General features: G+C 37.7%; 1 protein-coding gene across 3 annotated transcripts; it reads left to right on the top strand.

The window, feature by feature from the left end:
- The first annotated feature begins 16,967 nt into the window (after nucleotides 1-16,967).
- On the top strand, nucleotides 16,968-70,339 carry TTC8 (tetratricopeptide repeat domain 8). Of its 3 annotated transcripts, XR_010839437.1 has the most exons (15): nucleotides 16,976-17,195; nucleotides 32,145-32,265; nucleotides 33,594-33,657; nucleotides 33,772-33,931; nucleotides 34,148-34,237; nucleotides 36,545-36,589; nucleotides 42,095-42,180; nucleotides 50,423-50,510; nucleotides 53,064-53,174; nucleotides 62,340-62,479; nucleotides 63,828-64,002; nucleotides 64,316-64,438; nucleotides 66,200-66,222; nucleotides 67,442-67,525; nucleotides 69,714-70,339. XR_010839437.1 is itself a non-coding variant. In XM_059059539.2 (14 exons), exons 1-14 carry the CDS (start codon nucleotides 17,082-17,084, stop codon nucleotides 69,828-69,830), a joined length of 1,518 nt encoding a protein of 505 aa, XP_058915522.1. In that variant the 5' UTR covers nucleotides 16,968-17,081; the 3' UTR covers nucleotides 69,831-70,339. The 3 variants fall into 3 exon arrangements, 2 of the variants coding, with proteins under 2 accessions (XP_058915522.1, XP_066884019.1); XM_059059539.2 differs by lacking the exon at nucleotides 66,200-66,222 and having other exon boundaries at nucleotides 16,968-17,195; XM_067027918.1 differs by lacking the exons at nucleotides 32,145-32,265; nucleotides 66,200-66,222 and having other exon boundaries at nucleotides 16,995-17,195.
- The last annotated feature ends 1,750 nt before the right edge of the window (nucleotides 70,340-72,089 follow it).

Here is a 72,089-nt window from a genome sequence, read left to right as displayed (position 1 = left end):
GAAGAAAATGTATGACATCAGACTTGATGAATTTTTGTATCTGACTTGAAAAGCAAAGGCCACAAAAGCAAAAATAAACAAGTGGGACTACATTAAACTAAAAAGCTTCTTCACAGCAGAGGAAACCATCAACAAAATGAAAAGACAATCTACTGAATGGGAGAAAATGTTTGCAAATTGTGTATCTGATGGGGAGTTAATATTCAAATTTATCAAGAACTCATAAAACTCAATAGCAAAAATAAAACATTCAGATTAAAAAATGGGCAGAGGATTTGAATAGGTATTTTCCCCAAGAAGATATACAGATAGCTAACAGGCAAATGGAAAGATGCTCAACATCTCTAACCATCAGAGAAATGCAAATCAATACCACACCTTACATCTGTTAGAATGGCTTTTATCAAAAAGACATGAAATAACAAGTGTTGGTGAGCATGGGGAGAAAAGGGGACCCTCAAGCACTGCTGGTGGGAATGAAAACTGGAAAGCATTAAGGAGTTTCCTCAAAAAATTTAAAAATAAAACTACCCTATATCCAGCAATTCCACTTTTGGATATTTATCTGAAGAAAAAAAAAACAAAGCAAAAAATTAATTTGAAAAGATATATGCACCCCCATGATCACTGCAGCATTGTTCACAATAGCCAAGATATGGAAACAGCCTAAATGTCCACCGATGGATGAATGGATAAAGAAGATGTGATATATAAATAGCATAGACTACTTCTCAGGTGTAAAAAAGAAAGAAATCTTGCCATTTGCAGCAATATGGATGAATCTTGAGGGAATTATGCTAAGTGAAATAAGTCAGAGAAAGACAAATACTGTATTTCACTTATATGTAGAATCTCAAAAACAAAACAAACAAACAAATAAAACAAAACAAAAATAATTGATACAGAGAAGAGAACGGTGATTGCCAGATGACGGGGGAGTGGGGAGCAGGTGAAACAGGTGAAGGGGATCAAGAGGCACAAATTTCCTGTTATAAAATAAATAAATCATGGTGATGTAATGTACAGCATGGTGACTGCAGACAATAATATTCTAGAGCATACTTGAAAGTCGCCAAGAGAGTAAATCCTAAAGGTTGACTTTGTATGGTGACAGATGGTAACTAGTTATTGTGGTGATCATTTCACAACATATACAAATATCAAATCATTATGTTGTATGTCTCAAACCAATATAATGTTATATGCCAATTATACCTCAATAAAAAAAATTAAAGATAAGCCTTATCAAAGCAGGAATTAAACAGAACGAAGTACTGAAGTAAAATAATTCAATAGCATTGATTGTTTCTACTTTGTTAGACATTAAGTGAACTTGACTCAGGTTCCAGTGAACTGGCAGATCACAGAGGAGACCAGGATCACATAAGGAATTATATAATACTTATTGTAATTATGTTGTTGTTGTTATCAGAGATGAAGAGTAAAGATTTTTTTTTCAAGCAATATTACACACAGGAACTGGGAATACACCTAGATGAAAATCTGTGCCATAGAATGAAAGTCTGGATTGGTTACATATAAGCATGGGATGCACCTGCTGGAATAGAAATAACAAACACAAAAATGTGATGTATTAAGTTTGGATTTCAGAAAAAGTGTCAGAAATCACTTAAAAAAATAGTCTACCTTAGTAGGAAGAGAACATGGGATAGCTTTCCATTGCATGATCATATATTGAGGGGTTTGTAGCCTTTGAACACAAGCCACTTTTAAGAAAAACTTAGGAAGTATACTGTTGAATTATTGACCTTATCTGATGGAATTTTTAAAAAATAAATTTATTTATTTTATTTTTGGCTGCGTTGGGTCCTTTTTGCTGTGCGTGGGCTTTCTTTTAGTTGAGGTGAGCAGGGGTTACTCTTCGTTGCGGTGCTTGGGCTTCCCATTGCGGTGGCTTCTCTTGTTGTAGAGCACAGGCTCTAGGCACGTGGGCTTCAGTAGTTGTGGCTCGCAGGCTTTAGAGCGCAGGGTCAGTAGTTGTGGCGCACGGGCTTAGTTGCTCCGCGGCATGTGAGATCTTCCCGGACCAAGGCTCGAACTCGTGTCCCCTGCATTGGCATGTGGATTCTTAACCACTGCACCACCAGGGAAGCCCTGATGCAATTTTTGAACAGTGATTCATTTTTCTAAGAGTTACTGCTTCTTGTGAAGTATTAAATCATAATACTAAATATTAGTACATAGTTAGTACATATCATTAGTACATATCATAATACATAATATTAAATCATAAATCATAAAAGAGGTTGAAACATTATCATTGAGATTGTCTTAATGTATGTAACAAACATAAAATGATATAAATGTTAGTAAAATTTGTTGTCTTCCTTTTGTGTCAGTGGCTTAATGTGCAATTAATAAACTGACAGAAAAATATGTATTAGCTTTGAACTTTTTCCTAGAAAGCAAGCAATTTACTGACTAGTCACTTGCTTTCTTAATGACAGGAACTCACACCTCTAATTTTATTTTTCTTTCTAAATATAGTCATGTGCTTTTCTTTCAAAACCTATAAACATGTATTGTGATTGGATATTCATTCATTCAACAAATACATATTGAGTGTTTATCATGTATCAGGCTCTGTTCTAAATCCTGTGGACACGACAATGTGTAAAACACAAAGTCCCTGACTTCACAGAGCTTATATCCTAGTGGGGAAATACAGATAATAAGCACATAAATACATGTCTCTACAAAGAAAAATAAAGGAGAATAAGGAGATAAGGAATGTGGGAGTGAATTTGCTTTTTTATGTGACATTGTCAGTGAGGCGGACTTCATGGGTGTGTGACTTGTGTGGTGGCACAGGGTCCCGTGCTTGGTTTGATGTCTGGTTGCTGTCTTGAAACTCTTGATAACAAGGGGTCCTGAATATTCATTTTGCACTGAGCCCTGTAAGTTAGGTAGCTAGTCCCGGTGGTCAGGGATGACCATTCTAATAAGGTAACACTTGATATGGGACATGAGGGATGGGAGGAGGATATTCACATGGACCTTTGGGGAAAGAGCATTCCTGGTAGAAGAAAGAGTAAGTGCACGTGACTTGAGGTGGGACTATGTTTGATCAGTTCAAGGAATAGCATAGAAGCCTGTGTGACTTGGGTACAATAAGCCAGTGTAAAATGGCATTAGATAAGGTCAGAGAGCTGGGTACAGTGAATGGGTAGATCATGTAGGGTCTTATGAGTTTGTGTAAGAACTCTGGCTTCTAATCTGAATAAGATAGCCAACATTGTCTGGGGCAATATGCTTTAGGTAGAGGTTGATTCTAGATCTATTTTGGAAGTAGAACCAACAGGATTTGCTGATGAATTTGGATGGGTGTGTTAGAGAAAGAAGAGACAAATATATATGTAAGGCTTTTGGCCTGGACAACTGGAAGGATGGATGGGCCATTTTCTGAGATTGGAAGGGCTTCAGAAGGAACAGGTTTAGCAGTATAGAGAGGAAATCAAGGGTTCATTTTGGATGTATCAACTTGAGATGACTGTTTGTCTCAAGTGTAGATGTCCATTGATTCTCATGAGTCTGGAGCACAGGAGAAATGTCTGGGGGGAAAAATATAAGCAACAGGTAGATGATATTTAGAGCCATGAGGCTGGATCATACCACCTAGTGGATAAATATTGATAGAGAGATAAGATCCAAGAACTGAATGCTGGGGCACTCTTAACTTTTAGGCTTGAATGATAAAGGCAAACTGATGAAGGACACAGAAAGGCCAGTGAGGAAGTAGAGTCCCAGAAGGAGAGAGCTTAAGAACTGAGGGCATGATCAACACGGTCAAATTCTGCTGAAAGATCAATTATCATCGGTCACTGGATTTGGCAAAGTGAAAGAGTGCAGTCAACTAACAAGTAATTTTTTATGGAGCATCTAGTGTCGTGGTGGTCAACCCTGGCTACACCTTAGAATCACTTAGGGAACATTCAAAAATTACTAAAACCAAGGACTCAGTTTTAGAGACTCAGACTTAATTGGATTTGAGTGAGATATGAGCATCTGTATTTTGTGAAAGCTACTCAGATGATTCCAGTGGGTAGCCAGGGTTGAGAATCTCAGGTCTAAGTGTATTCAGCAGTGACTACTAATAGTTAGGGGGACAACATGACTATATATTTTTTAAAAGTTTAATTATAAAACAATGTTCAACTGGGGTCACAAAAACTGCTGTGTAATGTAGGATCACAAGTGTACTCTGCAGGAATAAGTAAAAATTTAGAGAATAGAAGCAATTTAAGCTGGGCCTAAAATTTGGTAGGTAGATAACTTGTAAAGGAGAAGGAGGACATTCCTGGAATGTGTAAAGTTATTGAAAAGAATAGAGGTGCACATGAGGTGGAGGTTAGAAGTGTGATATTAAATTTTAAAATTTATATTATAAAGCTAATACATTGATTTTATTATAAAAATTGAAGATATATTAAAAGCTTGCTTTATTTTCCCTGAAAGCTAAATTTCCAAAAGTGAGATCAAAGGATTTTTGTATTTTAAACTTTAGATTATTTTCTTAAAAGGTTGTCAAAATTCCCAGTAATCCTACAATGGATGAAAGGGTTTCTTTCTTCGTATTCTTGCCAACACAATTTTTATCTTTCTAACTTTTCCTAACCTGCTGAGTGAAAAGTAAGTGCTACTCTAATTTTTATTTCTCTGATTAACAGGGAGGTGGATCAACTCCTCATATGTTTATACTTTATCTGTCATGTGTTTTACAATTTTTTAAAACTTTATTCTTGGTTTCTTTTGCTTTATAGGAGTAAAATGTGTTACGTAGTCAAATAAGCCAATCTTTCAATGACAACTTTTGGGTTTTTGTGCCTGTTTGGTAAAAATTTCTCCTGCTGAAGATTAAAAAAAAAAACTTTCTAACTTTTCTTCGTTTACTTTTGGAATTTGTTTTAACCAGGAGATCTTTATTTTTGTACACTGGTGAGTTGACTCATTTTTTTCCCCAGACGGATATCTAACTATCCCCTACACAATCTGCTGGAAAGGATATCGTTTCCTTACCATTTTGAAATACCATGTTTGTCGTATGTTAAGTTGTCATATATCTGCAGCCATTTCTGGCTTCTCTATTCTATTCCATTGGTCTCTTTGGGAACCTGCTCTAGTACCTCCTTGTTTTGATTACTATAGCTTTAATGTAAGTTTTTGATATCTTGTAAGGCAAATCCCCCCTTATTATTATTCTTTCTCAGTTTTGGAGGGGGCTGTTTTTCCTGATGATTGTCAGACTCAATAATTCTAGTTATTAAAAACACACAGAATTTATAGGGTAATTTGAAGAGAACGGAAACTTATCACTATCTGATCTTCCTATCTAGGAACATGGTATATATTTATATTTCTTTTCATGTGCCTTCAGGAAAATGTAGCAGTGTTCTTCCTGTGGAAGTTAGCTGGGTCTTGCCAACTTTCTATCAGTGGATGTCCGAAATCTAATCATGGGAGAAAAAAAATGTGTGTGAACGTATTAGCATTTGTCAGTTTTGCTGCAATAACAAATGACCCAAACATCTCAGGAACTTACAACAATCACGTTTCTTTCCTTTTCACATTGCATGTTGGCAGTTGAGAGTCAACTGCAGTGCTGTCGCTTGGCTGTCCTTTGCTCCCCCCATCATCTCATTCTAGAACTCAGGCTGAAGAAGCAGAGGGAAAAGAGCAAAAGCCAACCACACAAAGGCTCTTAAAGATTTTGGTAAAACATGGAGTGTATTTTTCTGCTCATAACCCATTGACCACAGCAAGTCACATGGCCGACTCCAATGTCAGTGAGGGCAGGGAAGTCACATGGCAGTAAGGGGTGGATGTTTAATCTTCCTGTAGAGAAGGGATGAATGAATAACTGGGGACAATAATAACAGTTTGCCACAGTATCCTAAGGAAAAGGAATTATGTCACGGAATTCAAAGCCCCATAAATGCTTAAAAATTTGGAACTTCCAGAGTAAAATGGAAAATTTCTCAGAATATGAGGGAAGGAAAGGAGAATGCCAGTAAGTATAAATATGAGACTTTCACAAGAAGACAAAAATATGTTCCACCTTGCAGTGAGATGTTAACTCTAGCCATTCCTCCTCTTCCCAGGTGCCAGCGGGGGTTCAGGGATGGGTGTTCAGTTTGTGAATGAGGTAGGTCTGCTGGGCAGATGACTTCTGGATTCCCTCTTCATTGTGTTTCTCTCCTAAACCCATCTAGTAAGAATATTGTAGGGTAGCACTCTGTTATTGCCTCTAACAACGGAAGGAGGGTCAAGGCCAGGCATTGTGAAGAGAATAGAATAAAGGTGCAGAGGTTCTTGAGATGACAGTTTTCTGTTTGGTTTGATGAAGAGGTTAGGTTTTATGTTCAATTAAATAATCTACCCTACCAAGTCTTAATATTTATCAAGATACTAATTAACAGTTGGATCTTTAAACTCAAATAGTGATCCAGAACTTGTATTATTAAGTATAATATTATTGGAAAGAAAGCCATTTTCAGCAAGTATTTTTTGAGTACATATTATGTGCCAAACACTATTCCAGGCACTGAGGATGCAGCAGACTTTCTACTCCCTGTGCTTGCGTCCTGGGGAAGAGTGGGTAAGAGAGAGATAGTGAGGAGAGAGAGACAGTAAATATATATATGCATACAAATGAAATATATCAGGTGGTCGTAGGTGCTGTGGAGAAAAATGTGGCAGGGAAATGAGTTGGGAATGATTTGCAGAGAGAACCTCTTTAATAAGGTGACATTTCAGTGGGGAGCTTTATGAAGTGACAGAGTGAAGCAGGTGGCTACCTGGGGGAAGAGTGTGACTGTCAGCAAACACTATTCTGCTAAGCCCAGTCAAGGACCAATAAGGAGGCCATTGTCACTTCAGTGGAGTGAGCAAATCAGAGGGGGTGAGATATGGCCAGAGAAGTAGGCAGGAGCTAGGACCTGTAGGACCTTTAGACCTTGGTAGGGAGTTTGGATGGTGGTGTTAGAGCATTACAGAACTTAATTTTTTTTTTAAGAGCAGTACTCTCGCCAAATCAAAGACATTTAATTACTCATTGCCGTCGTGTCATAGTTGTATATAAGTGTCCTTGTGGTAGATCAAAGTATTATAGCAGGCAGGGATATAAGAATATAATGTATACTGCATTTTAAAAACCAGTACTTTTGGTTTGCAGTTAAAATATTTATACCAGGATTCCCCATATATAAATGCCATATGATAAGTAGATTTTGGTTTGATTAAAATGTCATTATTTTAGCTTAAAAAAAATCGAGGTCTATTTTTCTTTTTAAAAATAATTTGATAAGGATCTGCCCGACCCCTTACCAATGAATAGAAATAAGGCACTCTTTCATATCATGTTCAATCGAAAGAGTATGACATGGAGCCAGAAGTGATTGTCACATAAATAGAATTTATACCAGCAGAGTTCTAAGCTTACTTCAATTGTTGAAAATTAATTCATTTTCAGACTTCAGAATCTGATTTTCAGAGTACAAGAAGCTTGATGGAAAAAGCAACTGAATGCAATCAGCCTCTCCTTATGTGTTTGGTTTAAAGCTGTTTAGGCTGTTGTATGTGATATGAATCAGAGAGACTTGATAAATATTCATTAGAACAGCTAGATGCTCACCTTAGTGGATGTGTAATTGCCTGTGAAATTCAGACTGAAACAAGACAATTTAGAATAAAATGGAATGTTTAATAATTGTACTTTCACGTTTCTAAGACTTTTGCCAAAATAACAGGTGATGACTTCATTGGAGAGCCACAAGAAGAAAATGGATCTTGGCAGATGGTCAGCAATTTGAGGTTAATGAAACGCAGCTCATGTACAGAAATTGAGAAGCATTTTATTTATTTTTAGGGAAGTCACTAGTTTTACAGTGCTTTTCAATTTGGAAATTACAATGGTAGTAGCAGAGTATTCAGAGAATATTTCCCACCAGGCTAGGAAAAATTATTGTTCAAGTATTTGAAACACCAGGAATATTAGATTGTGACTAACTTCATTGCATAAAGTAGTTTTTCTATGAATAAAGTTTTACATAAGTTTGAAGACTTGAGAAAATGTGAAGATTTGTAAATAGAGCTGTAGTATTAAAGTTGTGTTATACTTTCATAAATATTGACCTTCATATCAGTGGCCTTGAATAGACAATCCAGAAACAGCATTCATTCTATACTATAATTTAGCACATAATTAAGGTAGCATTCAAAATCACTGAATCAAAGTGCCTAATAAATTATGGAATACTAAATAAATATTTTAAAAGCTCAAGAGCTTTCCTGTATAACAAAATTTCCTAGAAAGACAATTATCTGCAATTGGCAAATAATAATTACTTTGGCTTTGCTTTCCAATAGCCAAATGTCTTATTCTGTTCATTGCATTGACTATAATTTTCTGAACAATATTAAACAATAGTAGTGGTAGCATGTCTTATCCCAGATTTTACCGGGGATGCTTCTAAGGTTGTACTGTTGAATGTGGTTTAAGATAGCTATACTTTAACATGCTAAGGAAATGTCCTTATATTCCTAGTTTACCAATAGCTATAATTTTCTCTCCCATCCGTAAGAGTAGAGAGATTTTTCTCTAGTCTGTACTATATCCCCATAGTTTAGAAAGTGCCTGGCACAGGTGAGCACTCAATAAATGCTTGGTGAATGAATAAGAAATTAAGAGGACTGTATCAAGAAAACATATGAAGTGTCAATAAAATTATCTGAAAAAATTTGAGATCTTAATTTATCGAACAATATTGGAATTATACATATAGAAAAGTTGTATTGCTGGGATTGACATCTACTATGTATAAAATAGATAACTCGTAAGAACCTACAGTATAGCACAGGGAACTCTTCTCAATACCCTGTAATGACCTATATGGAAAAAGAATCTAAAAAAGAGTGGATATATGTATATGTATAACTGATTCACTTTGCTGTACAGAAGAAACTAACACAACATTGTAAATCAACTATACTACAATAAAAATTTTTAAAAACTAAAAAAAAGAGAAAAGTTGTGTTAGAAAAATATATCCATTATCTTAAAATAAGTGAAATTTTTGATAGTTTGTACCATAATTAAAGTACCTTAAAATGCATAAAGATCTTTAAACTGGTCATTAAAAAAAATAAAGAACAAAACCCAATTTGACTGACTTTTACCTCCTTCAATTGAAAACTAATTTTCAAATTGCTTTAGGTAAACTCTACTTACATGGACTAATCTTCAGAGGCTTTGGCATTTTAAAGAAAAAAGTTATATAGCATTAAGTTTTGAAATGGTTGAAATTAGTTTAAATAGATGCCAAAGTGTATATTCAAACATTAAATTATTTATTTAAAAATACAACTGTTAGTTTTGCATTTAGTAGAAAAGTATAGTATTTATTGAACTTTATTCAGCTAGTCATTCAACAAACATCTATGAAATGCCTACTACTATGTACCATGTGCTGGGCTTTTGGAAAAGGGCTAAATAACATTAAAGTTTGCTAGGGAGACAGACATTACAATGTAGAACAATAAGTTTTATAAGATGAGTACTGAGAGTATCATTTAAAAAAATTTTTATTGGAGTATAGTTGCTTTACAATGTTGTGTTAGTTGTTAGTACAGCAAAGCAAATCAGCTATACATATACATACATCCCCTTTTTTTGGATTTCCTTCCCATTTAGGTCACCACAGAGCATTGAGTAGAGTTTCCTGAGCTATACGATGGGTTCTCATTTAGTTATCTATTTTATACATAGTATCAATAGTGTATATATGTCAATTCCAATCTCCCAATTCATCCCAACCCCCCTTTCCCCATTGGTATACATATGTTTGTTCTCTACATCTGTGACTCTATTTCTGCTTTATAAATAAGATCGTCTATACCAATCTTTTCAGATTCCACATATATACATTAATATACAATATTTGTTTTTCTCTTTCTGACTTACTTCACTCTGTATGACAGTCTCTAGGGCCATCCATGTCTCTACAAATGACCCAGTTTCATTCCTTTTTATGGCTGAGTAATATTCCATTGTATATATGTACCACATCTTTCTCCATACCTCTGTTGATGGACATTTAGGTTGTTTCCATGTCCTGGCTACTGTAAATAGTGCTGCAGTGAATACAGGGGTGCACATGCCCTTTTGAATCATGGTTTTCTCTGGGTATATGTCCAGTAGTGGGGATAGCTGGGTCACATGGTAGTTCTATTTTTAGTTTTCTAAGGAACCTCCATACTGTTCTCCATAGTGACTCTATCAATTTACATTCCCACCAATAGTGCAAGAGGGTTCTCTTTTCTCCACACCCTCTCCAGCATTTATTGTTTGTAGTATTGAGAGTATCTTGCAGACAGGTCTTTGGAGAATTGGAGCTCAAAGTAGAGTTGAAATTTGGCTTGGATCTATACCAACCAGACACAAGGCATGGGGGAAGGAGATAAGGACACCGCAGGTATGGGACAGCATGTGCAAAGGCACAAAATCCTGAAAGTACATGAAGTGTACAGAGAATAGGGAGAAATGCAGTGTGACTAGAGTATTTGTACTTTCAAAAGTTCAAGTTGCCCATTTGGTTGAGGGAATAGGATCTTGAGTCAATATGAGTTCAAATTCTGATTCTGCCACCCACTAGCTGAATGACTTTGAGCAGATAACTAAGTCTCAGTTCTTTCCTCTGTAAGATGGAGATAATAATAGTACCAAGGGCTAGTACGAAGACTACTAACTAGAGTAAGACTCAATAAATGTTAGTCATCTTTATGTTGGTATATAGATAAATCTGTTAGTGACTCCTTTAAGTAGTATCAAGTAGTGATTTGCTTATGTAGTGCAGAGAATTATTTACCTATGGGTTTTTATTAACTTAAAAAGCAGAATAATTCCTATGTTAGTGCTAATAATGAGCTCACTTTTCTGTAAAGAACCCAAGAGGAAGTATCACTTCTTTCTGAGCAAAAAGACTGTAAACATGTTACCTTGGATCATATCCACTTTAGAGAAAAAGTTCCACCCCAGAATCAGTGGTTTATGCAACTGCCAGTAATAGAACTCTGTAGCTTTAAAATTCTGAAAGAACATCTACTACATGGTAAATAGCCAAAAAGCATAACATTTCTATTAATTCACACATATGCATGTGGCTTTGCAAGTCTTTTAAAATCATTTGCACTAGTGTCTGTCCCTTGGAAGAGTAAGCTGTATTTATATGTCTATTTCTTTAGGTCTATTTCTTGCCTCAGCCTATTGCACTCAGATTTCTGTGCCTACTCTCTTTTGACTTCTCTGACAAATATTGTAAATAGATGACTAATGACAAAATCCGGTGATTTTTTTTTTTTTTTTAGCTTTTAGTTTCCATCATCTCTTTTCAGAATTTAACATGGTTGCAAAAAAGCCTCTGCTTTTTTGAAATTCTCTCTGTGCTTTGGCTTCATGAAGCCACACTCACCTGGTTTTCTTACATCTGCTTTCTTACATCTCTGACTGTTTCTTCTTGGTATGTTTCAACTTTCCTCTTTTCAATAGCTGTCCCTGAATGCTGGGGGTCTGCAGGGTACTTTTTTTTTTTTTTTTTTTTTTTTGTGGCACGCGGGACTCTCACTGTTGTGGCCTCTCCCGTTGCGGAGCACAGGCTCCGGACGCACAGGCTCAGCGGCCATGGCTCACGGGCCCAGCCGCTCCGCGGCATGTGGGATCCTCCCAGACCGGGGCACGAACCCGTGTCCCCTGCATCGGCAGGCAGACTTTCAACCACTACGCCACCAGGGAAGCCCTGCAGGGTACTTTCTTTGGCTCTCTTCTCATTCCACAAACTCTCCATGGTGTATCTCATCCTCTCCATTGCCTTCAGTGAGCAGATGTATGATTAGATGAGTCTCAAATTTTCTCTCTCTCCCTGACCTCTTTCTATGGCTTCTGACATGTATCTGTCTCCAGTTATCAACAGAACATCTCCAACTGGCTGTCCCAGAGACACTTAAAATCATTATGTCCCATTTGAATTTAATCCCTTTTTTTCTCAACTTATTCTTTCTCCTTCATTCTGATCTTGGTGACTGGCGCCCCCTCACAACCTGGAAGCCTAGGAGCTAGCTTAGATTTCTCTTTTTCCTTAGCCAAATGCCCTCCACATATCCAATCCAGTGTCCAAGTCCTATGGATTCTACTTTAACATTTTTCGGCCTCTTCTGTCCATTCTCCTTACTCCCAGCTTCTCACACCTTGACTCCTGCCATAGTATCCTAAGCAATCTCCTGTCCTTCACTCTTAATCAGTCAAGTTGCTTTTATTCCCTTATAAAACTTCTCTGGGGGCTTTTCATGCAAACTCCACTGTATCATGTGTCACATTCAGCCCACCTTTGCCTCTTCTCTCCTTCCACACTTTCTTTCCTGGTCACATGGCTCCATGCTATTGTGAACCTTTTCCTGGGCTGCTGACTGCAGAGCCCTTCACCAACCATGTGTGCAGAAGTAGAATTGCCCAGTCTTGTGTCTTCACTTGTAACCATTACCCTGATAGGTTTTACTGAACTTATTTGTTTACATGCATTATTCATTCTGCAACTCTGGCATCTCATAGTTTGTATTTAAAACCATTTTTTTGCATCAACATCAATATCAACAGATATTTATCAAGCACTTCCTCAAATGGGAAAGTTAGAACTACCTTCAATGTCTTTGACATTGTCTCAAAGTGCTCTATCTCTAGCATGTAATAAATCTTTTCTGACTGAAAACTGATGTGATCCCTGGTTGCACATATTGCTGGTTTCTGCTCCAATGAGTCTGTATGTTCTTTGAAAAGACAATGTAATTATGCCTTACTTGAATTAAATTGACTTGATCTCTACAACCATCCCATAAAATATTTACTATTATCATCCTCATTGTCATCATAAACCTCCTCCTCATGACCCCCATATTATATGGAGTGGGGAAATGCTACGGTGGCCTCTAAGTAGACAACCTAGCAGGCTATTCCAGAGGTTCTGGAACTGAAATGCTCATAAACCAAATTAAGATGCTCAAATCATTTAGTTTGGTAAATCTACTTAAAATATACAGTGAGAAGCAAGAGGAAAGAGATTAGGTAGGTTAAGACATTTAGTGAAAGCAGGTAGAATGACCACATTACTTGTGGGTCACTTAAGGCTCCTATATCCTGACTCTGCCTCAACTGCCTACACCACAGATTGTGTGGTTATAAGAACCAGAGTTGAGGGCAAACAAGCAAGTTCAGAGACGGAAGGTTCATGGTACCAAAATGCTTGTTCTACTGGAGAGATGAAAAGGCAAGTATGCATGCCACAGCTATAGCTCGGTGATGACTTGGTGAGCAGCAATGCATGCTTTAACCACAGGATAAGTGGGTTAGAATGGGTTGATACCAGTGGGTGGCCAATTTGAGGTAGGTAAAGCTGAACCATGCTTTGTGAACATTTAAGGTTTTGCTTTCCATCTCTTTCTATCTACAAATTAACACTCTCATTTGTTTCATCAGTTTAATCTACATTTAACACATAAGTGTCTATTTATTCTATCTATGTTTATCGTGTCCTATAGGTTAAAAATGTACTTACCATGTATTCTTAACATTTCTTATGAATTTCATCCATCCCATTGTTTTTCTTGTTCTTTAAAGCAGAATCTAAAATTCTTAAAGCATACATAAAACACATATTATGTTATGGATGAAGCACATTTCTGAGGTACAGGGCCATTAAACCACTTGCCTAAGATCCTCACCTTTAGTGCATGGCAGAGACAGGGTTTCAAATATAGGAAATCTAGCTCTAGAGCCCACTTTTAAATCACCATCCTATCTTGATTCCTAATTTGCCTGAGAAAACACAGCTAGCAAGTCTCACTGCAAGCCCAATGCTCTTTCCTGTAACTACTCTTCATGTATAAGTACCCTTGGGGAAGATCTGTCTTTTTCTTCTCTGCATTCTTATCACCAAGCATAGGACCTGTTGATCAAGAGAATACCTCATGTTACATTTCTATTTTTGTTTTGATTTAAGTTTAAATGGCCTGAGTGATTCCAATTTAACGTTTAAGAAAATTTAACCTTTTGCATTTAAAGTTACACTGTCTTCCGTATCTGATTTTAAACTGAATTAACCTAAAGAGATCCAGTTGCTAGAAAGCAAAAGATAAGGATCCATGAACTGAGATCTAGCTCTGATTGTGAAATTGACCCGTTCAAAGAGATTAAGTTGTTTCTCTATGCTTCATTTTCTCCAGTAGGAAAATAGCCCTAGTAATTCTTATCCATCCCCTTCACCAGGAACTGTTACATCTACTATTTTTCCTATCACTAGCATGTCATTAAAAAAAATAATGGTTGGGAATTCCCTGGAGGTCCAGTGGTTAGGACTCCACACTCTCACTGCTGAGGTCTCAGGTTCAATCTCTGGTCAGGGAACTAAGATACCACAAGCCGTGTGGCATGGCCAAAAAAACCAAAAAGGTTTCTGCATTATGGATTAGTAATTATAAAATATGTAACAAAATCTATCTATATATTCATAAAATTAACTATACACATATTAACAAGATTTAAAAAAAACAAATGTTTATAACCTTTTAAAGTAACATTTTATGCCACATTTGGACATGCTTAACAATCTGCAATTTGCTAAGTATTCTACAGTTTTTCTCGTCCACTTGACTTTTCTGAAAGAAAAGAAATTAGCCTTCTGGAAGAAGCTAAGATGAATTACATGTTTTAAAAATTTTGTGTATATATATATATATATATATATATATATATATATATATACACACACACACACACAATTTTTTCTCTAGGAAGTTGGCGATAATCACAATGTATACAAAACCATTTAGAACTCAGCACAGAGGTTGCTTAACCCTGGCTAATTAGAATTACATGGGAAACAAAAACAAAACAAAACAAAACAAAAAAACCGATGCTCCAGCCCTATATCAAACCATTTAAGTCAAAATCTCTAGGAATGGAATGTGAGCAGCTGTATTTTTAAAAGCTCCCCAGACATTCTACTAAATACTTGACCAGCCCTCTTCAAAACTGTCAAGTCATCATAAACAACAAAAGTCTGAGAAACTGTCACAGACCAGAGGAGGCAAAGGAGACATGATGACTAAATGTAATATGGTATCCAAAATGTGATCCTGGAATAGAAAAAGGGTATTAGGGGAAAACTACGGAAATCTGAATAAGTTGTGGAGTTACTAGTAATATACCTATGTAGGTTCCTTCGTTGTGACATATGTACTGTAGTAATGTTGTTAACAATGGGAAACTGGGTGAGGAGTATATGGGAACTCTCTGTACTATCTTTATAACTTTTCCATAAATCTAAATATATTCTAAAATAGTCTACTTAAAAAAAATCTCTCTAATATGGAGCCAGGGTTGAGAATCACTTACATAGATTCCACTTACATTTTACCAGAAAACAAAAGGACCCTGTGAAATATTGAGCCCAAATGCCAATTCCAGCATGTACGGTCCTAAAGTCCTGACCCCTAGAAACAGTGGGCTGCTGCATTAGAACCGGTTACATTTCTAGAGGCACCTCCAGGGAAACACAAATGGACTAATTGCAATAAACGTAACTGGAATCATCACAATCCTGATAATTAATTGCTTCCAAGATACAAAAATTCAAGAATGACTGCTTAGTAAAGGAGAAAAAACTACTCACAACCCATTTTTTATTTTAGAAAGCTTTCATCTTGATATATATGAGATATATATATATCTGGATTCAGTATAATGTCTTAATTATGGTACTCTAGTGGTTTGAGAAAATTACGAATGATTTATCTTTACTAAGAGCTGTTAGTTCGCTTCTTATCTGTAAAGGAGATTTAGACCTGATCAGAAAGTTCTTCAATATTGAGTTAACTTTTCCTCTCCTGCCTCTCTCACTGTGGTAGGAAGAAGGCAAGGAAAAAATATCCCCTAGTCCTCCATAATGAAGTCAACCTGGACTTAACTTGGTCACACTTCTCTTTCCTAACCATAAAAGATATTTGTCATCTGTGTAGATCTCTAGAGGAAAGTCAGAATTGTACCTGAAGAAATCACTCTGCACAAGTAAACATTTGACAAACAACAAGTGCGTGGAGACGGTGTTTCAAAACCTCCTTAAAAAGATTTTTGTTTCGTACATTATTTTGTTTGGCAAAAATGTCACCATTTATAATCCAGAACCCCTAGGCATCGTGGAACTAACAAATGGTATTAACAGTTTGTAGTGATCTGGATTACAACCCAGCTCCCTAACTCCATGCCACACTAGGTTAATAATTTCTCTGAGGTCATCTCAGTTTCTTATCTGTAAAACCAACGGTTTGGACTAAGCAATCCTCAATGTACCTTTTCATTCGGACACCGAGATTGGGTGAGAGGGATTTAAAGAAACAGACTGGGAGTTTTAGGATTTAGGTCTTTGGGTTCTGGTGGGCGAGATGGTATTGGAGAAACTGTTCTCATGTTTGTGTTTCCTAAAGTCGGAGGGATAAGTGATATGGGGTAAGAATGCCTGAAAGGTAAGAGTATGACAGCGACCGGTCATGTTTGTGTTTCTAAAGTCGGAGGGATAAGTGATATGGGGTAAGAATGCCTGAAAGGTAAGAGTATGACAGCGACCGGCTGGACGGTCAACTCGGGATTTTTCTGGGGCTGGCAGAGTATTCAGAGTTCGGTTGCCAGGCAACCGGTCCGCCTCTGGGTGGGTGGAGGACTCCAGTTGGAGGTGTCTAAGTCACTGCCTCTTACTTTAGCCACGGTTCCTTCTTCTAGAAAATTAATGAAATATGTAGCCTTTAAAAGTATACAATTTTTAAAGCCAAGGTTTGGCAGTCCTATTGCTGAGTTCTACTCGAGGTGGGTTTTCTTTTTCCTATTCTCAGGCGCGATGCTGGGCGCCTCTCTGGCAAGGCCCCTGCCCCCGCGCGTTGCCGGGCAGGGCTGGACGCCGCCTGCTCCTCGCCCCCCGCCCTCCCTGAGCTGGGCCCTGGTCTTTCGCGGCAGGCTCTCGGCCGCCATGGGCTCGGAGATGGATCCGCTGCTCCTGGCGTGGAGCTATTTTAGGCGCAGGAAGTTCCAGCTCTGCGCCGATCTGTGCACGCAGATGCTGGAGAAGTCCCCTTATGACCAGGTACAGGCCGGACCCCGTCAGCCCTGTGGATCCCGGCAATAAGGCTGAGGGCTCTGGAGGATTCCCAGGTCCGCGGGAGGGGTCTCCAGGGAAAAAGGCTCAGGGCGAGGTTGACCTTGTGGTCAGCATAGGCACCTGGAGCGAGACCCCCTGGAGCCTTGGCCGGTGGGTCCTTGCCCGCGGGACCCACGAGTGCTGTGCCACGACCGCCCGCTCCTCAAACTTAAGCAGCCCCTTTCCTTCAAACGTCGCCTAAAGGAACAATTTGGTGACGAACTTTGTTAGTTCCTTTATACTTGCATGTGGATGGGCTCTTAAGCTCGCTGCACGTACGGTATTGATTTCTAAAACCATTATGTATAAACATAGAGATCTGTAACTTCCCACTCCCTGTTGAAATAGCTGCCTTTTTTTCTTTTGGATCAAACGTGTAATCCTTCTGGTTCATCTTAAGATTGTTGTCCAAGAGTGGGGAGCCTTTGATGCTGGGGCTTGAGTGCAACTTGAGGCAAATAATGCAAATTAGAGGAATGAGAATCTAGGAGTTGAAAAGATACATTCATTATTAGGAGGGAGAGATGGGAAAAACGTTCCTGTAAAAGAAGGAAAGATGGCATTGATTATAGTAGTTTATTTAGGGTTTCTTAAATAAAGTATAATATTAAATAAAGTGAGTGAAAAGGGTTGTATGCTAGGTATAAGAGGTACAACTCTGGTGGTCAGGTAGTTCCTGGAAGAGACAAGAAAGGAGAAAAAGGGAGAGCAGAGCTCTGGTAGTTTGTCAGTACATCTATTAAGTGCAGAACGTACCCATGTAGTTATAGTTTCCCAGCTTTTCCTCTAGTGGTGTTGCCTTGGAGTTGTTAGAAAAAAAGGAAAATTGAGGGGGAGTTCCGTAAACTGAGGCGTGAAAACTGTCACTAGGCTCTGCCTTAGCGCCCAGCAAATGGATTGAGGATAACCTATTAAAGTGAATCTTTTGGCCTTCAGATAGATAGCTCATCTCCCACAAGAGAAATCTGTGTTAGTAGGAATGCTAAACTAGGTTGTGCTTGTGTTAGGTCACATTGGTTAATAGGACTGCATTTCCATAGACAAGCATGCTTCCAAGTATGTTTCCTGGCATCGTAGTCCCACAAATGCTGCTTTAAAAAAAAAAAAAAAAAAAAAGGATTCCACCCTCAAATATGTTTGGGAACCACGACAAAATATGGACCCTTTTACATTCGTACAACCAAAGTTTGTTACAAACCAGTGATGTACCAGACATTGTTCTATTTTTCCACTGAGTTAGGATAATTTCCATTCTGTGTTCCAAAGAACAACAGTCCCAAGAGTGCTCAGTGAAAGAAAGTTTCCTCATTAAATGCATTTGGGAAATGTATATTTCCTACTTAGAGAGTCCTACTAAAGGTTCTGAGGAGTTCTGCAGAAAGAAACTGCCTAATTTTGATGAATACAATAGTTCTGAAACTTATTTGATCACCTATTCCCTTTTTGGCGCTGGGCGAGGCTCAGATATCTTTGTTGTTATCATCCTAGGGGGATGTTGTCACATTAGGAAATATGTTATAGGCAAAGCAGCAGTGTTTTTATTAATGGTTAAGACCTTATAATCTTTTTTAAACCATTTTTAACCATTGAAGTATAGTTAATTTACAGTGTTGTATTAGTTTCAGGTGTACAGCGAAGCAATTCAGTTATACATACATATATTCTTTTTCAGGTTTTCTATTATAGGTTATTACAAGATATTGAATATAGTTCCCTGTGCTATACAGTAGGTCCTTGTTGGTTATCTGTTTTATATATAATAGTGTGTATATGTTAATCCCAAACTGCTAATCTATCCACCACCACCCCTGCACCCTGCTATCCCCTTTGGTAACCATAGTTTGTTTTCTGTGTCTCTAATCTTAATGATGTAATCATAGTGACATTCAGTACTGCAATTGAGGTTTACTTTGTGCTAGACACTGTGATCAGGACTTTACAGTGTTCAATGACCTTTTATTGAGTGCTTACTACTTGCCAGGGATAAATTCTATAAATTATGTGTATTTCTTTGCTTAGAATAACCTTGCAAAGTATGTAACAAAGATAATAGGTAACATTTATTGAGTATTTACTCTGTGTCAGGCTTGATTCAGAGGGTTTTATATGTTATCTCATTTAATCCTCAGCTATTTTAGGAAGTTGGTACTATTTCCCCCATTTTACAGATAGAGCACACTGAGGTACATGGAGAAGTAATTTGTCCAAAGGTACAAATCTGGTAAGCCCATTCCCTTTGTCTATCCTGTGCTGCTTCTTTGGTGCTTATGTAGCCTAATTTTTCAAAACTCTGTGTTTCTGAACTTTTTCCAGTACATTTTCCCATTTGCTGTTCCTTTTTCAAGATCTTTAGCTAAATGGGAATTTGACATATCTGTGTACTTGGATTAAAGGCTCTGAGAAGTCCTGAAGGAAGGTAACCTGCCTAATTTTGATTAAGGCAGTATTCTGAAACTTACTTGACCGCTGACTGATTCCTTTTTTGGGGGAGAGGTACAGATTTATCCTGGGGAGATGTTGTCACTTCGGGAACTGCATAGGCAAAGCATCAGCGTTTCTATTAATGGTTAAGAAGGAGCTGTAGCGGAGATCTTGACCCCTTTCCTTGTACCTAGGGAGAACAGGGTGAACAAATTAAGAACTTCATTTAAAGTCTCCCAAATTAACAGCTAAACAAGGTAGTAACTTGGATCTTTTTATTTGGCCTCTTATATAGTTCCCTTTAGGCCTTGCTGGCCCTCTTGGAAAATTAAGACTTGTTACAAGGAATGTTTAGTGGATCTGATTTTGATAATGGTAGTGAAGAATAAAAGATACAAGATCATACTGGGAAATACTGCTGTTGTCACTGGTTAACCATCTGACATGGTTAAGATCATTATGGCAACAGATCTTGTTAAGTCCTGGCCTATTCCACTGTCCTATTTATTGTGGATTTGAAATAATACTTCATAATGTGATACATAATTAATTTTAATATCCTAGAAATGTTTTTTAAAATGTAATTCTTTGTTACTGTTTTATTGTTATAAGCAGGGGTTGATATGTTTAGCTCCTATGAGTATCAAAGGCTGCCAAGGAGAATCTGTACCAGATCTAGAAGAAATTTATGACATTTTTTTCCCTTTCTAATCCTTTTTATTTGTTATGCTGAGATAGTTTATTTAAGGAGGAACTATATATATTGTCAGAATGACGAGTAGCACTTCACCAGGAACAGAAGTTTTAACTTGATGTTACCTTACCAAACTGGCCTTTGGATTCCTGGTTAGGGCCTCTGGAAAGTTTACATGGTTCACTCCTATTAGTTATTCTTTGATCCAACCTTTAAGCACTGCGCTTTTTCTCTGTATGCTTCTCTTAGCACCAATTTGTGCATTTTGTATCCAATTGTTATTTCATTTTGGAAATATTTTCCAGTATGATTTCCCCAAGCTTAAAGAAATCCTGCTTTTTTTCTTAATTAATGAAAAAGAATTTAAATATTTATGTTAGAGTGCTGATGCATTTAATGAGGAGCTTTAGGAAGCTTTAGGAGATTCCTTTGATTAAAAGCTTGAAAATTCTCATTCTTTCTCTTAGAATATGAGTCCAGGATGGCAGATCTGTATGGAGTGACACAGAATCTGGCACCCAGGTGCCATCATTATGTATTTTGCTGAATGAGTGCCTTGATCATATTCATATATGCATCCGGATGGTGTTATTTATGTGCGCCAGCTTCCGCTCTGTTTATGGAGATCACCCTAATCGCCTGGTGGTCTTTGCTTCTCCCTGCCCCCCACCCTAATTCTCAGCACCATAGGTTCTTATATGTATTCACCTTTTCATACAAATGTAAATGCATTATGGACATTCTTAATTCATTTATTTCGAGGGTCAGTTTTTTGTTTTTTTTTTTTTAAATCAGTTGAGCAAATTCTTCCTGGATCGCTCCAGGAGAGTATTTCTGATAGTTTATCATCATTGGTATTTCTTCACAACGCTCTTGTTTCAGCGGAAGAAGTTAAATGGAGAGACGAGCAATCTATGAAAAGCTAACAGTCATATGATCAGAGCAGAGGCAGATGATCCTGAGCCCCTGCGGTTTCCCTGGTTTACCTTCATATACCCCTTTAGTCTCGTGGGCTTTTTTTTGAGGCTTCTACATTTTAAAGTAGAATATTTTTCCTCTGCAGCTTCTTGAATTACCATTCCTGTGCCACGCGACTGATTTTATTACAAATGAGGGACTTTGAAGCAGTGCCTGGACACATGGAAGAGACAGGAAATTAAAATGTTTCTCCTGAGTGCCAAATGGATTCATTTTTGCTCTTGCTTTTTTTTTTTTTTTTCTAGAACAAAAATAGCTTTTGTTTTTTATGTTAATATTCGCTTTGGGTTTTGCTTATTTTTCTCCCAGATGAGGAGAACCTCCCTAAAGTGATTTGCTATTTGCTAATCTTTTTATAAGCTGGTCCAGGGAGCTTCAAAAAGATGTTTTGGTGGTGACACATTAACCTGTTGGATTGAAGCCCACCTCTAAGACTATTTCTTCTACATTTAGTTCTCCTTTAAGAGATACCGTTTTGGTATAGTATCATCAAAAATATGTACTTAGTGCCTTGTATCTTCTATTAGGACATGTGGATTTTATTTAGTTTTGATCCTTGCCAAAGTCAGAGTAATCCGGTTGGCCGGAGAGGTATGATATACTATGGACCAGCTTGTTTCCTAAGAGTTAAACAATTTTATTTGGATACGGAAGGACTGAAGGGTAGGTTGAAGGTAATAACACGATGTTTGGGAAGGGTTCCTGAAAAAGTTGAATTCTGAACTGCTTTTCCCAGGTGCAGAATGGTGTGAAACAGGGCAGGGTCTGTAAGCATGAAGGACATTAAAGTTCTGATCAGTTAAGAATAGAGAAGGATAACTGGTTAATTCATCGTAGTTTCCCCATTTGACAAAAGACAGCAGGAACAATCAATCCATAGAGAAGTGTTGTCTTTTTTCAAAGTTTTCTCTTAATCATGACTAGAAAAGTGGTTAAAAGTTATAAGACATAAGAGAGAGAAATGCAAAATGGCCTGCCATGCAGCAACATGACCTAGAGGGAATGCTTGCTTTTACAGCTCATGTCGGCTCATGTCGGTCGTCCTGATTAGTTGCTTAATCTGATTACTGTTCTTTGTGTTCCATATGTCAGATTCATGGCTTTAAAAGCAGCCCCGATTTTAGCTCCAGTATAATTCAACAGTTCATAAAACATAGAGGTAGTTGTTTTTTTTTTTAAAGTTAATATACTTTTCTTAATGAGGTAGATTTCTGATAGATTTTTAAATTGTTAAAATCTGTGCTTCTGGGAGTGGGAGAAGTGTCAGAATGGGGGTAATTCACATTTTTCTCCCCCCCCCCCCTCCAATCTCTGCTTATAATGAGAGATGTTGCAGAGAGGAGGGGGTTATTACTGTCAGTGGTTTGAAGGTGGAGAAAAGGCTGAAAGCCACTGGCTTAGATGAAAGGTAGAGAAGCAGGGGTCCCCAGTGAGCTGTATGTTAGTAGTTGGTTGAGACAATGATCTGGTGATCCAAGCCAAATAAACATCTTTTTGTATGATTACCTAATTTATTTCCTCATTGGGGCCATGGAGACTTATAACCAGGCATTCTTTTGATTCTGTACTCTGCAGAGCAGTTCACGTTGCTGAATTTTACAGATTACATTCCCACTTGGCTCCTTGGTCACTAGATTTCCCTAAACCTTCTGAAATCCATTCATTTCTCTGTTCTCTTACATTCTTTTTCTTCCTGTTATTGCTAAATTCTGAATAGTGACTCTGTAGTTTAAGAGCAGAGTTGGGCAGACTCATTAGCCAGAGTAAGTATTGGTGGCAATTCGGAAGTTGCATTCAGAATCATCTGGAGATTTAATTCCCTAAAGTAAAAGCAACAACCTAAGAGAAAGTTATATCCTAGGGAGGAAGGAAGGAAGCAAACTGCTGTGAATTGAAGTTTATGCTGGTGAGTTTTTGCTGGTTCTAGGCAGTGCCACTCTACTTTCCCTGTCTTCTTACTCACTCACTTTCACGGAGATTCAAAGGGAAGTTTTAATTTGATGTGCCATAACTGGGAGTCAGTTCTGAGTTCTGAAAAAGGAAGTAATAGAGAGTTGGGTGCTTTTCTGTTCATTATGTGTATGTATTTATAAAGAAATTCTGTGTGGTTAATACTTCTTGTTGAAAGTACTACCACCTTATACTTCATGAACTACTGTAGTATAAGAACGCTGAAAATTATGAAATAATCTTCAAAATGCAAGGTTTTATTTTTAAAGCTATCCTATAAAGTAGGCACTATTGCTCTAATTTGAGAGGAGGACTGGGTAATGGAGGTTGTTCAAGGTCATGCAGCTAAGTGGCTTCCTGAGGATCAAGCCCAGGTTTTCTGACTCTAGGCCTGGGCCTGATGCTTTCTACTCAAACTATGCTGATAATACCCGTGGAAATAATTTGCTAGACCAAGTGAACCTAATTTGTGGTTTCCTATGTATGTGGATTAATTTAAATCATCACAGCTATAATTGAGAGAGACCCAGATGAAGGTCTTAGTGATTTAAAAATTAAATCACTAAATTTGCCCTGTCTCTAAATTAAAATATCCTGATTCTTTCCTCCAGTGTTCTGCTGCTCCTGGTGGATCTCCAGACCAGCCATACCTGGCCTTGGTCTTCCCATACCCTACAGTAGTCTGCGTTCCGGCCTTGCTGTGATCTCATATATAAAGCAAAGTGCATGCTCTTGACTGAGAGTGTCTAGGTTCAAATACTGCCTGCACACTTTGACCTCAGAGTTATCCCTAAAATGGCCATGATAACATACCTACCTCAAAGGGTTGTTGTGAGGGTTAAGTTCATTAACAAATGCTAAGTGATCAAAAAAGTGAGCTGCTATTATCTCTAGTTAGCCAGAGATATTTGCAGGTGGGAATCTGTCATATTTTTCTGAAAGGATTGTTGGTAATCTGGAGAGCATCTGTGAGGAAAGTGTCCAGTGAAATTGATGATAAAATGATGTTGAATATAGTTCATGGATCATTGGTACACAATCCTTTCCAGAATAATCTCTTTCCTTTTACCCTGACTTCCTTATCTCTCATGTTCTGCTTTTCTGTCCTCCATCTAAGTCATCTGTGATTGGTCCATGCTTGAGTATGGCATTTAACACATTGTACTGTAATTTATTTAGTTATGTGCCTTCCCCCACAGAATGTTTTCAACGCCTCTCGGGGTTCCAGGGATGCCAGGAGAATGTTGTGGAATTAACATATTCTCTGCCTACTCGTGGTTAAGCCTTGCCTGCATCTTCCATCCACACCACCTCACTGGTCTCTACACCTTTCCATCTTCTCGCTTCTCATTTTCTTCGCATTTCACATCAGGTCCCTAATGTTCTTTACCTGCCTGGTAAGTCCTAAGTGCGATCCTGCGGGGCAGGACGAGACACAGAGAGCATGAAGGCGGTCGTTGGTGAACAGAGAGCTCTGAGGCTGAGCTGCGGGGGTCAGTTGGGGCCACTGGAGGAATCTCCCTGCGCTTGGCAGACTAACAAGCGTCCAGCGTTTACTTATTCTCCGTGGCTCTGTCTACTTTAACTGTTTTCCTTTTCAAACGCTGTCTACAATCACCTCTGGTAAACTTTTTTACCTGTTTCTATATGGGACTTATCTTGTATCTCTCCTACACTTTACCCTTCAATCCTGCCTTATTATGTATCCAACTCGTTTTTTTTTTTTTTTTTTTTTTTTTTTTTTTTTTTTTTTTTTTTTTGCGGTATACGGGCCTCTCACTGTAGTGGCCTCTCCCGTTGCGGAGCACAGGCTCCGGACGCGCAGGCTCAGCGGCCATGGCTCACGGGCCCAGCCGCTCCGCGGCACGTGGGATCTTCCCGGACCGCGGCACGAACCCGTGTCCCCTGCATCGGCAGGCGGACTCCCAACCACCGCACCACCAGGGAAGCCCCAACTCGTTTGTTTTTAATCTCCAAGGTGGACTGGCAAGAAAGCGCTCTGGCTTCTTTGTGTGACCTCGAGCAAACTACATGACATCTCTGAATTTGTTTCCTGATCTGTAAAATGGATAATAACACTTACCCGCCTCCCTGAACTGGTTGTTGTGGGACTCAAATGAGATAATGGGGGGTCATTTAGACACGTATACAAATAAATAGAAGAAAGAATAGAAGGGGTTATTTCTTCTGTTATCTCATTGCCTGTATCAGTGTATTTCTCTAAATATGGATTGTGGGATCTAGGAAATCTGTTCTTTTTCCAGCTCTTTCTTCTGCACGCTGGCATTGGAAACCTCCAGTCGCTGTGTCTTAGTTGCTGTTTTGTGTTCTGTTCAGCTGATTGCCAAGTACCACCCCCTAGGGCTCTCACTTTCTAGCTTAGTTTAGCCTTTTCCTCTCTTGTTGCTACTGTGTGTCATGTGAAATTGCTTATCCTTGCTTGGTGACCAGATGGTTTACACATTGCTTGCACACATAATATATTCTTTAAAAAATATTTCGGGTATTCTTTTTGGATTTTAGAGCTGTAGAAAGCAAGGATTTTTTTTTTTCTTTCCTTTTTCTGTTTCTTAGTAGCTTTCCCAGTAAAACATGCTGCAGATTGAGTGTTCAGAGGCTGCTGACTGTAGATGTGAAAGTGTAGATCTTTTATAAATAAATTTGTTATAAATCTGTTTTTTTTAACCAATGCATTTCTATTTAATTTTGGACAGAAAAAAACCCTGAGTTTATCAGCACCTGGCCCTGATATATATTACATCGTCTATTTACAAAAATTTCTCAGAAGACATTGCAGTCAGAATTAATTTCTTATCTTTAGCCACTGATCCCATTATGTTTATGGGGAATAGAAGGGTTTATAGTATGTGGGTTTTCCTCCTCCTCCTCAAGTGATTAAAGTCTGAATGCTTTAACCACCATGAACTTGTTTTTGAATATAAAAATAGCTTCCTTGATATAGTTGTAAAATTATTTTTAATTCCTGAGATACTGTGAATTCATTAAATATGTAACGATCTCTTCTCTGTGCTCTAAATGAGGTTAGAGTAATTAGAATTTTCTGATCATAGAAAATTTAGCACTCTTCAGTGGATAGGGTGTTACTTTTACAGAACTTGTGAGGGCACTTTTGGGGAAAGATTAAAGTTCATGTTTGGGTTTATATTGAATGAGTTTGAATCCACCTACAAATACTTGGTTGGTCATTAAGACTTTTAATTTTAGAAGCTGTATTATCCTAAAAATGTTTACTACCTTCTTAATGCTTTCCAGGAACCAGATCCAGAATTGCCAGTGTCTCAGGTAAAGGTTTAGCTGCAACCATTAGTTTAGAGAATAGTTTAATGACTATTGCTTAGTTGTTGCTATAGATTAGAAAATTTGCTGCCTATCTACTTGTGCTGTTATAAAATTAGCTATATCTACCAGGCATTCTGTACCTTCTTATAGAACTATAAACTATTATATTTCTAATACTTTGTGTCTATGGATGTAAAACTAGGGCACTCTACTCATTAAGACTTGTAGCTTAAATAGAAATGACCAATATTGACCTAGAGGATGAGAAAAATAAAGGCGGAGGCAAGGGGAGTCAGAGGCTTAGAAAGGGAGCCAGGGTGTGAGGAGTGTCTGAAAAGACTGTGGTGGATTGGATCCTACGTCCTGAGTAAAGAGCAGGCCGACTATGCGTGGGAAGGTCTTGTTTTTAGAGAGAGGTGCCTGCCGCTGTGAGGAAGAAAAGACATGGCCAGACAGCCACATCTACCAAGTGAACTTTGTTAGAAATGGGAGGTGGCGGGAGAGACCTGCTAACTGGATGAGACAGTAGATGAGTGGGAAGGGAACCCAGGAAGAGGAGGTCTGGTTAGGGGGCCTCCTGGCCAGTGAAGCTTTTAGCCCAAGAGTGTTTCCAGTAAGTCTGGGAATAAGGAGAAGGGACGAGAGAGCTGTAAATCAGAGAACTTAAATATTGCCAGGGGTTTGCCCTGCCAAACAAGAGTGAATTTTAAGTGTTTTTTAGATAAATAAACAATTTGAACCTCATGGGGTTTACATGCATAATTATCAAACCTTTTAGAAGAAAGTAGTATACAAAATACTCTGATGGAGGCCTGTGTAGTTTCAAACAAGCATGGTAAATAGGTTAAAATGTAGTACTCTGTTCTTTAAAAGGATGACATTTGTCATTGGAATGTTCATAATAATGATTTCCACATTGATAGAGGGTGCAAAACTATTTTTTGTATAATACATGTACGAGTCGTAAGAATCACCTAAGGTATAAATAGAGTAAGTAATGTGCCTTTTGTTTTCAGTATTTTGGGAAGATTTTGATTAAAGTTAAAATTAAATTAAAACGTCAGTAATTTGCATTGTTGGTATGGTTTGAAAACTTTCAATGGTATTTGAAAGTTTCAAACCAGCACAGGGACTTCATGAAGGACGTGTATTTGATATTTCCTGCTCTGTTACTATAGACTTAATTGGATAGTGATCTAAAAGAATCAGAAAGGAAACAAGGCTGACTGGATTCTTTTGAGCTCACTATTCACACTTTTTGCCTTTTCTCTTTTGCAGGTTTTTATCACTTCAAAATAAATGGGGCTTTACAATAGCAATTCAACATTTTGTGCCTAAATTTTCATTTTCATAGAGTAGGCAGAGTGTCAAATGTTACTGATTCTCATGATGTCTAAATCAGGTTAGACAGACTGTTCTTTTGGTAGCTTTATTCTAAGAATAACTTAGTAAAATTGTTTCTCACATGTCTTAAAAGGCCTTACATCGCCTTGCATTCTGTATTAAGAGGAACAAAACAGTGTAAACCTGTTTACTCAGTCAGTAGAGTTTTAACCTTTTCATTTGTCTATTTTTATCACTAAAATTGGATTAACCTCACAGAAGGTAGTACAGGTAAGTCAGTATTTTCCTGATGTTAGCTGGCAGATAGTTGCCTCAAGAGTAATGTCCTATATATAGACTAACTCAGCAGGTAAATGAGATGGGATTATGTTTCGCAGATAAAAAAGGAGATAATTGATGTGATGATTACTCATTTAGATTGGGTGAATCTATGCTTTGCCCTTAATAAAATTCCTAAGCATCTATTATTTTTATCAATTTTACAGGACTTCCAATACGTAGTTATTCAAATTTATCTACATAAACTGCATGACCCTGTCATTTATTTTAAGTATTTAAGTATTTAAATACTTAAGAAATAACTTAAATATTTCTGATAAAAACCGATTTATAGTTTTATTCAGATTCAAGTGGCAGTGTAGGTTACCAATTTGCTTTGTTATGCATTTTATTTTATTTTAAAAAATTTTTATTGGAGTATAGTTGATTTATAATATTGTATGCATTTTATTTTAATCACTGATTGGTTTTGAACTTAAAAAAAATTTAAACAGGCAGAGGAATTTAGGGCTGTAAAACATGCTTGGCTTGCCTCCAAAATAAAATGTTTTCATTAAAATTCCAAGAATTGTTCCTGTTGCCCAGAGCAGTTCTTTGAATAGAATCTGATGTTTAATCAAGCAGTGATACATGATTTTCAAGGTCATTTTTTGTTAGGATAGAAGGAGGAAAGTCAGGAAAATTAATATTCTCAAATACTGATGAAATTTAAAATTAAGTAATGGTGCAAGTAGATCTTATTGCAGATGTTTAAATGTCAGAAATTCACATCTTTATTTCTACTTCGTAATAATGAGGTTTTAGAAACTGAAACAAATACAGATTTACCTTTTTGAAAAAGTGAATTCTTATGGAATAAAATTTTAAAAAAGAAGATCTTCCTGTTTGGCTTCTGAAGCATATATTCATTTGGTTGGGAGGGAATAGTAGATTTACTTTCCTATGTTTTGCTTAGCCTGATGTAAAATAATTTGCACCTTCTTAATATTTGAGGGGTTAGTAGAAGGATAGAAGTCAAGAAGCATGATGGATTGGACTATGAGATAACAGAATGGGTATGAAAATAGTTTAAAAAATATGTGCATGGATAATTAATATCCAACTGTATACATGATACTGTAATAATAAAAACTTGACTTTTAGAGAGTCAATTTAACTAGGAGTCCAAATCATACTCCTGAAACTTTGTTAGCTCCTCATCATGGCATACAGGATCCCTCACTGGCCCCTGCCTTTTTCTCCAGCTTCTTCTCAAGCAGCTTCTCCTCAGCTGAACCTGATTCTTCTACCACACTCTTGTTTCTCCAAATGAGCCCTCAAGCGGGCCTTCCTTTGCCCTATGCGCTCTACCTGGCACGCACTCTCCTGTCTTGGCCATGGGGCAAACTCCTCCTTTACCTTTTCTTCCACCCCAAGGCAGCTGCGTGCCTTTCTTTGTCCTTCTATAGCACGTTCCAGGTTTTCGTTTTTACACTTTCCCCATAACACTGAAATTCTTATGAGCTAGAACTTGGGCTGTGACTTACTCATCTCTGTTCCCAGGACCCAGCATGCAGTAGGTGCTCCCTGGGAATATGGGAAGGAACTAGTGAAGCCCACATCCTGCTTTACTGTGTGAACAGAAAATGCTGCCATCCTGCCCCCTGTCCACCAGAGGTGCTGAGCAAAGAATATGCCCTTTTGAAAAACTAAAGCCATCAGATACTTGCAGGGCAATAGGAACTGTGAGGACTTAAGATAAATCAGGATTACTTATTTCCATCTTTAAAGTTAAATTAAACCGTTAGTCCAAGCCAGTGACGAGTGACGACTTCCTTGACCCCTGAGAATAGTTGTATCGATCTGGCAACTTTCCTAATCTTTGGTGGCTCCCACAGTTAGATGCAGTTCCAATTGGAACTGACTTTTTTAACAAACAAATTAGTTCTTTGGGTCCATATTCTTTTCATTCAGTTGGGTTAAATTTACACATAACGTTTGAAGTATTTTATTCTAAGTTATCTGTTAAGAATCCAGCAAACCTCAACCAGAAAAATATAAGACCAAACCCCAATAATCTAATCAAATGTAATTTCACTTGAGGAACCTAAATATATTGTGAAGACAGCCTTCTTTTTTTTTTTTTTTTTCCTGTGGTAGACTGTCTCTTGTGATGACAAGCTCTGTGGACAGCTGATATTATATATATATATCTTTTTCATTTCAACATTTTTTTAAATTTACTTTTTTATACAGCAGGTTCTTATTAGTTATCCATTTTCTACACATTAGTTGTATATATGTCAATCCTAATCTCCCAGTTCATCCCACTACCACCCCTCCCCCCCCTCCCTCCACCACTTTCCCCCCTTGGTGTCCATAAGTTTGTTCTCTACATCTGTGTCTCTATTTCTGCCCTGCACATTCAGTCCCCTCTTGGCATCTGCTTCTGGGAGGACCTGGACTCACACAGGGGAGATAATACCTCATGGTGAGGACCAAAGGCAACAATGTAATTTCCTTTTGTTCCCATTAAAAGGAAAGCATGAAGACTTTTAAAAAGTCTTTTTCTTTAAAAATTTAAAAAAATATACATTCCAATTACTTTAGCTCACAAAAGGATCTCTGCCTTCTATTTCTTGTAAAACCATTTTCCATGTAGCGCATTTGTCACATATCATGCATTGCTTTGCCTTGTTATTTAATCCAGTAGGTGATATGTTCAGGAAAATTAGGATCCATGTTTTTATCTTCTTGCATTTCCTTCTCAGAACCTAGCCCAGTGCTACATAAGTAGGAGGTGCTCGATAAATACACGCTGATGATTCAGTGCATCTCGATATCCTTATGTGAGGACTCTCTGGTCCTCTTGTAGCCTCCATCTGTTCCTCCCTCGGTCCCATGCCTTCATGCAGCATGCTTCACAGTCAGATTCCTACTATGGTGAGGCCTGACCCCTTTCCAGATTTCCCTTGCTGCTGCTCTCCCTGTAGTACAGAGTCGGTCCTATACTGCTGCCTCAAGGGTTGCCTTCTCCCCAAATCTGCCACAGGACACCAAGCTTTATCGCTCTCTGCTTCTATTGAAGCAGAAAGGCAAACTTTTCTGATAAAGCAGTTTTAAATATTTAACAGGGTATTTAATTGTGTGCACCTTTACGTCTAATTTCTCAGGGTAAAGCAAAGCTGATAAGATGTTTTCTAGGTTCCTTAATTACCTTTCCATTTTTTTCCCCCACTTTCTAGCAGGTTTTCTACTGGCTAGATCACAAAGCAACCAAGAGCGTGTTGATTAGTTATTGGGAAGTGGGAAAAATTGATCCTAGTTCAAGTCAACATTTTTGGAATACCTATTGTGTACACAAACCATAGGTGTTATGGAAAATTCAAAAGTGAACAAGGTAAAAAAGCTTGTGTTCTGGGGGAAGGGAGGGCAAACATATGCCCAAATAATTATAGTGTTGGTTGAATATGGTTAAGTACATAATAATAGAAGTATAAAAGAAAGTGCTTTATAAGAAAGACATGAGGGAAGTAGGTTCAGAGTTAAACTATCAGGGAAGTCTTCACGAAGGACTTGGCCCTGAAGGAGGCAGGCAGAAAGAACACGTGGTTGTATCTTTACTCATCTGTTTTCAAATTATTAGTCTAGTAAAATTTTCTATAAAGATCTTCTTTCACTTATAAAAAGGCATGTTAGAAGACTACGAGGTAATTACCACACTTTTGTTTACTAGGTAATTGATATATTGGTTGTTTCTTGATTAATAATGACCGTGCCTTCTTGTATTAGTTCCTGGACGTAGCCCTTTAAATTAGTATCACGCATTAAGTGTGGTAAACATGTATGATAAAAAAATTAGATAATAATAAAGGATGGCTGCTTTCTATAGGCTGTGTACTACTTCTAATGCAATTTAAGATATGCTTTATCTTATCTATGCTTTTTAGGCAGCCTGGATTTTAAAAGCACGAGCACTAACTGAAATGGTGTACATAGATGAAATTGACGTAGAACAGGAAGGAATTGCAGAAATGATACTGGATGAAAATGCTATTGCTCAGGTTCCACGTAAGTACTAGTTTTTCAGTTAAGTAAATGAAAAGCCATTAGGAGGAGGAATACTCTCTATGTGAACTTTTTTATAATAAAAATAAGACAAAAGGGCTTCCCTGGTGGCAGAGTGGTTGAGAGTCTGCCTGCCGATGCAGGGGACACGGGTTTGTGCCCCGGTCCGGGAAGATCCCACATGCCGCGGAGCTGCTAGGCCTGTGAGCCATGGCCGCTGAGCCTGCGCATCCGGAGCCTGTGCTCTGCAACCGGAGAGGCCACAACAGGGAGAGGCCCGCATACCGCAAAAAAAAAAAAAAAAAAAGGCATATACATGAAACACGTGTATGCATGAAAAAATATTATCTCTATTCTGCCTTATAGTACAAAGGCACAATTTAATTATATTATCTTAAACTTAAGGTGTGAGATTGATGTATAACTATTTTCAGTAGAAGCTATATTATACATTTAAAAATATTTTATAAAAAGGCATTCTATCTGAACTGCTTATCCAATATATCGAAGATTGTTTATCTGAGAGTCTAAACACAGGAAGCATCCAAACAACAGAAGTGTTCTAAAAAAATGATAATTTGAAAACATCACTTCATTGTAATAATTGAAGAGGATTTGCTCTAATGCATGGTGTAAGGTGATGGAGTGATTTGCTAGGCAGTGAATGTCCATCAGGATTGTCACAGTGGCCTAGTCCCAGCTTGCAGGTGTGCTGCTGTGAATGGTATTGGATGATTACCATGACATATGGTATCTTGCTGGTAATTTGTTAGTTGTGACAGTTCTCAGTCATTTATATATGTTTGGAAGGTAATAGCTGTTTAATGCTTCAGTGGAAATTGAGAAAAAAAGTACATGTGTTTCATGTTAAGATGTCTTTTTTCCCTATCATTTTGCTCTTTTGGAGTTAAAGTATCTAAATTCTAGATATTGGGGGTAAATGATCTTTTACTGGGAGAAGAAGTTTGTATGAAAAATAAACTATGAGTATAGAACTGTCATTTTGATGTGTTGGAGCTTTGGAGCCTGCCTGTCTTGAGTTTGAATGCTGGCTCTACTAACAGGTTGACGTGTTTACGTAAATCTCTAAGCCTTTGCTAAATGGGTTAGTACTACCTACCTTACAGCATTAGTGTGGAGATTAAATGTAATAACAAAAGTAACATGATAGGTACTCAATAAATATTAATCTCAAACACATTTTTCTAGATACATTTATGTTACTAATGTCTTTTTCACCAGGCTAGCACATTTGTGAAAATTGCGTTAGTGGACAGTTTTTACAGATCAATAAATAATATACAAATTGAATTCGCCATCTCATCTTATAGGTCCTGGAACATCTCTGAAACTTCCTGGAAATAATCAGACAGGAGGGCCTAGTCCCGCTGTCAGGTATGTTCAGTATACTCCTATTTCATTCCCTTTGCCACTAAATATTGACCAGGCTGCATGAGAATCTTCCTTTATTGATCTTCTTTGTATTTTAAAAATTTACAATCTTCACAGGCCGATAACTCAAGCTGGAAGACCCATTACAGGTTTCCTTAGACCCAGCACACAAAGTGGAAGGCCAGGCACTATGGAACAGGCCATCAAAACACCCAGAACTGCCTACACAGCTCGCCCTATCACCAGCTCATCTGGAAGATTTGTCAGGCTGGGAACGGTAAATTCTGTCAGCTTTACCATAACCTTGTATGACCAAAGTAATTTATGTTATGTTAATCATTTTTCACTATTTTTAGAGTAGAGAATTGTATGGAAAATGTTTGAAGGTGATTCTTTTTACTTGTGTTGGCTTTATAATTTTATGCACATTAAACTCAATTTGTGTTTCAAGAGAAAGTTTCAGATTTCTTGTTCTATCCTTTTTTCCCTGTAGGCTTCCATGCTTACAAGTCCTGATGGACCTTTTATAAATTTATCTAGACTGAATTTAACAAAATATGCCCAGAAACCTAAATTGGCAAAGGTATGTACTTAAAATTATTTTATGTTATGAAGTAATGTTCAAACTGTTATCATCACATTGTAGGAAATGGATAAAAATTTGTGAAGAAAAGACCTTGTCTTGATTGAAATGGAAATTAATTATTCTAATATCTAAAATTTCTCTTAGTATTGAGTTAAGGAAAGTCAATCAGAAATAAAGCATATATACCATTATAATAGGAAATTCTTTTTCTCCTAATAAAGAACAGCAATTTATAACAAAGAAAACAGATGTGCAGCACCATCTTTGGGTAATGAAGTTTAGGAGATCATCTGTATGTGTGTGTATTTTTCTTTTTCAGCTTGGACTGTTCTCAGAAAAATAATTTTCTATCCTTGTAGGATTTTAGAACTGTCAAAAAGAAGATTAAAAAAATGTTCTCTTTCTAATTAGTAAGGCGCTTCCCTGGTGGCACAGTGGTTGGGAGTCTGCCTGCCAATGCGGGGGACATGGGTTTGTGCCCCGGTCCGGGAGGATGCCACAGAGCGGCTGGGCCCATGAGCCATGGCTGCTGAGCCTGTGCGTCCGGAGCCTGTGCTCCGCAACAGGAGAAGCCACAACAGTGAGAGGCCCGCGTACCGCAAAAAAAAAAAAAAAAAAAAAAAAAAAAAAAGTTCTCTTTCTAATTAGTAATTAATCAGGTATCTCAATAAGGATTACTTGAGCCAGACAGCAGCAAGCCAACTACATTAGTAATTCTAACTATTAAATGCTCCTCTGAATTAAAGAGAAAGTGAGAGCAAGAGAAAAAGTGATAAGAGAGTGAGAAGGGAGAGGGAGAGGGAGAGAAAGGAGGATGTTTGTGACCTTTCCAATATAGAAAAGTTTGGAGGTGAGCATGGAATAATTCAGAGCCAGCAGCAGTTAGCTTCTGGAAACTGGTGTAAGCCTAGCTCAGGTTTTTAGCTGTAATCTCTATGAATTCTGTGCATGAGTGCTGAGCTCATTACTATTATCAGTTCTGGCATTTAACATATTTAATAAATATTAAACACTCTAGGGAAAATGAAAAAGGACACTAGCCATACAGACTTGAAATTTAAATCAGGAAAAGGAATGCCAGCTGGCAAACAAAGAATCAGACTATAATAATGCCAATGATGTTTTTCTTAGTTTCTTATTTGATAGCAACCCAGTCAACTTCATTTAGCAAAATCATAAAGTTTTACTTATTTCCCTTTCCTTTATGAGGAATATCTGATTCCGTATCTTTTTAGGCCATTTTATTTGAGGTGGCTGAATGGCTACTTAATACCATTGTTGTTTTCTAACCAGGGAGTGTAGTCAGTAGAGGCATTTCCTTCAAATTAGGATGCTTCCAGGACAGACCTGATCTATGTTACTAGATTTAGACGAACTAGATTTTGCACTTATTTAGTGTGTTGTAGAAATAATGCCAGGTTTCTCTGTCTTTGGTCCCCAACTTGCCTTGACTTATCAGGACTCATTTCTAACATTGGCATATTACTTGGGGTGGCTGGTGACTCCTTGACACTGTCTTGGGTGTTATCCTTTTCATGGCAGTGGTAACACCAACTGCTCTCGTAACTATTTTTTTTTTTTTTAATAAGAGAACAAATGGAGGATTAGGAATAGTTTTCTAAAGAGGGCCTCATCCTGATTTCTTTTTTCTTTTTTGGGTTGCCTTCAAGTCATCTCTGTTAATAATCTTGATATCTTTCAGGGGTGCTAGCCTCTTTGCAAGTATAAAATGATGGTATTATGGACAAATGTAGTACCACCAAGAGGTAGTCCGGTAAATGCTTATTTATCCAGATAGGTTGGGGGCTGTATTAGAATAATGATTCTCAGCCCTGGCTGCAATAGAGGCATCTGCATGTTAAGAAAAAACGCCCTACTTTACAGTTAAACTCTACTTTGTTTCAGAAAGAACTTCAAGATTGTCCCATGTCTAAAGTGTCATTATTAATATCATAATCACTGTATAATACATGCAGTTTTATGACAGTCCTAAAGTTGGTCGTTTCATTTGTCTCTTTCTGATAAAATAGTATGTGTAATATGAAAAAAATTGTTGAATTATTTGAGCTTTCCAGTTCGTATTCTGTGAAAACAGGAATCAGTTATAAGTAGCCTTATTTTAAAATGAATGGTTGTAACAAATGATGGATAGACCCTTTACTTATAAATCCCAGGTACTTTAGAGTACTTTGTTATTTTGGTTCAATCTAGCTGCTGTCAAAATGGCCTTTGAGTTTTGATATAACAATAAAGTACCTTTGTTAAAATAAAATCTAATGTATTTTTTGCATTTTTTCTTCACAGGCTTTGTTTGAGTATATCTTTCATCATGAAAATGATGTTAAGACTGTAAGTTTTGAATTTGCACTATTTTTAAATGTGATTTTTATGACTTTGGGGATTTAGATTCTGAAACGTTCTATTTCTTACCTTATAAACAGATGGAATTATGAAGATTGGAGAATTACTGCTACTTTCAAATCCACTGTCAGTTTCAATAGGAAATTTTGTATAACTATAGAAGTCGTAAGACTTGTGCCTGATCCATAGAGTAGTAGATCTCCATTAAAGGGCAAGATATAGATAATTGAGAATGCTGCATAGTAAGTTTGTGTTAAAGTTTATTTTATATACTAATAGTCAGCATTGTTGATCCATTTTCTTCTTTGGTCCATATATAGTGATTATAGGTTTACTAATACATGTATTTCTGGTCTCTTTGTAGTGTTCCCCATCTCCTCCCCTTTAACATTTTATGATAGAAAATTTCAAACATGTGCAAGTGGAGAGTATAATGAGCCTGTATCAACCATCACCCAGCTTCAACAATAATCAATAATCAGTCATCTTGGTAGCCTTTCAACAGAGAATTTTTAAGGTTACATGCTCAGGACTTCTCCATTTGTGTCATTTTTCAACATGCTAATATGCAAATGAGCAGTAACTTCACAAATCTTGTCCAGTCAAATGTAGTTAATTCTACAGTGTCTAATGATAGTATTTTCTGTCATTTTCTTTTTTTTTTTTTTTTTTTTTTTTTTTTGTGGTATGCGGGCCTCTCACTGTTGTGGCCTCTCCCGTTGCGGAGCACAGGCTCCGGACGCGCAGGCCTAGCGGCCATGGCTCACGGGCTTAGTTGCTCCGCGGCATGTGGGATCTTCCCGGACCAGGGCACGAACCCGTGTCTCCTGCATCGGCAGGCGGATTCTCAACCACTGCGCCACCAGGGAAGCCCCTCATTTTCTTATTCAAGGAAAAAACCTTATATATTAAGTATTCAGGAAGACAAAAGCATTTTTCTCAGTTGTGTTTTCTATGTGTCAACCATTATGCTATGTACTAGGAAAATTAATAAAAATATGATATTTGTTCCTGCCTCTACAAGCCATGTAATCTAGCTGAGGAAATAAAATTGACATAGTGAAACAGTTAAAAAGGTAATTGCCAGAATGTGAAATTGTTACTGAAGATCAAGGGGAAAAATCAGGGGATAAAATTAGTAAAAATCCATAAAATCAGTAGGATTTTTTGGAAAGAGAGGGAAAAAATGTAAAAGAAGAGTAAAAACATGAGCAAGGTGTGGAAAGAGAAATAAATAAACCATATTCTCAAAAATGGGGGTGTCAGAGACATTTTAGAGAAAGAAGTAACAGAACATGATGCTAGATTTGGTATGGGAGACAAAGGAAGGACACAGCTCAAACTTGCCTCTTAAAGATGCTGTAAGAATGACTGTTTTACTAACAGAAATGGGATTATTAGGGAAGGATATCAGTTTGTAAAGAAGCTGAATAATTCACTTGAAGGCATTTTTAGTTTGAAATTGTGAAAGGCTATCCAAGTGGAGATGTCACTGCATGTATTGGAAGCTGTGACACTAAAATGTAGGGGGGCCTGGGCCAGATACACAGAGTATGGGAGTTATCGATAATGAAGTGATAGTGGATGTGGTCACATCGAGAAAAGAGAAAACTAAGGTTGGGGCAACTGAGAAACCATGCACATTTCTGTAAATAAAAGTCAATACATGCCATTTTCACTTAATATAAAGCTGGTTCAGAGGGTTTCAGGGTGATATATAAAATCATGTAGTTACACTGTCATTAAAAAGAAACATTCAAATACCACCCCATTTTATAAATGAGTAGATATTTATAATCACTAAAGTATCATAAAGTTATATCCTGACTTTGTTAAGATTAATTCATTTACTGCAGATACATTTATTCTTTCATCCAACATATTTTGAGCCACTACAATGTGCCAGGCACTGTTCTAGGCCCTGAGATTACAGAGTGAAGCAAGCAGACAGAATCTCTGCTCTTTTGGAGATAATGTTCCGGTTGGGCAAGAAATAGAGACAGTTAGCAAACTTAAAAATATATAAAATGTCATGGGATAAGCAGTATAAAAATAAAGCAAGGAAACCGGGTAAGAGAATAGATGACATGGGGGAAGATGTCATTTTATATGGGCTGGGAGGTGGTCAGTGAAGTCCACTCTGAAAAGACATTTAAGCAGAGACCTGTATGAAGGGAGACAAACCATATGGTTAGGTGGAGGAAGAGCACGCAAATCAGAGAGAACTTTAACTGCAAAGGCCCTGAATATTATCTTGGATTGTTTAAGGAACAGTGAGGAGGCCAATGTGGCTGGAGTGAGGTCTTTGAAGGGGGAGAGTTGTAGGCAATGGGTTCAGAAAGTTAACAGATCATATGCTGTTTATAGGTCATGGTGATGATGTCTTTATTCATCTTGAAGATGTTGTTCTGCATCTTGGCATTTACAAAATTTTGTTGAGGAATGTTGTTTTTTCAGCTACATTGAAAAACAGAATTTGTTCTATGGAAAACTGTATTTCTGCCTTTGAGTTCTTAATAACTTCCTCCCTTCCTCTCCCTTCTTGGGGCAGTATTAGCAATATTGACAAACTGAAGGGGCATGTGGGTTGGTGATTCTGGAATCTTTATTTCCATATACTCTTTAATTTCATCATGCTGAAGTTGTCGCAACTCTAACATTAGTGAAAGGATGACTGTTTTTTAAACTTTAGAGGTTGGAGCACTATTACTTAGGAAGGTCACTGGGACGCCCAGTTGGATGTATTCGCAAACATGTTGTCGAGATCTGCCAAGGTTCCCTGTTCTTATGGACTTTTATAAACTTACTCCTTTTATTTATGACCTTCTAGGTCTTTATTAATATCTAGATATTGGATTGATTGACTTATTCAAAGATCCTTAAATATAAGTATATAGTAATTTATTTTAAAAAACTGGGGAAGACTTTAAAGAAATATAGCTCTCAGTAACCTCTTTAAAATTTTAAAATGTTAATAGCTTTTAATTATGAATCTTATTACTATGACAGTTTTGTTTGGTTCTTAAGTTATTTTCAACGTAAGTCAGAAGTAAAGAATAGAATTAATTCAGTCAACAAATAATTCTTGAGGGCCTTTTAACCGCACAGTGACACTGCAGAAAACAGAGATGTGTTAAGAAGTGGATGCCGGGCTTCCCTGGTGGCGCAGTGGTTGAGAATCCGCCTGCCGATGCAGGGGACACGGGTTCGTGCCCCGGTCCGGGAGGATCCCGCGTGCCGCGGAGCGGCTGGGCCCGTGGGCCATGGCCGCTGGGCCTACGCGTCCGGAGCCTGTGCTCCGCAACGGGAGAGGCCACAGCGGTGAGAGGCCCGCGTACCGCAAAAAAAAAAAAAAAAGAAGTGGATTCCTGTGCTCAGGGAATTTGGAGTCCATTTGAAATAGTCACAAGTGGTTTTGTCTAGTGCAGCCCCAGTCTTCAAATGAAGAGTGATCATTAATATGGTTTTTTTTTAACCATTTTAATTCTATATCAGTAATTCATATTAATTTCCTTAATTGGTGTAGACAAACATGTGGGTCCTACATAGGAACCATATCTGAAAGCAAAATCAGCAGCCTGTAATCAGCACTGAGTCTAATCTTGGAAAAATTAGAATGTGTAAAAAAAAAATTTAGAATGACATATTTTTCTGAAAAATAGAAGGTCTGTTATATTAAACATGAAAGTGAATCTGATCTATTCACTAGAACAGGTCTTTTAAAGGATTACGTTAAAATGAATATATTCAGATATTTACAATTTACTCCTGAACTGAGCTGATTGAAATATGGTTTTCTGGTATTTCCAGAGATAATGATAATTGAAATTATACTTTTTTTCTTCATTTTTCACTTCCATTTTTACCTCTTGCTTGGGGAAAAAAAGAAAAATAAGCATATGAACATAGTGTGTAGCGTGTTTTTAATTTCCATAGCTTTCAAGTAGAGGTGTTGATTTTTCAAGTCCATTAGAACCTCAGCATGGTGACACCATTCCTTTATAAATGGTTTGCATATTTAGAAGTCTCCCCTGGAGCGAGGGAAGATGGGGAGGAAAGTTATTTATTTTGCAGTAGGAGATTCAAGGAGCTCTTCTGGCATTCATTTCAGAAAAGCGTTAATGTTAAGAAATGGGCAATAATATGGGATGCATTCTGAGATTATAGAACTGAAAATCTAAGAGTTACTTTAACTGAGCTGTTGGATATCGTCATGATGTTAACACTGACTAAAGAATAAAGGGTTTTCAACCTTAAGAGAAAGAATAACAAGTATTATTTAAAAATCAGAATTCTTTTTAAACTAATAACCTGAGGTTTTTTTAAAATTTATTTTTAAATTATTTTTATTTTTTTAGATGTTGGGGGTAGGAGTTTATTAATTAATTTATTAATTTTTGCTGTGTTGGGGCTTCGTTTCTGTCTGAGGGCTTTCTCTAGTTGTGGCAAGCGGGGACCACTCTTCATCGCGGTGCGCGGGCCTCTCACTATCGCGGCCTCTCCCGTTGCGGAGCACAAGCTCCAGACGCGCAGGCTCAGTAGTTGTGGCCCACGGGCCCAGCCGCTCTGTGGCATGCGGAATCCTCCCAGACCAGGGCCCGAACCCGTGTCCCCTGCATTGGCAGGCAGACTCCCAACCACTGCACCACCAGGGAAGCCCATAACCTGAGTTTTTATTCACCAAATCTTTATATGAACTTCAGATTTCTGTGAGCTTTAAAATTGTATAAAGATTGATTTGCTGTCCTCTTTGTCCAAATGGTTTCCACTTTTTTGGTATAGAATTCTAATTCCTAATGAGATGTCTCTTGTCTGATCTTAAATAATCACTAGAAGGAACAAACTAGAAGACGTTAGAGAGAAAGGGATAAGCACAACTAGAATACAAAAGCAGTTAAGATCTTTTTCAGTCTGCAGCGAAGGAAAGTCTGACCTTTAGAATTACTGGCATGTAGGGTAATGTCAGAATAATGGAATGATGGTTGTTAAAAGACGGCAGTTACCCAAGTACCCCAGCTCCTTTCACTCTTCTTCATGACTCTGTTTTCAAACCTTTTTCTATCTGCATACTTGATCTTTCTCTCTTTCTCTACACCTGTCTTTAAAGTGGGGCCTGCAGTTGGGCCTACCTTATGTGGTAAAGGCTTGACTCCCACTGGGTTTGGAGGCATTTTGGTTGGGAGAGGGTAAAAACTTACGGATTTTTAAATACCAGTTTCATACCTTGTATATTAAAATTGTATTCAAATAGACTGTACATCTGCTTCCCTTTGATCACTGTATAGTTCTCATCTGCTGTCAGTCCTCTGGTCTGGAACTGATTATTTAGGGAAGATTGGTGGAGCCATCTGGAGACATGAGCAACTTGAGTTTCTGTCTGATTTCTAATGCATGTTTTGATTGATGCTAATTATATGGTTTATTTCATAATTTATTGTTTCTGTTTATTGTTAGAAAAGAAAATCCTAATCTAAAATGCATTGTTTTTCAAAGGCTTTGGATTTGGCTGCCCTTTCCACAGAGCATTCTCAGTACAAGGACTGGTGGTGGAAAGTACAGATTGGAAAATGTTACTACAGGTAAAATTTTGATTTATTTGGAAAAGGCTTAGAAGCAGCAACATATTTTAGAGTCTCAAATCTGGTAACCTTTTCTGGGGGATAGATTTCCTCATGAAGAAATGAGAACTGTGTCTTTGGCTTACGTGAGGAAGCATCTACTTAGCAATCACATGATGGCACTAAGAACTGACACCTTTAGAATAGTAAAAGTTTAGAGCTGGGAAGGGGAAACTTTGAGACCATCACATCCAATACTCCTTTTCAGATGAGGAAGCTGAGGCCAGAGAGAGGTTGTGATTTGCATCAGGAACTAGTCAGTAACAGACCTGGGACTAGAATCGAGTCTGTTGATTCTCACTCCACTCCTCTTGGCTTTCAAGTCTTTCCTCCCTCCCACCCTCCCTCCTTCCTTCCTTCCTTCTTAATTTTTATTGGAGGATAGTTGATTTACAATGTTGTGTTAGTTTCAAGTGTGCAGCAAAGTGAATCAGTTATACATACACGTATATCCACTTTTTTTTTTAGATTCTTTCCCCATCAAGTTTTTATTTCTACTGATGCCTCACATCTGTAAAGTGCTTTATAGTTGAGATAGCTTGTCCACACATTACATTATCTCACTGAAATCTTACGGCACTTTGGATATAGTTGCTATTATTAGCCCTTTGTCCAGATGAGGGAAATTGAGCCTCAGAAAGATGAAGTGACTTTCCCAAATTCATGTAGCTAATATGTGGCAGAACGAGAATTTGAGCTCAGCTTTCTGATGCCAGTTCTTTTACTATTTGCACAATCCCATGGTGTTTCTCTGGGATCTAAATAGTCTTACACTAATTCACTTAATGTTTAAACACATTTTTAAGCAAATTAATTGAGAGATAAAAATAGTTGTAATAATTTATGAATATTATATAGCAACTGGTAAATAGGATCTGAAATGATTGCTTGATATTGAAATGCACTTGGAGCATTTGAAAAATAGAGACAAATGAACAATTATATTTTATAAAGATAAATGTCTTTTATTATTCAAAAACAAGGTAGACTAGGTACTGTGAGCATCCTTCGATGGTTATTAACTTTAGTTATTAGTTAAACACTGTGAAGAAAAGGAAATATATAAATAGAATAAAAAGGATGCTTATTCTTCTACTATTGAAATTAAGACTATTTTCCATTTAGATATTTCACATAGAACTCTGAAGTATTTTTTCCTACCGTTAGATTGAGGAAGTATTTTCTGCTAAAAGGTAATTTTGGACCATTATAACATTAAACTCTTATGAATATAATTTCTGAAGACAAGCTTGAAATCTTGAGTTTTTAAGCAAAACTCTCAGAAATCTATAATAATGAAAGAAAAGCACAACTTGAATTCCTTCTGCCATCCATATAAGATGGCATTTAAATGAGTATATTTTGTCATTAATTATTGTTCTCCTCTGTTCCTTAATAGCTTCTGGTCTTATTATGTATTCAGCATTCATTCATTTATTCATTTGCTCAGATGGCTTACAGTTGAATGGAGGAGAGAGAACAGGAAACAATTATAAATGTGGTGCCCATTATGATAGAAGCAAGTGCAGGGTGCAGTGGGAGCCCAGAGGAAGAGGTCAAGAATGGATTGCCAGAGAATGTAGCCCCATATTGACTTCCGTCTCTTTGCTCCTGATCATTAAGTTCTACTGGTTCTTCCTCTGCAGTAGCTCTTACAGTTGCTCCACTACTACCCATTCCCACTCCAGTGCTTTAATCCTGGCTTTTAGTATCATTTGTTTGAATTGCTACATTAGGTTCTTATCTGGGTTTTCTGCCTCTATTTTCTTGTCCCATCAGTCCTTCCTGTATACCCCACTGTCAGAGTAACTGTTGCAAAAAAAAACAGCTCTTGTTGGATTCTTTGGTTAATCTCCATTATCTCTGAAATGAAGTCTGGATTTTAAGTGTGGCACCCATGATTTTGTCCCAGTCTACAGCTTTGCACTTTTCTGTTACATCTCTCATTCCTTGTTGTGTTTTCCTTTTCAATTAAACCCAACAACTCAGCACTCCCCTAACATGCTGTGTACTTTTCTGCTTGTGTGCTTATGCTGATAGTTTGCTTCCATCAGAGATATTCCCTCACCCCCACCCCATCCTATCTAGCTGTCAAAATCTTGCCTGTTACTTCCTCACTGAAACTGTCTTAGTTTGCTCCTCCTCTGTGCTCTCAAAACACTTTTTTCTCATTGGCCATAATGCAATTAAATTTATTTTAAAATATGTTGTTTCAATCTTTACTGGTGCCTTCAGAACATGGTTATCTTCTTCTTTTTTTTTTTTTTTTTTTTTTTTTTGTGGTACGCGGGCTTCTCACTGTTGTGGCCTCTCCCGTTGCGGAGCACAGGCTCCGGACGCTCAGGCTCAGCGGCCATGGCTCACGGGCCCAGCCGCTCTGCGGCATGTGGGATCCTCCCAGACCAGGGCACGAACCCATGTCCCCTGCATTGGCAGGCAGGCTCTCAACCACTGCGCCACCAGGGAAGCCCATTATCTTCATTTTTGAAACTCCTTACCATCATTAAATGTGCATGCAGTTGATCCTTGACAATGTTTATTGAATTAAATTGGAGAGAAAAAGTTGGCAGTTGGCGGAGATCATCTCTGGACTCTGATTCTTTGATATTGTCCTGTGTTTGTGAACTTGACTGATGTTTTCATTATTCCTAGACTTGCTTTACACATGGTGCCCACTCCATTTCCTTTGCACAGGAACCCATGTGATAAATTCCTTTTTTTTTTTTTTTTTTTTTTTTTGCGGTATGCGGACCTCTCACTGCTGTGGCCTCTCCCGTTGCGGAGCACAGGCTCCGGACGCGCAGGCCTAGCGGCCATGGCTCACGGGCTTAGTTGCTCCGCGGCATGTGGGATCTTCCCGGACCAGGGCACGAACCCGTGACCCCTGCATCGGCAGGCGGATTCTCAACCACTGCGCCACCAGGGAAGCCCGATAAATTCCTTTTTGATAGGACTAGAAGAAATAATCTCTTAAGGGTACAGTAATAAAACACATATGACTCATTCTTCTTTCCTTTCTTTGGTTTCCAGGTGGTTCAATAGCTCTGATTACTTGTTTGCTTTTTAATTTGTTTATTCTCCATCGTTTTTTTAAAAGATCTATTTCTGTTTTCATATTCTTATTTTACATGTATCTTTTTATTGTAATCCCTTTTAAATCGTTTTTCAGAAGAGACAACTTAGTTACAAATATACAGACTCTCATGGATGGTTAGGTGTTCATGGAATTCAGTGACTGAACTTCAGCCACATGTTTAAGACTTGAATGTTCAGTTGAAGCTTTGTATATCAATATAAAGCCATTCTTCAGAACTTCAGAGTTCTCTGATAACATTTTATGAATACTCCTTGCAAAAGTTGTGGGACCTTTGAAGCGGTAGGGGCTTCTACCACATCACACATCCTCTAACTTTAGGCCAGATTTGGGGGTCACAGTGTCCCACATTGTCCATTGGTGTGGCTATACCCAAATAGCTGGGTATAGCCATGCCAGTACTTGAGGCTTAGGTTAGGAAAAAAGAACAAAGCTATTCTTTCAAGAATGGAAGTAACATAATGGACCATATTGTATGTTGTTTTGACTTTATTTTACAAAATAAAAGCATTATCATAAAATGCCTAAGTAGCTCTTAGATGTCTAGGGATGAGTAGTTATGAGAAAGCCCAACAAATCTATTAAGGACAGGCTGAAGTGTGCTTTTTTTTTTTTTTTTTTGAAGTGTGCTTTAATGATTTATTTCATTTCCCTGGGCAGAAGAAGTGGGTGTTGACATCAGGACAGTTATATTTAGGCAAGGAACAAGTCTGAAGTTCATAGACTAGATATAAAAAAGGGAAAATAATATGTTTGTAGAATAATAAAATGGTACAGCTATTTTACTCAAGTGGCAATTACTATTTACCTCAAAATTGTTAAGAGTTTAAAAGTTGAAAAGTCAAAAAATACCTTGAAATAAGTGAAAATGGAAATACAACACACCAGAACTTATGGGATGCAGCAAAAGCGGTCCTAAGAGGGAAATTCCTAGCAATAAATGCCTACTCAGGAAACAAGAAAATTCTCAGATAAACAACCTGACTTTACTCCTTAAGGAACTAGAAAAAGAAGGACAAATGAAGCCCAGAGTTAGTAGAAAGAAGGAAATAACAAAGATCAGAGCAGAAATAAATGAAATAGAGATTTAAAAGACAGTAGAAAAGATCAATGAAACCAAGAACTAGTTCTTTGGAAAGATAAGCAAAATTAACAGACCTTTAGCTAGACTCACCAAGAAAAAAAGAGAGAGTACTCAAATAAATACAATCAGAAATGAAAGAGATGTTACAACTGATACCACAGAAATACAGAGGATCATAAGAGACTACTATGAACAATTATAGGCCACCAAATTGGACAGCCTAGAAGAAATGGATACATTACTAGAAACATAAAATCTTCCAGGACTGAGTCATAGAAATAGAAAATCTCAACAGACCAAGTACTAGTAAGGAGATTGAATCAGTAATTTAAAAACTCCCTACAAACAAAAGTTCAGGACAAGAGAGCTTCACAGGTAAATTCTGCCATTCAAAGAAGAATTAATACTAATCTTTCTCAAACTGTTTCACAAAATAGAAGAGGAGGGAACACTTTTGAACTTATTTTATGGCTCCAGCATTACCCTGATACCTAAACCAAACAAGGACACCACAAGAAAAGAAAATTACAGGCCAATATCACTGATGAACATAGATGCAAAAATCCTCAACAAAATATTAGCACATCAAATTCAACATTGAACTAAAAGGATCATAACCATGATTAAGTGGGATTTATTCCAGGGATGCAGGGATGGTTCAATAAATGCAAATCAACCAATGTGATACACCACATTAACAAAATGAAGGATAAAGATCACATGATCATCTCAGTAGATGCAGAAAAGGCATTTGACAAAATTTAACATGCATTTATGATAAAAACTCCTAACAAAGCGGGTGTAGAGCGAACGTACCTCAATATAGTAAAGGCCGTACATGACAAGCCTGCAGCTAAAGTCATATTCATTGGTGGAAATCGGAAAGATTTTGCTCTAAGATGAGGAATAAGATAAGGATGCCCACTCTCACCATTTTTGTTCAACATAGTATTAGAAGTCCTATCCAGAGAAGTTTAGGCAAGAAAAAGAAATAAAAGGCACCCAAATCAGAAGGGAAGAAGTAAAACTGTCTGTTTACAGATGACATGATACTATATATAGAATATCCTAAAGACTCCACCAAAAAACTATTGGAACTAATAAGTGAATTCAGTAAATTTGTAGGATACAAAATGAATATACAGAAATTTGTTGCTTTCTGTACACTAATAACAAACTATCAGAGAAATTAAGAAAACAATCCCAATTACAATAGCATCAAAAAATAAAATAAAATAACTTGGAATAAATTTAACCAAGGAGTTGAAACACCTATACACCAAAAACTATAAGATATTGATGAAAAAAATTGATGAAGGCATAAGTAAATTGAAAGATATTTCACATTTCATGGATTAGAAGAATTATTATTGTTGAAATGTCCATACTACCTGAAGCAATCTACAGATTCAGTGCAATCCCTATCAAAATTACAATGGCATTTTTCAAAGAAATAGAACAAACAATCCTAAAATTTGTATGGAACCACAACAGACCCTGAAGAACTAAAACAACCTTGAGAAAGAAAAACAAAGCTGGAGGCATCACATTCCCTGACTTCAAACCAAATTACAAAGCTATAGGGATTGTATAAAGTAGATAACTAATAAGAACCTGCTGTATAAAAAATAAATAAATGAAATTAAATTTTAAAAAAAGCTATAGGGATGAAAACAGTATGATGTTGGCATAAAAACAGACACATAGATCAATGGAACAGAATACAGAGCCCAGAAACAAACCCATGCACATGTGGTCAATTAATTTACAAAAGAGGGACTTCCCTGGTGGCACAGTGGTTAAGAATCCACCTGCCAATGCAGGGGACATGGGTTCGAGCCCTGGTCTGGGAAGATCCCACATGCCGAGGAGCAACAGCCCTTGCACCACGACTACTGAGACTGCACTCTAGAGCCCGTGAGCTGCAACTACTGAGCCTGAATGCCACAACTACTGAAGCCTGTGTGCCTAGGGCCTGTGCTCTGCAACAAGAGAAGCCACTGCAATGAGAAGCCCAGGCACCACAACGAAGAGTAGCCCCCCTCACTGCAACTAGAGAAAGCCCCTGCACAGCAACAAAGACCCAATGCAGCCAAAAACAAATAAATAAATTAATTAATTTAAAAAAATTTATAAAAAGTCAAGAATGTACAATGGGGAAAGGACAGTCTCTTCAATAAATTGTGTTGGGAAATAGGACAGCCACATGCAAAAGAATGATGGACCACCATCTTACACCATATACAAAACTAACTCAAAATGGATTAAAGATTGAATGTAAGACCTGAAATCATAAAACCCCTAGACGAAAACATATGCAGTAAGCTCCTTAACCATGGTCTTGGTGATGAGTTTTTGGATTTGACACCAAAAGCAAAAGCAACAAAAGCAAAAATAAACAAGTGAGACTTCTTCAAACTAAAAAGCTACTGCACAGCAAAGGAAACCATGAAAAAAATGAAGAGGCAACCTACCAAATGGGAAAAAATATTTGCAAATCATATATCCAAAAGGGATTAACATCTAATATATATTAAAAAACTCATGAAAGTCAATAGTAAAAAAAAAAATCCGATTAAAAAATGAGCAGAGGCTCTGAATAGCTATTTTTCGTAAGAAGACATTACAGATGGCCAATAGGTACACGAAAGGGTGCTCAACATCATTAATCATCAGGGAAACTCAAACCAAAACTGCAATGAGATATCACCTTACATTTGTTAGAATGGCTATTATTGAAAAGATGAGAAATAGCAAGTGTTGGTAGTATGTGAAGAAAAGGGAACCCTCATGCAATGTTGGTGGGAATGTAATTGGTGCAACCATATGGGAAACAGTATGGAGGTTCCTCAAAAAATTAAAAATGGAACTATCATATGCTTCAGCAGTTCTAGTTCTGGGTATTTATCTGAAGAAAGTGAAAACACTGACTCAAAGAAAAGATATCTGCATCACCATGTTCATTGCAGCATTATTTACAATAACCAAGATATGGAAACAATCTAAGTGCCCATCAAAAGATGAATGGATAAAGAAATATATATAATATATATAAATGTGTGTGTATATATATATATATGTATATATGCAATAGAATATTATTCAGCCATGAAAAAGAATGAAATCTTGCCATTGCGATGACATGGATGGACCTTGAGGACATTATGCTAAATGAAATAAGTCTCATAGAGAAAGACAAATACTGTATGATCTCACTTATGTGAGGAATCTAAAAAAATAAAGAACAAAGCTCATAGATACAGAGAACAGATTGGTGGTTGACAGAGCTGGAGGGTAGGGGGTGGGCAAGTGGGTGTAGGGAGTCAAAAGGTACAAGCATCCAGCTATAAAATAAACAAGTCATGGGAATGTCACATACAGCATTGCAGCAATAGTTAATCCTGTATTGCATGTTTGGAAGTTGCTAAGAAAGTAAACCTTAAAAGTTCCCATCACAAGAAAAAATTCTGTAACTATGTATGGTGACGGATGTTAATTAGACTTACTGTGATGATCATTTTGCAGTATATGCAAATATCAAATTATTACGTTGTACACCTGAAATTAATATAACGTATGTCAGTTATACCTCACTTTAAAAAAATGAGCTTTTATCTCAAAGCAGATGTTTTCAAAGAAATGTCATCTTCAGTTCTTCCAATAAAATGGAAGCTCTAAGCATTTATTGAGGTCATGTGACATATGTCAGCTGATCATAAGCTCTTTGGGTGGTGAACTGGTGTGACCTTGCTCCCTGGCAGCTATTAGTCCTGCTGTGACTAGGCTTCTGACAGACTCTACATACCATTTTAGCATTAGGCAGTGAATATGGGAAAACAGGCATCTTTTTCCTAAACTATATAAACATACATGTTAATATGTATGTGTGTATAACATCATCTTCTTTGCTACATGCTTATTCTTACAGATGTAATTTGTCTCTAATTCATATCCTCAAGGTATGAATAAATGCTGTAGTATTTATTTTAAATTGAATGTCTAATTTTTTAAATGGCTGTTCTTAGGTTAGGAATGTATCGTGAAGCAGAAAAACAATTTAAATCAGCCCTGAAGCAGCAGGAAATGGTAGATACATTTCTCTACTTGGCAAAAGTAAGTATTCTTGATTTGAGTGGAATTTGTCTTCTCGGGGTAAATGTTTAAATTCTGATGAGTGCATGGAGTTACCAGTTTCTTTAGGAATATTTGACAAGTTAATGTGTTCAGACTTAAGTTTGTTGTTGTTGTTTTTTCTTTTTTAATAATAAGGGAAAAGGTGAGAACATACGGAGAATACCCATCTCAGGAAAAATTGATGCCATGAAAAATAAGACAACACCTTTGAAATATTGCCCATTAGAACAGAAGAAAATGCCACAGGCTTACTACCCCCTTGGGTAACAAGCCCCAGAGGGGCACTTTTCTGCAGCACACTTGTCTCCCACCTAGGCAGACCATAGAGAGCAAGGATTGTTTTTACGTAGGTCCTTCACTTTTTGGCTCTGCCATTATTACAAAAACAATATTTCTTCTTTATTGAGCACCTACTCAGTGGTAAGGTGTTCTATCGGGTCTGTTCCATATGCAATTTAACCCTCATAGCAACACCACAAGGCAGATTTTAACATTTCCTTTGTACTCTTAAGGAAAGGGAGACTTAAAGAGTGTAACTAAGACTTTCAAGCTCACTTGGCTATTTGCCAGCATTCAAACCCAGGAATTTCTGATTCCAAAGCTGACTCACTGCCCTGTAGTGCCATCCACAAACCACAACAGAAGTGAAGGGCCACCTAGAATTTTCAGTATTGGAATAAAGTTACTTCTTTACCCTCACCAAGGCTACTTTAAAGAAACATTTGTTGAAGTGGTGGTTAGGACATCATCTTGCTATATCTTTAAGAATTTTCTAGATTTAAGAAGTGTGGTAAAAAAAAAAAAAGTGTGGTAAAGGAGGTTGAAAAGAAGATGAGATATAAAAGAAAGTGCTACTACTTTATAATATGGTATTGCACTAATATGTATAAAATGGATAACTAATAAGAATCTGCTGTATAAAAAATAAATAAAATAAAAATTTAAAAAAAATATGGTATTAACGTTTGCATACTAAAAAGAAACAATAGAAGTTCTGCCATATAAACTTACTGTGATAATCTTAGTATGTTTATAGTGGTTTTTCAGAAATATTTGAAACTACCTGGTTCTAAGTATCTTCTATACATTATATGTTAAAATTCTTAAAGAGTTTTCTAAACATCACAGTAAACTTTTCTGACAGCTTGAAATTATAACTCAGGTCACAATATTTGACTATCATCTTAATTGATAATAACTTGCCACATGTTAAAAAAATGTACTTTTAAACTATTGTTAAATATGACTAGAGTCATATTTAATAGTTCTAATTTGACTATTTTTTCATAAATTGATTTGTTTAAATCCATTGTTGCCTACATGACTGTATAGAAGTACAATTTATTTATTTTTTTCTTTAATATGTGAAGGAATTATTGCTCAGTAATAGAGACCAAGCAGATTTCAGGTACATTATTTCTTAAAATTTAAAATTGTTAATTTAAAAATTATTAAATATTTTATATTACTTAGTATGTGGAATTATATACTTACTATATTTTAAAAAGCAGTTCAGGGCTTCCCTGGTGGCGCAGTGGTTGAGAATCCGCCTGCCGATGCAGGAGACACGGGTTCGTGCCCTGGTCCGGGAAGATCCCACGTGCCGCGGAGCAACTAAGCCCGTGAGCCATGGCCGCTAGGCCTGTGCGTCCGGAGCCTGTGCCCCGCAACGGGAGAGGCCACAACAGTGAGAGGCCCACATACCGCAAAAAAAAAAAAAAAAAAAAAAAAAAAGCAGTTCAGAAGCATGTAACGTATGGATGAAAAAAAGTTTTCATCCATACCCTTCCCTCTAATCTCATACTTTAGCAGTAAACACTGCCAGCAGTTTTCTGTGTATCCATTTGGGCCTCTTCAAAGCACAATCTGAATGTTTAGGAAGAAACAGAGGATCCAAGATCATGAAGAAAAAAATGTCATAATCTTTTGTTTCTATACATAAAACTATAAATCTCTTATTTTAGAAATTCCTAATAAGTATATGGCTTATCCACGCTAATGTTCCAGTTGCTAATTAAGCAGAAACTATCAAATGCCAGCCCTCTCAACTCCCTGACCCTGTACCCTACAAATCTGTTTCTCCTCTATTTCCGAGGGTCCTTCTCCCAAACCACCATCTCCAGAGGCTCTCCCCGGCTGCTCCTTCCATGAGTCATCCCCTCTTTCTCCAGCATCTTCAAAATCAGCCTCGTAATTGGTCCTTAGTGCCAGCCTATAGATATACTTATGTCTGTTCCATCCTAAAAAGATTTTCCCTTGATCCTTTCTTTTCTAGTCCTGGCCAGTCTCTGTGACAATAGTAAGTCCACAGTAAGTGTTTGCTGAATGAATAAATGAATGAATGCTTCATATACAACATGTGGAGATAAAAGTATAGTATCATTGTTGGAAATTAATCCAACAGATTTCTGAAATTTTTTTACTGTAATACCTAGGAGATAATTTGTTACTAAGCAATAATTATAAACTTGTCATAACAAATGCTATTATTTTAAGAACCAGTACTTTTATTGAAATGTATCTTGGGTTTAGGTTTACATCTCATTGGATCAACCTGTGACTGCTTTAAATCTTTTCAAACAAGGCTTAGATAAGTTTCCAGGAGAAGTAGCCCTACTTTGTGGAATTGCCAGGATCTATGAGGTAAGGTTCATATCATTCAAAAAGTTGATGTAAAATTGAGGTTATATGCTACTTAAGTAAGGTCATAGTCCCTTGGGGTCTTATAAAGGATAACAGTTTATAAAATTATGATTGTTGACCTGTGATTTGCCAACAGAATAAGAGATTTTAGTGTATGCATTAGTCAAACTAAGTTTTTATTATGACGTATTTCAAACATATAGAAGAGTATAGAGGATGGTATGAGATAGGGATTTAAATGTTTCTAATTTCAAATACCTTTTAACATAGAACAGTTCAAATAAAGGCCTGCCTTTCAAATGAATAAACAGAAGGCCCCAATAAAAATTAAAACCACAACCAAATAAAATTAGCAAGGATAAATCATTTTAAACAAGTTTCTGTACAGAACAAGCAATGAACAATAGGCAGCACAACATGTTCATTTAGAAGAAACAAGACCAAAATGAAAGTGATAAATAAATAAAAAAAGAACATAAAGGGAAAGAATCCCTCCAGAGAAAAGTATGATATACATGCAGAAATCCCTTAAGGCATATGTTGTGTAGGCTGCAGTGCTAAGGAACAAACTTTAGTAATTAACCCTCAATCCATTGTCACATAAGGAGAAAAGGAATACACTGGAAATCTTTGTATGGTAAACTTTGAGTTGTTCTATGTTAAAAGGTATTTGGAATGAGAAACATTACCGTAGGAAATATTATTCTTGTGGTCCTTGAACTTTACTTTGAATAGCAGTGGCTTTGGCAGTGTTTTGAGAGTGAGACCCATTTTCTGCCTTCTGTATCGGATGTCCTGGAAGGTGGGATGTAGGTTTTTGTCTGCTTAGCAAGCTCACTAGGTGATTCTGAAGTATAACAGAGTTTGAGAATCATTGCAAAATTCCCTTCCTTATTTGCAGTTTTGTTTTAAATAACTAAAAATCTAATTAGAGTTACTATTCTGTGAATTGGTTCAAAAATAACCACTAGTAGCTACTATAAAATCACTTAAATGATACCACAGTTGTTTATACACTTGAAGTGACATTTATATGCTTGGAGATATTATTTAAAGGACAAAAATAGAATCTGTGTTTATTCATACATATGAAAATTTATGTGCCAAAGATTGTCTATTAAACCAATTGGATTATTGGATTATTGAATAGTTTAGAAATAGAGGGCTTCCCTGGTGGCGCAATGGTTGAGAATCCGCCTGCCGATGCAGGAGACACGGGTTCGTGCCCTGGTCCGGGAAGATCCCACATGCCGCGGAGCAACTAAGCCCGTGAGCCATGGCCGCTAGGCCTGCGCGTCCGGAGCCTGTGCTCCGCAATGGGAGAGGCCACAACAGTGAGAGGCCCACGTACTGCAAAAAAAAAAATAATAAAAAAAAAAAAAAAAAAAAAAGAAATAGAGCTGGATGAGTAATGATTTCTTATACTAAAAGAACCCATTGCTACCAGGTGCCTCAAAGATTTAAAACCATGAATGTTCCAGGAGAAAATACAGATGAATTATCTGTATAAACTTGGAATGGGGAAGACCCTCCTGAGCATGGTACTAAGTCGGGAAACCATAACAGGAAAAAAATTGATAAATTTGAGAATGTAAAAGTTAACTTTTCTCTATTGTATAAACAAAAATACCAATAAAAACAATCAAACCCGAACAAAAAAAGGTAAAAACATCAAACAGGGCACATATTTGCCATACCTGGGACAGAAAAAAAGGCTACTTTTCATTTCCTCAGTTTATACATTGCTTAACAATTGCTGGGTTTCAGGTGGTTTCCAATTGATGGAGAATTACACATAGACACGTACCTGTGCATACACACACTTACAAATTCTCATTTTGGTCAAGCATATAAACACGGAAACTCAGTATTTCCTCAGAGCAATTGTGGAGGTGAGATCACAGTGTGACTGTTGTTGTCCTTCCAGCCCACACAGTGGCTGCTGACCATCTGCACACCAGTAAAGTCCCCCCAGAGACGAGACAACAGCCAAACCCCAGCTGCATTTCGGCTACCCCGCTGCCCTTTCATACTGGCGCCGGTTAACACACATCTGGAAGAACTCAACCAAACCATCTGTGCTTCTCCTCTGAAGGGAATGTTTGTAAACACAGGGCCTCGCTGGATTTTGAACTGAATTCAGCATCAGCACAGGCTCATTACATCTGGAAAGAGAAAAGAGTCGGTGTCCAGGGATCGCTGAGCCACAGCTGTGTCTCCAGCTCTCCTGAGCCCAGGAAGATGGTTTCCCACCCAAGTCCCTCATACACATAAACCAATAATAAAGGGACAAAAGACAGGATAAGAAAACTGGCAAAAGACACGAATCCACAATTCACAGAAAAAGAAATGTAAATACCTGGTGTGTTGAATGTCTAACCTCAGTCATGATTAAAGAAATAAAAATCCAAACAATAATGTCATTTTTTACTTAATCAGGTTAACGAAGATGAATAAGTTCCGTGGCATTTAAGGTTGTCAAGGGTGTGGAGGAACAGATGTCACGTATGAACATTGTTGCTGGGAATGTACATTGGTACAAGCCATTTGGAGGCTATTTATAATTACTTATGAGATTTTTAAACATGCATTTAAATTTATTTAACATCAGCACGTATTTTATAATAAGTTTGAAAAACTGCATGTAAGGTTGTCAAAAACATGTTAGTTTCAGTCTAAAATGCATAGAGATTACATAAATTAAGTCCATGCCCATCAATCATGTATACAAACATTCTAAGATGTTATTTTTTTCTTTTTTATTGAAGCATAGTTGATTTACAATATTGTCTTAATTTCAGGTGTACAAAACAGAAACAGACTCACAGACATAGAAGACAGACTAAGGGTTACCAAAGGGGAGAGGGAGTGGGGGAGGGACAAATTAGGAGTATGGGATTAACAGATACAGACTACTAAAGTAATTTTATAGAACTTGAAAGCCTTGAAACAATTGACCATTGAGGCTGGAGTCTTCTTTGAATTGGACATTACCACCTGTTGCAGACTGAGTTTTGTCCCCTCCCCCCACCTCCCAATTCATATGTTGAAGCCCTAACCCCCAATGTGAGGGTATTTAGAGATTAGGGCCTTTGGGAGATAATTAGGATTAGATGAGCTCACGAGGATAGGGCCCTCGTGATGGAATTAGTGCCCTTATAAGATGAGACACCAGAAAGCACTTGAGCCCTCTCTCTCTCTGTCTCTGTTTCTCTCTCTCTCTCTCTCTGTCTCTCTCTGTCTCTCTGTCTCTGTCTCTGTCTCTGTCTCTCTCTCTCTCTCTCTCTCTCTCTCGTGCGAGGACACTGTGAGAAGCTTCAATCCAGGAAGAGAGTCCTCACTAGAACTTGACCATGCTGATGCCATGATCTTGGACTTCTAGCCTCTAGAACTGTGAGAAAATAAACTTCTATTGTTTAAACCACTCAGTCTATGGTATTTTGTTATGGCAGCCCGAGCAGACTAATACACCAAGTTTGGCAGCTGTAACACTGAATGAAGCCTTGTACTGTGGGGTGCTGTTGCCCTGGAAACCAGATAAGTCATGTTCAGGGGGCCCCATGGTTCATGGGGCCATTAAGGCCCACTGGTCCGGTCACATGCTGAGTGTGAAGATTATTCTTTGGAAGGAGAAAGTCTTAGTCTGCTCGGGCTACTATAACAAAATACCATAACCTGGGCAACTTAAACAACATAAATTTATTTCTCACAGCTCTGGAGGCTAGGAAGTCCAAGATCAAGGTGCTGGCCATTTCAGTTCCTAGTGAGGGACCCTCCTGGTCTGGATACCTTCTTGCTCTATCCTTACATGGTGGAGAGAGAGATCATCTCTCAGGTGTCTCTTCTTCAAGGGCACTAATCCCAATTATGAGGGCTCCACACTCATGTCTTAATTACTTCCCAAAGGTTCCACCTCTAAATGCTATCATCACATTGGGGATTAGGGCTTCAATATGAATTTTGGGAGGACACAAACAGCCCATGTCAGGGAAGGACTTATTGTATGTATAGGGGTGGGGATTACAGGGTGGTGAGTTAAGATGCTCATTCGTTGTTTCCTTTTAGTTTTACAAGGCTTTTGTTTTACAAAAAAATAGAAAATATACTTCTATTGAAATTATTTTTTATACTTTTCAATGGGTTCTTATGTTCTTAAAATATTAAGAACATGGAATAGTTGTGTATAAAAGCAGTGTAGAATTCAGGAGAAAATTAACTCAGAGTTAACTAACAAATGTATCAACATCCCTGTGTTTTGAAAAAAAGTTTAGTTATTTTTCAGCTATAAGCAATGAATGAGAAAGCCTCTTTAGGAACCAAATCCTGGAAGCACTTTGAATAAGAATTTCAAATATAAAGCATATGAAAAAATATATATAAAGCATGAGTTTGGATCAACCTGTGGATGTTTTATCAGGGTTTTATGGGACTAATAAATAACACTCCTGTTTCTCCAATTTGAGAACCAACTGAAAAATAGATACAAGATTCACACAAATGGAGGATAAACCATTAATTTTATTATTGATATAAGCAGAATTGGAGCATGTGGCTCTAGGTTATGACCAAAAGGACTTAATATTGTTCTACCTGTGAGTTATACAGACTAATCCATCCTGTCACAAACATGAGTGTACCCTACCCAGGAGAGCCTGCTCCACACAGCAGGGCAGAGAATGTGGGCATATTATAGGAAAGTTGACTTCTAAAGAGACCCTGAAGGGGCTGAGACAGCCATACTCATTTGCCTCATGGGAATGAGGGAATAGGAATGGGAAGAAAGGCCCCCAAATCATTCTAATTACCAACATTTCTCAAAGTGTGGTTCAGAGATTCCTGGGGAAGTCCTTTCTAGGAGTCTATAGGGTCAAAACCATTTTCATAATACTAATAGTATTGATGAAATTGGTGATAAATTTAATAGATGTAATTTTTAAATTGAGATATAGTTGATCTCTACAATACTGTATAAGTTACAGGTGTACAACATAATGATTTACAATTTTTAAATGTTATACTACGTTTATGGTTATAAAATATTGGCAATATTTCCTGTGTTGTACAATATATTCTTGTAGCTTATTTTATACATAATAGTTTGTGTCTCTTAATCCCCTGTCCCTGTCTTGCCCATCCTTCCTTCCCTCTCCCCACTGGTAACCACTAGTTTGTTCTCTATATCTGTGGCTGTTTCTTTTTTGTTATATTCACTAGTTTGTTGTATTATTTATTTATTTATTTTTGGCTGTGTTGGGTCTTTGTTTCTGTGCGAGGGCTTTCTCTAGTTGTGGCAAGTGGGGGCCACTCTTCATCGTGGTGCGCGGGCCTCTCACTATCACGGCCTCTCTTGTTGTGGAGCACAGGCTCCAGACGCGCAGGCTCAGTAGTTGTGGCTCACGGGTCTAGTTGCTCCGCGGCATGTGGGATCTTCCCAGACCAGGGCTCGAACCTGTGTCCCCTGCACTAGCAGGCAGATTCTCAACCACTGCACCACCAGGGAAGCCCTGTTGTATTTTTTAGATTACATATATAAGTGACATCATATAGTATTTGTCTTTCTCTGACTTATTTCATTATGCATAGTACACTCCAAGTCCATTCATGTTGTTGCAAATGGCAAAATTTCACTCTTTTTAATGGCTGAGTAGTATTCTATTATGTGTGTGTGTGTGTGTATTATATATATATAGAGAGAGATAAAGAAGATGTGATTATATATATATATATATATATATATATATAATCACATCTTCTTTATCCATGCATCTGTTGATGGACATTTAGGTTATTTCCATATTTTAGCAATTGTATGAACTTTGGGGTGCATGAATCTTTGAATTAGTGTTTGTTTTTGTTTTTTTCAGATATATACTCAGGAGTGGAATTGCTGGGTCATATGGTAGTTGTATTTTTAGTTTTTTGAGAAACCACCGTACTGTCTTCCACTGTGGCTGCACCAGTTTGCATTCTGACCAACAGTGTACGAGGGTTCCCTTTTCTCCACATCCTTGCTAGCATTTGTTAGTTATGGTCTTTTTGATGACAGGCATTCTGACAGGTGTAACATGATATCTCATTGTGGTTTTAATTTGCATTTCTTTGATGATTAATGATATTGAGCATCTTTTCATGTGTCTGTTGGCCATCTGAATGTGCTCTTTGGAAAAATATCAATTCAGGTCTTCTGCCCATTTTTTAATTGATTTGTTTATTTTTTGGTGTTGAATTGTATGAGCTGTTTATATATTTTGGATACTAACCACTTATCAGTCATGATTTGCATATATTTTCTCCCATTCATTAGGTTGTCTTTTCATTCTGTCAGTGGTTTCCTTTGCTGTGCAAAAGCTTTTAAGTCTATTTAGGTCCCATTTGCTTATTTTTCCTTTTATTTCCTTTGCTTTAGGACAGTGACCCCCAACCTTTTTGGCACCAGGGACCAGTTTCATGGAAGATAATTTTTCCACAGACGGGGGTGGGGGGGTGATTCAGGTGGTAATACAAGTGATGGGGAGCAATGGGGAGCCACAGATGAAGCTTTGTTCGCTCACCCACTGCTCACCTCCTGCTATGTGGACCAGTTCCTAACAGGCCACGGACCAATACTGGTCCATGGCCTGGGTATTGGGGACCCCTGCTTTAGGAGACAGATCCAAAAAATATTGCTACGATATATGTTAAAGAGTGTTCTGCCTATGTTTTCTCCTAGGAGTTTTATGGTTTCTGGTGTTACATTTAGGTCTTTAATCCATTTTGAGTTTATTTTTGAATATGGTGTGAGAAAATGTTCTAATTTCTTTCTTTCTTTTTTTTTTTTTTTTTTTGGCGGTACGCGGGCCTCTAACTGTCGTGGCCTCTCCCATTGCGGAGCACAGGCTCCGGACGCACAGGCTCAGTGGCCATGGCTCATGGGCCTAGCCGCTCTACAGCATGTGGGATCTTCCCGGACCGGGCCCCAAACCTGTGTCCTCTGCATAGGCAGGCAGACTCTCAACCACTGCGCGACCAGGGAAACCTTAATTCCATTCTTTTACATGTAACTGTCCAGTTTCCTCAGCACCACTTATTGAAGAAACTGTCTTTTCTTCATTGTATATTCTTGCCTCCTTTGTGGTAGATTAATTGGCCATAAATACCTGGTTTTATTTCTGGGCTCTCTATTCTGTTCCATTGATCTATATGTCTGTCTGGTTTTGTGCCAGCACTATACTTGTTTTGTTTGTTTGTTGTTGTTGTTTTTGGCCACACTGTGCAGCTTGCAGGATTTCCCTGACCAGGGATCCAGGGATTGAACCAGGGCTACCACAGTGAAAGCCCAGAATCCCAATCACTAGGCCACCAGGGAAGTCCACCATATTGGTTTTTTGTTTGTTTGTTTGTTTTGCGGTACATGGGCCTCTCACTGTTGTGGCCTCTCCCGCTGTGGAGCACAGGCTCTGGACGCACAGGCTCAGCAGCCATGGCTCATGGGCCTAGCTGCTCCGTGGCATGTGGGATCTTCCCAGACTGGGGCACGAACCCATGTCCCCTGCATCGTCAGACGGACTATCAACCACTGCGCCACCAGGGATGCCCCCCCACACCATACTGTTTTGATTACTGTAGCTTTGTAGTATAGTCTGAAGTATGATTCCTCCAGCTCTGTTCTTCTTTCTTAAGATTGTTTTGGCTAGTCAGGGTCTTCTGTATCTCCATACAAATTTTAAAATTATTTGTTCTAGTTCTGTGAAAAATGCCATTGCTATTTTGATAGGGATTGCATCAAACCTGTAGATTGCCTTGGGTAGTATAGTCATTTTAACAATATTGATTTTTCCTATCCAAGAACATAGTATATCTTTCCATCTGTTTGTGTCATCTTCAGTTTCTTTCATTAGTATCTTATAGTTTTCTAAGTATAGATCTTTTACCTCCTTTGGTAGGTTTATTCCTAGTATTTTATTCTTTTTGTTGCAATGGTAAATGGGATGTTTCTTTAATTTCTCTTTCTGATAGTTTGTTGTTGGTGTATAGAAATACAACAGATTTCTATGTATTAATTTTGTATTCTGTAATGTTACTGAATTCATTGATGAGCTCTAGTAGTTTTCTGATTGTGTCTTTAGGAATTTCTATGTATAGTCTCATGTCATCTGCAAACAGTGACAGTTTTACTTCTTCCTTTCCAATTTGGATTCCTTTCATTTCTTTTTCTTGTCTGGTTGCCGTGGCTAGGACTTCCAACTCTATGCTGAATAAAAGTGGTGAGAGTGGGCATCCTTGTCTTGTTCCTGATCTTAGAGGAAATGCAGAAATCTTCAACAAAGTATTAACAAACCAAATCCAACAATACATTGAAAGGATCACACCATCATCAAGTGGGATTTATCCCAGGGATACAAGGATTTTTCAATATTTGCAAATCAATCAATGTGATACACCACATTAACAGATTGAATACTAAAAACCATATGATCATCTCAAAAGATGCAGAAAAAACTTTTGAGAAAATTCAGCATCCATTTATGATAAAAACTCTCAAGAAAATGGGCATAGAGGAACATACCTCAACATAATAAAGTCCATATATGACAGACCCACAGCTAACATAATACTCAGTGGTGAAAAACTTAAAGAACTTCCTCTTAGATAGTTGTTCATTTGTTTGTCTTCCTACCAGATGTAACCTCCTTGAGGACAGTACAGCTGTCTTTCCGTATCCGGGGGGATTGGTTCCAGGACCCCTTGGTTGCCAAAATCCATGGACGTTCAAGGCCCTTATATAAAATGGCGTAGGATTTGCATATAACCTTCCCACATCCATCTGTATACTTTAAATCATCTCTAGATTGCTTATAATACCTAATACAATGTAAATGCTATATAAATACTTGCTAGTGCAGCAAATTCAAGTTTTGCTTTTCGGAACTTTCTGGAATTTTTTTCTGAATATTTTTGATCTGCGGCTTGTTGAAATCATGGTTACGGAACCTGCAGATACAGAGGGCTGACTGTAACTTTATCTTATTGTTCACTTTGTGTCCCCATGGCCTAGAACAGAGTCTGGCATATGGTAGGCTCTTAATAAATATTTAATTGAATAAAATAATGTGAACCAGTCAGAATAAAAATAATTTCTTGTCCAATATTAATACAGTGTTGCTCTTCTGTCTTGATGGAGAATAGGAAATGAACAATATTTCATCAGCCACTGAATACTACAAAGAGGTTTTGAAACAGGACAATACTCATGTAGAAGCCATTGCATGCATTGGAAGCAACCATTTTTACTCTGATCAACCAGAAGTAGCTCTCCGGTTTTACAGGTGAACTTCACATTCAGTTTGTAGAACTGCTTTCCTATGAAGTAGTGATATAACAGTAATAAAGATGGGATGAAAATGTAGAGAAATAATGTGTAGGCCATGTCTATATGAGACTAAAAATTCAAGCACCCAGATTTTTTATGAATATTAAAGCTATATCTAAAAATTTAGAAATCCACAAATATTTGGCATCTTGCAGAAGCACACCTGGATAATTGCCTGAGTTTTTAACACCTTGTCATTGTATAAATTGGCCATTTTGTTATCTGCCAATAACGGGTTAACAGTTCCTAGAAGCGCTTCCACATCACTGCCTCCGTTAATACCACTGTACATAATATCAAGACCCTGAAGGTAAAATAGTAATGTGATTTGCAAAGAGCAGTGGGCCCCAGGCTCTAATCCTGATGAGGACCTTAAACAGGATTCCGGTTTTGTGAAGTATTGTCAACTCTTGTCCAAATATTTTTTCAAAATCTAAACAAATTATTCTCACTGGTTCTTTGAACACGTACTTATTTTATCCTATAGGTGGTTCCTGAAATTAATTTTAAAATTATGATTTCTTCTTTAGCCCCTGGGTAGTATACAAGGAGATAACTGGCAGCTGACAGGAGTTCTTTCCAAATATATGTTGAAGCATAAAACAATAATATGAATGTAGCCTGTGCACATACAGCTGACTCCACTCGCCTACCCCCACAGTGGCTCATGGGTTCCTCGGGGCAGCTGGGGTGATTTTCATATGCTTATTTGAACTCTCATCCTTTGGGATTAATGACACCTAGAAGCAAAATGAGGTTCTTGAGCTGCAGTGTGAAAGCTAAGTGGATAACATGGGGATCTCCTGACAATCTTGTCTTCCTGAGTAGAAGCTCATCGGAGGTCGTTAGATGCAGCTAAACCACACAATACAAATAACCAAAAACAGCATCCAACTCAGCTGAAAACTTGGCAGTAAATGCTAAACGCAGGCCTCAAATTTGACTAGAAGCTCTTAAAAATTTACCTAGAAGCACCAAAGCTGTATGAGGCAAAAATGTGTGGGTTTTACTTTATGTGACTATTTATTGATTATTTTGATTCTCTAACAAAGCTTTTGGGAAAAAAAAAGTTATGTAAGTTATTTCTGACCTTGCATCTGGATGCATTTCCTATGATTAGTACCATCACAAAAGACATGCTTTTGTATTTGCTCTAAAATATTTTTCATTTACTATAATACTTTGTGTTCTTTGGAGGGTATTAAAAATTATAAAGTGAATTCATTTCTAACTTTGTAAAAAATATGTCTTAATATTTATAAAGTTGGTCTGACACCAAAATATGTGTGCTCTTTTTCCAAAAGGCGACTCCTGCAGATGGGTGTTTATAACTGCCAGCTTTTTAACAACCTGGGGCTCTGTTGCTTCTATGCCCAGCAGTATGATATGATTCTGACCTCATTTGAACGTGCCCTTTCTCTGGCTGAAAATGAAGAAGAGGTAGCTGACGTCTGGTACAACTTGGGACATGTAGCTGTGGTATGTTGTTTCTGTAATATAATTTCTGTAATAGAGAAGGTAGCCACATGTTAGTTTGAAGAAGTTTTCAGATATTGGAAATCCAGGTTTGGTTACAGTCTTTGTAGCCATTTGGAGATTGCTAGGAGTCACTGCAGCTCATTTTATCTTCTTAGGTTAAATCCTCTTACGTACAATTCACACTTGACTCCTGTGTTGGTACTTGTTGTTTTTTTCTGTGGTGGCCTAAAGATTTGTATGAGGAAAGGAGGACGGAGATGGCAGGAGGAAGTGAATGGATTTGTGTGTACGAGTTTGTGCTTGTCTTTTATAGGGAATAGGAGATACAAATCTGGCCCATCAGTGCTTCAGACTGGCTCTGGTCAACAACAATAACCACGCAGAGGCCTACAACAACCTGGCCGTGCTGGAAATGCGGAAGGGCCATGTCGAACAGGTCAGCGAACTACTGGGTTACTGTGGATAGTCTTTCTTCAAAGAAAAGCTGTCATGTGCAGCTCTCTTTATGTTATAATTTTAAAATGAGCTCTGGAGTCTGACTGGCCTGGGTTTGATCCCAGCTCTGTCACGTATTCGCAGTGTGACCTTGGACAAGTTACTTAACCTTTCAGTATCCAAAATAGAACACTTGATTTTATTAGGACAAATCTGCACCTCCCCAGGCTTCCCTATCTTCAGTGAACTGTCCCACCACTCACCCCCCCCCCCACTCCATCCGCCATCCAGCTGCTCAAGCCAAAATCCTAGGACCCACCCTCGAAACCTGTCTTTTCTGAGTGCCTTCCCTGCCACCCTTTGCCTCCGTCCTGTCCAGTGAGCCCTGTCAGTTCTACCCTCACCTCTTCAGTTCTCCCCTCCCGGCCCCCTTCTCCAAGCTGCTCTCATCTCCTGCCTGGGTGACTACAAGGGTCTCCTAGCTATTGCTTTTGTTTCCGCTTCCATCAGCAAGTAGGTGCCCCCTATAATACATCTCCCTCAGAACAGCCCAGAGCAGGGGTCCCCAACCCCTGGGTTGAAGCCTGTTAGGAACCGGGCGGCACAGCAGGAGGTGAGCGACGGGCGAGCGAGTAAGCAAAGCTTCCTGTGCCGCTCCGCATCGCTCCTCCGCATCGCTCGCATTGCCGTCCGAACCGTCCCCCCATCCCCCACACCCGCCCGTGGAAAACCTGTCTTCCACAAAACCGGTCCCTGGTGCCAAAAAGGACCTAGAGGATATTTTTAAAAAACAAGATTATTTTATTACTACATTGCTTAGCATCTTCCAAAGGCTTCTCCTTGCACTTGGAATAACATTTGAACTTCAAACCTTAGCCAACGGGGCCCCACCTAATCTAGCCTCTGGGTCCCACCAGACTGTATCTTTTGCCACTACTCCACTGCTGACTTCCAGACACACTAGCTGCTTGCTGCTGGGCAGTGACTGTCCTTACTGTCGTGTCTTTGGAAAATACTTTCAGATCCTGAAATGACTCTTTTCTTTTACCATTCAGGTCTTAGCTTAATTACCACCTTTTTAGAAAGATCTGCTAGAACATCAGTCTAAAGGAGCCCTCAGGTGCTATCACATCTCCCACTATTTTTTTTCTTCACAATACTTATCATTTTATCAGATATTTTCATCTTCATGTGTAGAATGTAGAATGCTAGCTGCATGAAAGCAGGGACCTTCTCTGTCTTCTAACTGCTATATTTTCAGTATCAAAAACATTGCCCGACACTTGGTAGGTGCTTAGTATTGGTGGAATGAGTGGATGATAAATAAAATAGGGTAATAACAGTACTGACCTGAAGGTGTCCTTGTGAAGATGAGCAGATGGTGCATGCACAGCCCTTGGCGTAGTAAAAGCACATGATAGATGCTTAATACATTGTATGATTGGGGCTTCCCTGGTGGCGCAGTGGTTGAGAGTCCGCCTGCCGATGCAGGGGACACGGGTTCGTGCCCCGGTCCGGGAAGATCCCACATGCCGCGGAGCAACTAAGCCCGTGAGCCATGGCCGCTAGGCCTGCGCGTCCGGAGCCTGTGCTCCGCAACGGGAGAGGCCACAACAGTGAGAAGCCCGCATACCGCAAAAAAAAAAAATTGTATGATTATTACTGTTGTTATTTACATAACAAGAAGTTTAAAATGCTGAATACACTCATACAATATGAATGGCAATCAACATCGATAGATATTACATTCTCTGTTTTACAGATGAAGAAACAGACTAGAGGAGGGTAAGTAACTACCCAAGGTCACAGACGCAGTGAGCAGCACGCCAGGGTGTTAACCTCCAGCCTGGTCTCCTAAGCACGTGGATAAACTTAATAAAACAAGCAAAGAAATGTCACTGGATGCTGCCTTTGTTTCACAAAATTTTCCCAAAGTAAATAAGGTGGATTTGTATTTTTTAAACAAAAACTAACTACTCTAAAATGGGAACTTGTTCTGTCACAGAACTTTGCCTGTGTCCATTTGAAGCAAGTGTTTTTTCTGATTTTCTCTGTTTCCATGTTGGTGATTTTCTTTCCCTCCTACTTACTGTAGTTTCTCCAGCATACAATTGATTTGAAATGTTTTGGTGAAAGGTTTCATTATTATTAAAAATTATAGCTCAATTTAAAAAAAATAGCAAATCATAAAACAAAAATTTAATATCTCCCATCCTATTAAACTATTATTTATTTTCCATTAAAAAAAGATATAAGAATTTGTCCTCAGGGTCATACATAGAAGTTTGGCTACAAGTTGAAAGGCTGTTTGGCAGCTTGGAATGCTCAGTTTGTGATCTTAACAATGAGTGTGCGGGCACCTCATGTCCCTCAGTGGTCTCTGCAATGGGTGATCCTTTGAGTTTAGAGGGGGCAAAAAAATGATGTGAATTTTGTCTTTTGAGTACTTTAGAGAACAGAAAGCTTGTCATTTTCAGTCGCCTTCAGTTGTCATTTTCAGGTCAGCAGTATAATAAACGCTTGCTCAGTGTCACCCAGCACAGAAATTGGGGATTTGAATTTACAATGGTTTTTTGGTGGTTTTTGTTGTTGCATTAGAGAACAGGTAATTAGAAGCCTACTAAATCCATCAACATCAACAAAAACTAGATTAATAAGACTTTTTAGCATTGAGAGCATTATTTTTCAGTTGTACATCATACTGAAATATAAACTTTGTAAGAACAGTGTTTCTCACATAACTTTTGGATTCCATCATTTTCTCCCTATTTTGAAGCATTTTATTATTAATATAATTTTGGCAAGATATAGGTAGTTCATGGTTATCAGTAAGTTGTATTTCATGAGGAATTCATCTTATTTATTACAGGGTTGTGTTTATTAAAGTCCTATCCTGGGTAAAGTATTCTTTTACCAAAAAAAAAAAAATCACAAATACAGTGCTAATATATGCTCATGTAGCTTTGGTTTCTCTTTTCTTTCTTTCTTTTTTTTTTTAACACAGGCAAGAGCACTGTTACAAACTGCTTCATCTTTAGCACCCCACATGTATGAGCCGCATTTTAATTTTGCAACAGTTTCTGATAAGGTATTCTCTTTCTTTGTCAATTTATCATCTGACCTGTTTTTCTTGCTTGCTTTTAAAAAATGTACCGTTAAATAAGGGCATTCTACTCATAACTTTCTGAGAGAAATTATTTTTTTCAACAGTTTATTATGCACACATATGTCTTCACTTTGAGGGACAGTTTAATATACTTTAAGTATATTTATCACTGAATATTAGCTCAACTTAACACCATTATAGATTGCAGAAGAATTATTTTATGTTTTCAAATATGACACTTAATCATTGAAAAACTATTCATTAACTCCTGGTTTGGGAAGGATTTAGTAATTAGCGTTTGCAGCAAGGAAATCCTGTATATTATTTGTAGGTCATATTGCCATCAAGTCTGGCATGATGCTGTAAAATTAGGGATATTAGTGAAAGGTGTTTTAGCTGTGAACAATACGGGAAAAATGCAACCGCTGATACTGTGTTACAAGTCAATTAACATCCGAGAGCTAAAAGGAATCATGTGCCATTTTAACAGTAAGAGGAAACCAACAAAAGTCATCTAATAACTTTTACTTGGAAACCTTACTTTAACATGGAAGGTGAGTTTTGAGGATAAGGAAATGGCTAAAAATGTTTGCTGATGTAAAGACTCTATAGACCAAAAGACATTATAAAAATCATTTTTCATGGCATGAATGTGAAGTCCTTTGCACTTTCATTTCTGTTTTGAAAATAAAATAAGTGTTATTCTTAAGTTGTCATTTTTGAGTGCTTGTTAAGTGCTGGCCACTGTTCCAGGTGCTCTCTGAACCGTGAATTCTCTCAACAACCCTGCGATGTAGGTAACACTTACCTCCCCTACTCATTTTTTCATACAACTGATGTTTCATTTGTTGAGCCTCTGCTACGTACCAGGCAATGTTGTTGGCACAGGGGATGTTAGCAATGAGTAAAACAGAAACCTCTACCTCTTGCAGCTTATATTCTAATGGAACCCAGGGCTTCTGGAACTTAAAAGACTCCCCTGGAGTCCCATGGCAGAATTCATGCCCAGCTTCCAAGGATTCCCACGTATTTTCCACTGCACTGTGCTGCCACTTAGTTAAACCACAAAGAAGCTGTGATTACTTTCTTTCAGGACTATTATTACATTTTAATAATGTATAATGCAAATGAAATATTTCTTTAAGCCAAAGGCTACACTTCCATAAGAAAAAATTGCATGTTGAAAAGAAATGCTGGGCTTCCCTGGTGGCGCAGTGGTTGAGAATCCGCCTGCCGATGCAGGGGACACGGGTTCGTGCCCCGGTCCGGGAAGATCCCACGTGCCGCGGAGCGGCTGGGCCCGTGAGCCATGGCCGCTGAGCCTGCGCATCCGGAGCCTGTGCTCTGCAACGGGAGAGGCCACAGCAGTGAGAGGCCCGCGTACCGCAAAAAAAAAAAAAAAAAGAAAAAAAAAAAAAAGAAAAGAAATGCTATGATTTAAAAAAGGAAACTTATGTTTTTAATTCATATGCATGTTACCAAAAAACTACCAGAAGTGAATGATCTAGATTTTTTCTTGTTTATTTTGTTGTGTACACACTAAAAAGCTTTCTCTTTTTAGAAATGTATACATTAATCAAGATACATTCAGATGGATTCGGTTACTGTGTGTGTTTTTCTTGGGGACTGGACTTTAACGCAAAGTTTATTGAAAATCAGATATGTCCTTTATAAACTTTTAAAACCAGGTTATCTGCCCAACATTACTGTGTTAGCAACCATTTAAAAGCTCCCTGAGCATGTTATTGTATCTTAAATACAATAGTTTTTACTTGAATTTTCTGTCTAAAAGATAATACCCTAATCAATGTACCGCAGACAATGCATTGTCTGCGGTACATTACAAATAGTTTTCTTACAGAGCCGGCTGTTTTAGCATGCAGACATCAATTTATTTTTATGATAACTATCAGTGACAGGAAAAGAAAACACAGCTTTATGAATTCATAACTAGACAACTGTAATAGAGCAGAAATTACTTATGTAATTGGTTATTTTACTCTTCTCATATTTTTTCAAGAATGAATTGTAATCTAGGTGAAAAATATTTTAAATCAAAGTAGCACAGTCAAGCAATTCACCTTGGGTTTCTACATTGTGCAGATACTATGTCTTTTTTTTTTTCTGGTTCTCATTCTGTGGTCTTATCCTGGTCTGGTCTTTCTTACAGATGGGAGATCTACAGAGGAGCTACATTGCTGCTCAAAAGTCTGAAGCAGCATTTCCAGATCACGTGGACACTCAACATTTAATTAAGCAGTTAAAGCAGCATTTTGCTATGCTCTGATTTTTCCTCAGACTAAAGATATTCTTAGGGAGGAACATTATGCAAGGGAAAAAGTAGTGTATATATATGTGTAGTTCAAACCTGTGCTTGATATTAGTGAAGGTGACATAAGGGAATTTAAACCAGAATGTTTAAGACTTTATAATAATAACTTTATAAGATAATGTTATAAAAGACAGGATTTAAGCATTTGTAAGCAGATTATGAAACCTCCCACGTTATATGGTAGATGTTTGTTTATAATGTTTACAAAACATTTTCATGAATTTCCTCAAATTTTTATAAATGCACATTTTTAATGTCCTGGCCGTTAGCTATCATGTAGCTTAAGAGGTCTGAAATCTGCCTTTAAAATTGCACTTTTATGACTAAAAGTGTATATACTTATCCTTGGTAGAGACTCTAGAGATTAAAAATTGTACTTAAAGCTATTTTTTATCAAATCCTTTATGAGACACTCTACTTTTTCTTATATATTATGCTTTAAAATAAATGTGTATAAAACACCATCATTCTGTTATTTTTCAGGAGTTTTAATTTCAGTCATCTCATTTAAAAATGTTTTCCAGAAGTCCAGGAGTCTTAGAAATCAAGTCGTTATTCTAATTTTATTTGAAATGATGTACGATCAATTTTGCTTTTTCCTGAGAAGCTATTTATGGGCTATCATGCTGTCAATATAAGAATATCAGGATTAGAAATGGAGTCATAGGCCAGAAGTCCCACTGTGGTCAGCCCTGAGAAGGTTAGGCTGGACCCCAATACTGTGCGTTGTAAAATCCTAGACAGGCTCTCCTCTCCAGTATTTAGTGGAATTCTCATTGAAGTGTTCATACAACGAAATGTGTTAAAGGGCCAAGGCCACTCACATTCATATTTTGAGCTTTGGGCTCTATCTATGTTACTTTACATTTTTTAACTTTATGAAAACTATTTTACAGGTATTTATTTGTTTCTGTTCAGATTATACAAATAGTACTACTTAGCTGACAGAACACAAAAAATGTGAATTCAAGGAATAGATTGTTTGAGGCTGGAAGTAATTTCAGAGACTTTGTAGATGAATCTCTCCATGGGACAGAAGGAGGAGGCCAGGCCCAGAGTCACACTGCTGGTTGGTAAGGCTGGAAACAAGACCTGCTCCTGCACTTCAGGCTTGAACCTCCCCTGGTTCTCCATGATATGCCAGTGCTTGTTCAGCTTGCGAGAATTTCCTCAAGCACTATCAGATTTCCTAACACTGTACGCAATATTTAGTTCAAATTTTATATCGTGAATTATTTTCTTAGTTAATTTAAAATAAGAACTAGTAACAGTGGCTAGCATTTACTGAGGATGTTGTATGTACCCAGCACTGTTCTGGAGCACTTAAAATGGAGTAATTCATTTAATTCCTATTGCAGTCCTATGAAATGCTGTTACTCCTATTTTACTCATGAAAAAACTGAGGCACAGAGCAGTCAAATTACTTGCCCAAATTCTAAAGCTATTAAATGGCAGAGCTGGGATTCAAATGCACATTTAATATAGTGGTTAAGAGCACATACACAGGAGCCAAATGCACATTATTTATAAAGGAATGGGTATAAGGGTAACAGCAGATTTCTGTGTGGCCCTGGAGTATGTGTTCTTAACTACTATGTCAAATCTCCTCTTAGTGTTTCTCCTGTAAATAAAGCTACTATTGTTTAAAATGAATGTTACATGCATTAGTAAAGTTGAATAATAAGGGACTATTAACACAGCAAAAAAATTAATGAGCCAGCATTCCTAAGGTGATATGGAGAGATTTTTGTCTTGAATTTATGTTAATTCAGTGTGAACACCAATGCAAAGAATGAGTCAGGATGGCTAAGGGCAGAATGATGACATAACACTGCATCAGAAGCTACATATATTTTGTAGCAAAATTATTTCTGGACCCCATAACTTCTGGCTTCTGTGCCAACATTTCTATATAACGAAGGTTAACAATTGTCTTCTACCATGACTAAAAAAGTGTTCTATCCATATATAAATTGTACAGCCAAAACTAACATTATTGAGCTTCTAGCTGATGAGAATGAGATATGGCAAGAAGGCTGCCTACAATGAATAATTGCTGAAGTTAGAAGTTCTTCCTTTCCAAAAGGGTCACATCTGAACCAGTTCCCTATGGCACCACTGTTCTGTTACATTTCTGAATGGTATTTCCCTGCATCAGAGCACCCATCAGGATATAAGTTATGGCCTAGAAATAGGAAAATTAATAAGGATAAC

The sequence above is a fragment of the Kogia breviceps genome, chromosome 3 (assembly GCF_026419965.1).
Source record: "Kogia breviceps isolate mKogBre1 chromosome 3, mKogBre1 haplotype 1, whole genome shotgun sequence".
Taxonomy (NCBI): domain Eukaryota; kingdom Metazoa; phylum Chordata; class Mammalia; order Artiodactyla; family Physeteridae; genus Kogia; species Kogia breviceps.
Note: the sequence above shows the minus strand (reverse complement) of the source record. Positions and strands in the feature narration are given on the sequence as shown.

What these genes read in the sequence shown, in the direction of transcription:
- TTC8 (XM_059059539.2), top strand. Translation starts at nt 17,082, where the DNA reads ATGGGCTCGGAGATGGATCCGCTGCTCCTGGCGTGGAGCTATTTTAGG. An exon ending in ATGAAAATGATGTTAAGACT is followed by an intron (nt 36,590 to 42,094) that starts GTAAGTTTTGAA and finishes TGTTTTTCAAAG; the next exon opens with GCTTTGGATTTGGCTGCCCT. An exon ending in ATTGGAAAATGTTACTACAG is followed by an intron (nt 42,181 to 50,422) that starts GTAAAATTTTGA and finishes GGCTGTTCTTAG; the next exon opens with GTTAGGAATGTATCGTGAAG.